Source organism: Corapipo altera, unplaced genomic scaffold (assembly GCF_003945725.1).
Source record: "Corapipo altera isolate COAL_440 unplaced genomic scaffold, ASM394572v1 1, whole genome shotgun sequence".
Taxonomy (NCBI): Eukaryota; Metazoa; Chordata; class Aves; order Passeriformes; family Pipridae; genus Corapipo; species Corapipo altera.
In genome coordinates, this window is record NW_020884873.1 from 16,559,253 (window position 1) to 16,628,243 (window position 68,991).

At 49.8% G+C, this 68,991-nt stretch overlaps 3 protein-coding genes and 1 non-coding gene across 6 annotated transcripts; 2 read left to right on the plus strand and 2 right to left on the minus strand.

Annotated features, from left to right (window-relative positions):
- Positions 1-880: 880 nt before the first annotated feature.
- RPL3 (ribosomal protein L3) lies at positions 881-8,076 on the minus strand. Its single transcript, XM_027663532.1, has 10 exons — positions 7,972-8,076; positions 6,804-6,996; positions 6,047-6,215; positions 5,027-5,162; positions 3,638-3,824; positions 3,113-3,273; positions 2,828-2,929; positions 2,244-2,339; positions 1,664-1,783; positions 881-991 (listed from the first exon to the last, which is right to left on the minus strand). Exons 1-10 carry the CDS (start codon positions 7,972-7,974, stop codon positions 947-949), a joined length of 1,212 nt encoding a protein of 403 aa, XP_027519333.1. The 5' UTR covers positions 7,975-8,076; the 3' UTR covers positions 881-946.
- LOC113959867 lies at positions 3,428-3,520 on the minus strand. Its single transcript, XR_003531935.1, has one exon. It is a non-coding gene; the product is annotated as a small nucleolar RNA U83B (small nucleolar RNA).
- A 4,210-nt stretch (positions 8,077-12,286) lies between the features above and the next one.
- On the plus strand, positions 12,287-32,766 carry SYNGR1 (synaptogyrin 1). 3 transcript variants are annotated; one of them, XM_027663562.1, is made up of 4 exons: positions 12,287-12,475; positions 24,046-24,283; positions 25,688-25,833; positions 27,134-28,325. In XM_027663562.1, exons 1-4 carry the CDS (start codon positions 12,377-12,379, stop codon positions 27,230-27,232), a joined length of 582 nt encoding a protein of 193 aa, XP_027519363.1. In that variant the 5' UTR covers positions 12,287-12,376; the 3' UTR covers positions 27,233-28,325. The 3 variants fall into 3 exon arrangements, with proteins under 3 accessions (XP_027519363.1, XP_027519354.1, XP_027519345.1); XM_027663553.1 differs by lacking the exon at positions 27,134-28,325 and adding an exon at positions 28,475-32,766 and having other exon boundaries at positions 12,290-12,475; XM_027663544.1 differs by lacking the exon at positions 27,134-28,325 and adding an exon at positions 28,409-32,766 and having other exon boundaries at positions 12,294-12,475.
- Positions 32,767-38,129: 5,363 nt separating this feature from the next.
- Positions 38,130-47,601, plus strand: TAB1 (TGF-beta activated kinase 1 (MAP3K7) binding protein 1). The gene is made up of 11 exons (XM_027663519.1): positions 38,130-38,777; positions 39,579-39,715; positions 39,905-40,058; positions 40,683-40,769; positions 41,332-41,470; positions 41,942-42,055; positions 44,490-44,601; positions 44,716-44,860; positions 45,238-45,460; positions 45,762-45,918; positions 46,914-47,601. The coding sequence occupies exons 1-11, from the start codon at positions 38,745-38,747 to the stop codon at positions 47,119-47,121; spliced, it is 1,509 nt and encodes a 502-aa protein (XP_027519320.1). The 5' UTR covers positions 38,130-38,744; the 3' UTR covers positions 47,122-47,601.
- The last annotated feature ends 21,390 nt before the right edge of the window (positions 47,602-68,991 follow it).

Here is a 68,991-nt window from a genome sequence, read left to right on the forward strand (position 1 = left end):
CTAGGGAAACAAGGTAAATGTTTTTCCTCCTTCTTGCCACCTTTTAACTCTTAGAAGGCTCTCATGCATCTCCACAGGAAATAAATCTCTACATCCCACCTTTCTGCACTTCAGTGAAGAGCAAATAGCACAAAGCCAGGTCTGTTTCAGGATCGCACTACATTTCGGTGGGAAGGTCTGGAGTCACTGCCTCAACTGTGGCCACATCTCCAATTATGGTCAGTGAAGGATAAACCAAACCATCTATTATTTTGAGTCAGGCAGTAACAACACTAGTGGCACTCACTGCTCTCCCTCCTTCTCAGAGGGTGGGATACAGAAGTCATCCTCCTCCCCATCCAGGCAAGCCTGCTTCCTGTCACCATTCAGCAGGTAAAGGATATGGATTCAGGAATAGTCAGCTGCTGAGAATTTCCAATTTGTCACAGTACGTGCTGCCTTTTGCTGCTCTCAGGAACAGCAAAAAATTGTATCTGCAAAACTTGCAGGTTACAACCCCTGTCATAGACACTGGAAGGTTTCCATGGCAACAAGGGCCAGCCACCTAACTAAAATATAGTGGTTTCAACTGTCTGGAGCAGTTTATTCAAGACCCCACTTGACACGAAGCTCTCCAGCCATCCAGCAGAGGATTAACATGTGGGGTAACACCTCAGTAAGTGCAACCACTTCACACAACCAGAGAAGCCTTGCTCTGCCCCAAAATATTCGCTCTCCAAAACCAGCAATAGCAGCTTCATTCTTTTTAGAGGAACCCTGCTACAAGGTGGATATTCATGAACTTGAGCTTTATTTTCTTCTTTGGTTTGGTTGGTCCCACAGGTAAAACCTGCAGTGAGTACCAGACTTGACACAGCAATGTATAAACAAAGAGTCAAAGTTAATCTGTTTAAAATATTTATTTTTTGGTCTGAGAGCACACAGGCCACAGGACCATTTGACCCAATTAAGCCGTCTCCTCTTTTGCAATACGATCCTTCTTGAGTGGTCCCTGAAAAAAAACAAAGAAAAAACCATGAAAACCAAACTATGTAAACAGCAGTCTGCACCAAAGACATCACATCCCAATTACAATGACGTAATTTTTCTTCCTCTCACTGCAAAGAAATCAAGGCAAATTAAAAAAAAAGCCCTCCATGCTGCAGCCCACTGGAAAACCCTAAGCCCCGTCCCCATGGGCAGAGGTTTCAGCCGCACTGCACCGATCAGATGACTTTGGATGCGTCAGAGCAGCGACGCTGGTGCCACCTGGTGGGGAAGCTCCTGCGCAGGCCCGAGCACAGCACCGCTCCAACCCGACAAGGGCCCCACTCCCAGCTGCTTTCTCCAGCAAGTGACAAACCGGGAATGCCAACCACTGCGAGCAACATCCTCCTGAGCTGCTCTTACAGGAACCGGAGCACTGCTTGTTCCACGCTTTGCCACTGAACAACTTGAGCCCAAACATGGCAATGCCACTCAGACACCAAGTACTGTCATAGGGGAGGTGAGACCCCAGGCCAGCTACAGCTACAACCAAGTTGACAGGAGGCCTCTTGACTGAAGCTACACACTTTGTTTCACAGAAATTTTGGCCATGTGACAGCCCAAAGGTCAAGCTGTCAGCTGCCATTAGACACCATATGGTGATACACAACACAAAGGTACCAGGAAGTGCCCTTACCATGAAAGCCTTCTTCTCCTCAGCTGTCTGGAAACGGCCATGACCAAATTTGGAGGTTGTGTCAATAAACTTCAAGTCAATCTTCTCCAGGGCCCGGCGTTTGGTCTGCACAAGCAGGGACTACAAAGAGAGATGCCTGGTGAGTATGCAGCAGCATCCTTTCAGACTGCCAGTACTCTTGGCTACTTCTTGTCACCTCTGTGTCTAACGCCTCCTCAGTCACTCTGACCTCAGACTTCAGCTGCGACATTGTGCAAGGAGTACTTGACAATTACCTATCCTATCCTGCACCCTTGGCCTCTGAGGCTGGTCAGCTTGCAGCACGTGAGCCCCAGTCAGGCTGACAGTGTCCTTATGGTCCTTAAGAATTCTCAAGCCTTAACAACGCTGGACTGAATTAACCAGGGAAAGGACCTCATGCCACTCCCGAGGTCATTACTATCACGTGGGTTTGTGCACGTGGGGCTTTTCTTTCCAGCAGGCTGTATGATTCCCAACAGCTGCAAACACGCCTGCACCAGAGGCAGTACAGCTCACTTAAGCTGTTCCAGCCCACGTGACAGCAGGTTGCACTACTCACCTTGCGCAGGGTTAGGACCCTCTTCTTGGTCCCCACAACACAGCCCTTCACCATGATGAAATCATTGGTTACTTCACCGTAGTGGACAAAGCCTCCCTGAGCAAGGAGAGAACAGTTAGTGCCCGTACAAAACAGGACCAGCGATCACATCTGTCTACAGTTTGATGTTCTTGTCCCATTTCTGGACCTCGGCCATTCCCACATTTACTGAAATCCTGTTTCCAGTACTGCCTTTCGCTAGTCAAATGTATTGATACAGCAATTTATTTGCTGCTGTAAGACTTTCGTTAAGAACAGCAGAAGCTGACAAAACAGCAAAAGCTGCTCTCCTTGCTGAGTTAATTCCTTTTAAATTTACAAGTACAATTCCTAGGTTTGTAACATTTCTGTACTACTGCCACATAAATTCAATGTGCAAGTTATGCAAGTCAATACTGAGACTGACTAAGCAACAGCACCTCCCACAGCAGAGTTTTCTCTCGAGAGCTCTTCATTCAGTTATTTTGCAACTTACACCAGGGCCATTTGCCCCTTAGGATTGCAGCTCATAAGAAGACTCTCAGCACAGAGCTGCAGCAACTCACCAGAGGGTTAATGCTCTTGTCAGACAAGTCATAATCAGTTGATGCATTGTTTTTGATCAGCTTTCCATCCTTGATTTGGTAACCTTGGCCAATCTTGTAGATCTAAAACCGAACAAGAATCTTACGGTTAGTCAACACAACAGACTGTGGTTACTGTCCCCAGGATGACATTCTAACAGAGCAAAACATGCAAAGCAAATCTCTCCACTCTGTTCACTGTCACGGAGGAGCAAGTCACATCAGTCAGCTCTCGTTTCCTCCCAGCAGCAGTTCAGAGACACAAACCTTCTTGTTGATTTCGGTGCGATGGTGGTAGCCCTTCTGCCCAGCCCGGGCCACGGAGAAGGCCACCCGTGCCGGGTGCCAGGCGCCGATGCAGGCCACTTTGCGCAGGCCCCTGTGAGTCTTGCGCGGCAGCTTCTTGGTGTGCCAGCGGCTGGTCACGCCTGCAACGAACCAAAGCAGTGCTGTCAAGCTGTCACCAAACCAGAGTTTAAGCCACCTTTCAAGCTGCAGTCCCCAGGTAACCAAAGGGAAGGCTAGACCCAGCTTCCCAGGAATTAATTTCCTGGTGAAGCTCCCCCCTGGCTGTCCCTGGGTTGTGTTCTCAGAAGGAAGGCAGCATGGAATGACTCCTCACAGATGTCAGGCGCTGTGCCCAGCGCTCATTCCATGGTCTCATCATTGAACTGTGACAGCAATATGGATCTACCTCCCCAGCCCTTGGCATACATGCTTGTGAAAACTCAATGCTAGGATTTCATTAAAAACTGTATCCTATCACAAAGAGAAGAACTTCCATGTGTTTACCTTTATATCCCTTGCCCTTGGTGACTCCAATGACATCTATCATCTCATCCTGGCCAAAGACCGTTGACACAGGCACCTGCTGTTCCAGCTTCTCCCGGGCCCAATCCACTTTCTCTGCAACAGTGCCACCATTCACTTGGATCTCCATCAGGTGAGACTTCTTCTGTCTCAGGGGAAGCAAACGCATCTAGAAAACAGAAAGTATGAAATTCAGCTCCCACTCTTCCAAGATGGACCTTATATTAATAAGTCAAGTATCCTTCTATTCCTAGCCTAACCAGGTTTTCTTACTATGTATATCCTTTTCCAATACAGAAAACTTCAACAAGGTCCTACACCATGGAGAAGGGCTGTGACTGAAATGACAATTCACTGCATCTGGAAGTTATATGCCACCCATAGGACCAGAGAGTTCTCTAACCCAACAACCACCAACCAAACTCCACCAAGGAAGGACAGGAGACAACAAGGGACAGATTGTTTTAAACTGAAAGAGGATAGATTTAGGCTGGATCCAAGAGGGTGGTAAGTCAGAGGAACAGGTTGCCCAGAGAAGCTGTGGATGCACCTTCCCTTAAAGTGTTCAGTCATCTCTGACAGTGCCCTGAGCAACCTGTCCTAGTGGAAGGTGTCCCTGCCCATGGCGAGGAGGTTGGAACAAGATGATCTGTAAGTTCCCTTGCAACCCAAACCATTCTGTGATAAAGTTTGCCACACCAAAGGCTACTTTGGGTCAGGTCACATTTACAGTTACTTCCACTATATTTAGCACAGAGGGACTGGTGAGAGTACCAACAGCAGCTACAATACTACATTTGCTGTTTAATACAGAAAACTAATTCTAGTACAATCAGCCATGCCATAACTAGACATCTTTATTGCACTTACAGCAAAAGACTTAACTGCATCTCCCAAGAAAGCCTGGCAGAGTACTGACAGCTGGGGAGACACTACCACACCACTCAGCAGTACACCTCCTCCAGCTGCGCAAGAGGAGCCACCAAGTGTCTCTGAGTGCTTGCAGTTCAGACAGATTGCAGCCTGAAACAATGCTGAACACACAAACCCCAGAGTTTAGTGTTCAGCCCGGTTTTATTTGTAGGTGGAATTAAGAAAGTCTGGGTCTACATGGCATCAGGAAAGGACTGAGCCCAAGAAGTTCCTACTACAGTTCAGTTTCTTTTGGACACTCCTTCAGAAGACTGCCAGTGGTTGCCCTCAAGGCTGCTCAAGCATCCTCTGAGCGCAGCTCTGTACAGAATGAATTTGTGTTGTGCTGAACAGTCAGCATCAGGCTGCAGGGGAGGGCAGAAATCTCCCTAGAGATGGATCAAATTTCATTCCTGCCCTCAGCTGTTTCCAGCATACTTCAGTCCTGAACGCACTTACCTGAGTGTGAGCCATGACTCTAATAACCTGGCAGTACTTCTTCATGCTATTGAAATCTTTCTCCAACTGCTTTTTGCCCTCCTCATCTTGCCATTTCTTGCAGTATTTGGTGAAGGCCTTCTTCTTGGACTTGTGCCTTCAGGAGCAGAGCAGAGACAAGGTTTGGCTAAGCCCTTCATCAATCCCCAGGCAACTGGGGATGAGCGGAAGGAGCTGCCACCTTAGCTGGTTTTGGCTCATTGCCAGCTTCTAATGACTTTTCCACCGGCAAGAGGAGCCTGGAGCTCATCAGACAGTGGCAAAATTGCCAAGCTGAGCGGAGCCGCCATGAATTCCAAAGCAGATTAACATTCAGAGTACAGGACAAAAGACTGTAGAGAGATGTCGAACAATAACAGAATAAAACCAGACCTTTAAAGCAATTGTGAGGTGACTGCCATCTGCTTCAAAATACCACAATTTCCCCCCCTTGTGTGCCCGACAGCAAGGTCATTAATGAAACACCCTTGAGATCTTTATTGCTCAACTCTGACGTCTTTTCAGGCTGCCAAGTTCATAAACAGGCTGTGAGCTCTAGACACGCTGGAGCCGCACTCAGGCAAATGCACATACTTCTAATCACAACAACAGTGCCTGGAACAGCAATCAGAAGTAACACTTGTCTTCCCCTTTCCTGAGAAAACAGGGCTACAGTCAGGACTCGACACTCAACAACAAGCGCCAGAGGCGATTTCCTTATGTCCGCCCGTCGAAGTATCATCACGTGTAGCCTGTTAAGGACATCTCAGGCAAAAACCAGAACTGTCACCCCCATGCTAAGAAGGTCACGAACACCACGCTGTCACCCTCACTGAGAAATCCCTACAGTCTATTGCATCATTAGGCCAGTTCATCAAGGCCAAACACTAATTGCTGAAAAGCCTCCTCAAAAAGCTGTACGAGCATCATCTGCAACCCAGCAGAAAAAATAAAAACCACGGCTCGAGATGACAGCGACAAGCCAAGGCCCTGCTCTCTTACCAGTTCTTGTAGAAGCGACGCTTACACTCATCGCTGATGTGCTCAGCGAAGATGGTCTTGAAGCTACGGAGACCACGGGGAGTCTGCACATACCCCACGATGCCCACAATGACCATGGGAGGGGTCTCTATTATAGTGACTGCCTCCACCACCTCCTTCTTGTTCACCTCTGAAGGAAGACAGAAATTCAGCACAATTAACACCAGCATCAGCTACTAAACATCACCTGTTCCTTCTCACTCCCAGGCCCTTCATGTGAAAGGTTAAATGGTTCAAGTTCTCTTCACAGAGATGATACAGGTAAAGTAACCAACTCTAAATGGTAATTTAGCGCCTTGCAAAAATTAGGGGCTAGCTCAGTAGAAAGGACAGCAAGTCCCAACAGGCAAAATGGATGGAAGTGAGTAACTAAACCACATTCAGGACTGGACAATCAGCAAAAAAATGCCAAAGGCACTTGACTGATGTCCCTCTATCAAGAAGAGCCATCCTAAGGAGCCTGTTATCCTACAGCTAAACCAAACCCGATCACTGTGCAGCTCAGGAACGGAACCATTAACCACAGGCTGCCAGACATGGAAGTCTTGTTGCTGGAACAGCACTCACATGGAAGTAGGAGGGGTTTAGGTGCTTCATACGCCACCCACTCAAGGGCACGGAAGCCAGGGCTAAAATCCAGAGCTGCTACTGAACAGGGCACCTGTCACCATCCATTAACACACGCTCCTCCTCCATTAGGAGGAGCACTGATACGTACTGGACCCAGGCCTGTCGACTTCCCGGACGATGTGGGTCATGCCAGCCTTGTACCCCAGGAAGGCAGTGAGGTGGACAGGCTTGCTGGGATCATCCTTGGGGAAGCTCTTGACTTTGCCCCTGTGCCTGCTGCTGCGCTTGCGGGGCAGGAACCCCAGGGAGCCGTGCCGTGGAGCAGAGAACTTGCGGTGAGACTGCAGAGAGAAAACAAACACTTAGTGCTTGTTACAGGGATTCACTTACACCCACTCAGGGGTCAATTCTCTCCTCGCCTGAAAACACAAATTTCATGTACACACCAGACAACTCGCATTCTAGAAATTCTTCTCACTATCAGCTGTGTGGCTCCTGAATTCCACTATGTTACAGGAATGTAATCCTCATACCCCAACTATGTCCTTCCTACATTTAACATCCCTTTCCTTACAAGCCTATTTTAAGTCCCACTGTAACTGAGGAACCACAGAAGCTGCAGTTTGGCCACAGCAAGCCACCATAATTTTAGTCCACCCCACAAATTCACAAAACAGAGTACAAAAACCTTCACAACATTTTTCAGCTAATCAGTATAAAAGCAGGTGTTACAGAAGCAATTCCAGTTTCAAAAACTTCAGCAAAACAGCATTTTAACATCCTCCTTTGAGTCTGTCACTTGGATGGAAGTGCAGTATTTTTTCCCTTGAATCCCACCCCTGCAGCCTCTCTCTGCAACCTGACCACCCTGTAAGGGCTGGGTTTTATCTGGAGAACTCTCAGCCCCCAAAAGAAATTATGCATTCAAGCTCACATCCAAATTTAAAGTAAATACTGCACCTCTAACCACGGAGCTAATAAAAAGTATGTCTTAATTTAAAAAAATACTCCACACGCGTTACGCCAAGAGAAGCTTACAGCCCCAAAACGACATTACTGTGGGAGCTCTCCAGAGAACCACCACCACCCCTTCCCAGGAAAAGAGGCACCAAGCACCCCCCCGGGCGGCCGCCCGCGCCCCCCTGGCCTCCCTTCCCGCGGCAACGTCTCGCCCGCGCCCCAAAATAAGCCCCGGAGGGCGTCGCGCAGGGCCCAGATGCGGCAGCGGCGGGGCCGTGCGGCGGGCGGGGCCGGGCTGGCGGCGATGCCGAGGGATGGAGTGGGACGACGCGGCCGTGTCGAGCCCTCTCACCCACCATCTTGTCCCCGCGCCCGCCGGAAGGGCCGCTCCACCCACGCGCCGCCTTTATAAGAGCCCCGGCAGATCTCGCGAGAGGGTGGGCGGTGCGCGCGCACTGCTACGGGCGGCGAGCGGGGCCAGAAAGGTACGCGGGCGGCGATGCGCGGAAAGACAGGAGCATGGAAACGTCTGTTGGGGCTTGTCGAGAACTTCGGTGCCCAAGCTCACGAGTCGTAACAGATAATGTAGTACTGGGGTTTAAAAGAGCTCAGGGTAAGGTAGGAACATAGTAAACCACACGTAAACGTTTGACTGTGGTTCTTTATCGCGTTATGCAAACCCATGACGTCCCCGTGTATATTACACGGGGATGTATGTGATGCCAGACTGTGTGTCCCACTGCAGGCTCCCTCCCCGAACAGGCCAGGGGTTTCCTTTCCACGAAAACAATATGCTGGTTCCAAGCTGGGAGCGAGTGCCTGCCTGGATGGGGTGTCCCAATGCAGTGTTTGGTTTTCTCAAATAGCTCTACAGCCATGGGAGGCTCTGATGAACCGTGAGCAAAAGGCACCTGACAAATCTACATTGCAAATTGAAGATGATGTTAGGTAATGTGAAGAAACACACTAAAAAGAGAGAAAAAATTAAAAATTAATTAAATAAAATAGGCTTCACTGCCAGCATCGCCATCCCACAATTTTTGTGTGTATCTCAAAATAGAAAAAGGTATCAAATAACTTCTCTTCCTTCACGCAGGGACATGATTGCGTGTTCTTCAGGGGTTGTGTCCTGCTGTATATTCCCACAGTGCTTGGTACAGCGCAGCTCCAAACTCAATCAGGGCCTCTGTGTGCTGCAGTTGAATTAATAGTAAACAATAAAACCAATGTGCGTGCTGAAGTTGTGCTGTGAGAGAGAAACTGAAAATAAGGCTTTCAGTGGAACCTGCCTGGACTGGTTGCTATTCATGCTGTTATTTCTCCTGCTCCATTTACTGCTGCTCTGGCACATGGATGAGCACTGTGAGGACCAGCTGTGTCTCTGGGAGATGTTGGATAGCTTGGACCACATCAGAAACTTGCCTGCACGGGAACTGGTGCTGCATATCTTCTGGGCAGGAGTGATGCAAAGTTGAGGTGAAACCTGAACAGGGAAGGAGCTGAGAGACAGGAGATAAATTATTCACTCTCCTTTCATCGACACCAGGAAATCAGAGAGGACCCAGCTGAAGTAGCTGTCTCAGACTTCTCTGGATTGGGAACTGCACAGCACCCTTACAGGATAACTGATGTGCTGCACAGCTCTGGCTGAAACATCCCCTGAAGCAGCTCTGATCTTCAGCCAGAAATCTTGCATCTCTCAGCCGAGGAGAGGAAGGAGGACCACCTTAAATGGTGGACCCATGTCTGAGGGGCAGGAGAGGGTAAGAGGGCTGAACAGAGCTGCCCACTTTGCCCAGCTGCCTGCCCAGCTAAAGACCAGGTGAGGAAGTGTCAAGAAAAGGATGCTGAGAGACATGGTCCCTTCAAGGACCACCACGGGTTAGCATAGGACATACAAAGTGCTTACCCAACTTTTCACATCACTGGAGATGCAGGACATACACCTGTCAGCTGGGAGAGAAGAGAAGAGAAAAGAGGAGTCATGCCTTTGGAGGAACAACTCCTGGCCGCTCGCTGTAATTGTCAGGGTGTCACGTTTCCTCTGGGTCAGCCTGAGAGCCTCAGCTCAAGTAAGGTGGGCTGAACCCAGGCTTCAGATAACAGGCATGGCATCAGGCATCCAGGTGGCTGGTAAGCCTCAGAGCCTGGCCAGCTCAGCTGATGGCCACATCCTGCTACCTACAGCCCCTCTCTGGGTTAAGGATGCAGAACATGAGCAAAGCAAGGAAGCCGATACTGGGTGGTTGAGATGGTATTAGATGCACCCACGAGGCAATCTGTGGAAAATAACTAAACTGCCGAATAATAAGATCCAGCCTCACGACATCCAGAGGCTGATTGGTGCCCCCTGGGATGACGCCTGCCCTGCCTCCTCCCTCCCTGCCAGGGACTGTGGCACCACAACCATCAGAATTCCCACCGTGGGGATGCTGACCTATAACATGCTGCACATTACAGTTATATCAAGTTACTGCAGACATCAATTAAACAACACCAACCTATAGAGCCACCAGCGTGCTTGTAGCAAATGTGGGTAGAGTCCTTCCCAAATCTTCGTTCGCGAAGCCCAGCCATGATGATGATGATAGAGCCAGATCCCACTGCCAGCTGCACTGGTGTAACACGGCTAAGCCATTCAGCATAGGGAGACTGGTTACCCACCTAGTGTGAAGTAATTAAGGAGGGCATATCCAGGTGTTAAACACACTTATTCAACTCCCAGAGACCTTCCACCCTCCCTCCCCCACTCCAGTCCCTGCAGGTTAAGTAAAACCCAAGGTTGGAGGCTTTGCTGGAGGGATCTGTGTGCAAACTTGCATAAAAAAGCCCATACAGACCAAGATGTGCTTTGTTTGGAGGACATTTCATTGCCTGCTCTAACCTGGCAGACTGGTTCCCTAGAAAGGGGGATGATGCCCCTGCTTATTGCAGGGGGTTTGGACTAGATAGCCTTTAAGGTCCCTTTCAGCTCAAACCATTCTAGGATTCTGTGGCTGGATGTGATGGAGCAGTGTCCATCCTCTACCTCCAGCCTGCCCCTCAAAATGAGCCCCACAAAAGATGTGGAATGGCTGCCCACTTTTTGGAGTGCAGCTCCAAATGGGTGACCATAGGCCAGCTTTAAATGCTCTTTTATCTCCCCCATACATTTTTTCTCTAGCTCTTGCATGGTTTTGGCTTCCACTGCTGAGTTTAGGGAACCATGTTGCAATCCAAAGGCTTGCTTTCCATTTCAGTCCATGTAATACAGATTATCAGGGACTCTGCAGCAGCCAGTAGGCCACTGGTGTGCAGCTACTCTGTGCAGAAGGCATGGGCCAATTTGCTTGAACTGTCCCTAAGGCTAGATAGCTTGTCCTCACACATCCCTTCCTTGCTGTGCTGGTGACCTTGGTGGTATTGTGGGTGCCAGAGAAGTCCAGGTGACTCCCAAGGCTGCAGCCTCAGGAGTGCAAGGTGTGTATCTTGCAGTCTCTGCCTCCCAGAGTTGGAGGTTCTCCCCAGAATCTGGATTCCCCGTGTTCACAAAGGGCCTTTTCCTGCTGCCCCCTCCCAGGGACACGGTGTGGGCAGGGTGAGGGATGTTGCAAACGAGAACCCTAGACTTCACTGCAGTGTGATTTTGAGGTTCATCAGGCATCTCTGCCTGGGGGCAGGTGTCCAGTGGGGGAGCAGCACTGACCACACCTCTGGGATAACGGGCCACATCCAAGGGCCCAGCCTTACCCCTCTGTGGGAGCCTCTATGGGGTAGCTTCACAGAATCACGGAATTGTTTAGGGTTGGAAGGGACCTCTCGAGATCATTTAATCAAACTCCCCTTCCAAGGCAGCATCACCTCAAGCAGGTGACACAGGAACGTGTGGGTTTTGAATGTCTCCTCCCTGGGCAGCCTGTTCCACTTCTCTGCCACCCTCAATGTAAAAAAGTTCTTCCTCATATTGAGGTGGAACTTCTTGTGTTTTAGTCTGTGGCTATTGCTCCTTGTCCAACCACTGGGCATCACTGAAAGGAGTCTGGCACCATCCTCTTGGCACCTGCCTTTGAGATATTTATATGCATTCATGAGACCCCCTCTCAGTCTTCTCTTCTCTAGACTGAACAGGCCCAGATCCTGCAGTCTCTCCTCATGAGATACTCCAGACCCTTCAGCATCTTCATGGCCATCCACTGGATCCTCTCCAGTAGCTCCTTGTCTCCCTCTCAGTCAGTATGCTGAGGAGACCAGAACTGGACACAGCACTCCAGATGTGGCCCCGTTAGGGCCAAGGAGAGAGTGTGAGTGGCTGGGGGCTGACCCCGCGCTTCTGCTAGGACCTACCCAAACAAAGCGTGGTATGACCCCCTGCATCCTTCTCCCAGGGGGGCTGGGGTGGGCTGCCTTTGTACCGGGAGGTGTTCGCACCGCCCTCCGCAGACCCCCATGCTGCAACCCGCAGTGCCCGCGCCCCCAGCACCCCGCGCACACTCCAGCCCCACGGACACCGCCGCCTTGCCCCCAGACCTGCCCCGGACCGCCGCGATGTGCCGCGGGCGGCAGGGCCGGCGGGGCGGGGGGGGGGGAGGTGGTAGCGTGGAAGGGGTGGGTGCGCGCTCCCGGCGCGGCGCGTCCCCGTGGGCGGGAGCGCGCGGCTCGTCGCCGCCGAGCTGTCAGGCACGGCTCGGCTCGGCGCGGCTCGGCGCAGCCCGGCTCGGCTCGGCGCAGCCCGGCACCGCCCGCCGAGCCCCCCGCCTGCCTCCCGCCCACCCCCGCACCGCCATGGACGGGGGCGCCTTCGGAGCGGGGAAAGCCGGCGGCGCCTTCGACCCGCAAGCCTTCATCCGGCAGCCGCAGACCCTCCTGCGGTTCGTCTCCTGGGTAAGGCCCCGCCGCCCCCGGGGAGGGCACCGGCACCGGGGCAGGGGGCGTCCCGCCGGGCTGCGGGGGCGCGGGCGGGGCTCCCCCCACCGACCCCGACCTTCCTACTCACCTGCCTCCATACACACACGCAGACATATATATAGAACAAATCGTTATGCCCTATGTTACATATCATTATATGTTATTATAATAATATGCTATTATATATTATATATTTATTATTATATGCTTTATATATGCATGTGTGTGCGTATGTCGATATGTCTCCACACATCCTAGATCAGTACACACACAGATGTGGACGTATGCTTCCATAACCGTTTATGGTTCTATCTCTGTTATATATTTTTTTTTTTATAAAAATATATATGTGGAGGTATGTTTGGATATATGGATCTGTCTCTGAGTTTATATATATGTATGTATAAAAGTTCATATATATCCACATATATGTGTGTACATACACATACAGCTACATATCTGGATGTGTGGATATAGGGCCATATGGGGCGAGAGCAGTCTGGTTGGGGATTTCTTCTCTGGGGGGAAGGGATGAATGGTGGGGTGTCTTCTCACCCTCCCATGCCTGTGGGGTTTTGGCAGATGCTGGGAAGCAGCAGGATGTGGGGTGACGGGGGGAACCTGGGAGAGGGGAGAATGCTGCAGTCCTAGGATGGCTCCCCGGTGGGTTGGGGATGCTGGGCTCAGGTCGTGCTGAGGTGAGTTGGAGGGGCTATGGGGGGCTCAGTGTCGCTCTGTGTTTTACCCTAATCCTCTCACCCCGCCAAAGCTCCCTTCCCTGTAATGTTTTCATCTCCATAATTTGTGGAGAAGGGGGTAGAGGGAAAGGGGGGTCTTATGGGGGTGTCGGGAGAAGGTCTCTTCCTTTTCCCGTGATGCCGATCCCATGGCTGCCCGTGATGCCGATCCCATGGCTGCCCGTGGGGCCGGCGCATATGTGCAAGAAGGTCATTGGGATTAAGGGAGCGAGTGCTGCAGCACTGAGCTGGCGGGGGAGAGATTGAGGTCTCGGCCGGTAGCGGAGAAGGGAGGGCAGGGAGAGAGTGGAGGAGACACATGCGCATGGAAGCTGAGAGGAAAGGCGGCAGGCTGGCTTTGGGAAAATAAAAGCAGTGCTAGGTGGGGGAAATGAGGAGGAAAAGGGAAGGTGGCCTGGCTCCCTGCTGGTGGTGGGGAGGCAGCCCTTTTCCTCCCAGCTGAGTGGGTGGGTGATGTCCCCTCCAGGTGATGTGACTCGGAGGGCAGCTGTAGAGCCCCAAGACAGCTAAGGACATGATTAATGCGGGCATTCTGTCTGTCTGTCCATGTGCCTGAGCTTGTTTACACTACAGCACAGCCAGGAGCGGGCTGGCTGTGGCTGGAGGCCAGGCGAGGGGGTATGTGTGCCCCCTGCTCCTGGGTGGCTGGAGTGGAGCCAGCCTGCATGCCCAGGGATGATGGACGTGATGTGACCTACAAAGGCTCTCCCACTGCTAATCTCTGTGGCAGAATTTCCTCTTTCTCTCTCTGCCACTCTGTCTGGCGGGTTTTTTCCCCTTCATCCAAACACTGCAGGATTTTGGCTTCCCAGAGGCGCCAGTGAGGAGAGAGAACAAGAAATATATTTGTTTTTTAATTAGGCACCTAGTCTGCTTCAGAGTACACTGTTGGCTTGTTTGCTGAGCTCAGCTTTGTGCCCTGCAAGGTCTCCCCAGGCAAGAAGCACTTCCCAGGGACTGGCATCTCCTTGGGACCCTGTGCTGTTTCCCCCTGCTCATCTGACCTTGACAGAGGACAGGATGGGATTTACCCCAGGCACTTCACTTGGCTGTGGAAATTGAAGTCCTTTTGCAGGAGCTGGAGGTGCTCCAGGTCTGTGGTCCAGCGAGGGAGGCTGGCATGGCCATCGTGGTGCAAGTCTATGCATTCCTTCTCTTGCTTTTCCACTGTCTTGGTCTTGTCTGTCCTCCTGAGCCTCTCTCCTTTCACAAAACAGGGGAGCCAGAAGCTCACACCAAATATTCAGTTGTAGTTTTGGGGTTTTTTTTAACTTGAGACCAAGACAGGTCCTTATGGGCAGTGAAGTCCTCTCTCAGGCTGTCACAAGCATCATACCCTTTATGACCCTTTCCATAAATTGGTTGAACTTTGCTGGAAAAAAGACTAGTTCATGGGGTTTTTTGTCCTTCTCACTCTGTCTGGGAGAGCGCTCAGTGATTCCAGTGGTCAGGGCCTTCCACCATAGATCTATTCATGGGTAGGGTTTTATCCATTTGCTTTTGTGATCCTGTGCCCTTCAGTTTAAATGGTGCTTTTCCCTCCCTGGTGTTTTCCCCTGAGTGTATTTATAGACCGTGATTGCATCTGTACTTAGCTTTCCTATTGCCACGCTCTGTGAGCCAAACTTTTCTGGTGGCAAAGGGCTCTCCCTTCCTGTGGTCTCAGTGAATAGAGTCCTTCCTTTCACCTGCTCTTGCACACACTGGAAGTACTTTGCCTGCCATCTCCTGAAATCTCATTTGCGTTTATCCTGCTCATGTTGTGACTGGTCCATTGTCTCCCCAGGGCAAAGCTAGAGGCTCATTTTGGCCTGTTTCACATGATGAGCTTTCGCTGAGAGCAGAAGTTCTCGTGATCGCTTCCTCAGGCAGTGACCTTGTGCTCGGGTCATGCAGCTTTTTAGCAGACTTCATGATGGCACAGAGGTGCATATGGCCTTTTACCAACAGAAACCAAAACTGGCTCCTGCTCAGGGAGTTTGCAGCCCAACTGAGGTGGTGTCAAATCTCTAGGGAGAACTGTAGGATCAGGAGCAGATGAGATGACCGAAGATTAATGTTGCTCCTTGCTGAAGAGGAGACAAGATAAATTTGACAAGGAGAATGCTGAACTATGGAAAGAGGTTAGCAATTCTGGAGCATCAGTCCACTATGACTGTGTTGTGAGGCAGCTCAGGTTTTGTGGGTGCTTTGAAGGTCAGGCATGGTGGAGTAAGTATGCATCTCCCTATATAAAGGCTGCCTGCTATGGGTGCTGGTGAGCAGTAGTGGTCCTGCAGGGTGCCTGTGTCAAGTTTGGATGTTCAGCCTCAGCACAAGCCATTTTTCTGCTGCTGCCTTCTCCAGATGTGCTTGCCAGGATGAAATAGTGCCTTGCAGAGCAAGGAAACAGCACTATGGAGCAATCCCTCCTGAGCATCTCTGCTGAAGGTGCTTCCAACAGCATCTGGATCTTGCGGTGAGGGGACTTGTCCGATTCAGATGAACTGAAGCTTGCTGACAAAAGCAGTGTGTTGCTGGAAGATCCCAGAGGCTTCCTCACCTCTCTGTAGGGAAGAGCAGAACAATTCCCTCCCTATTGCCAGTGACAGCAGTCAAGAGAAGTCAAGCAACTTTGTTACAATGTTGCCACTGCAGTTTACTCCCAGTCCTGGTCTTTCAAGGCAGTGCTCCACATCGTGCCACTTCACTTGCTGCCAGCTGCAACACAGAGACGTGCTCAGAGCTGAGCTGCATCTCACAACTGTTTAGCTCAGCTGGTAAGAGCATGGTGCTAATGATGCCAAGGTCACGGGGTCCATCCCCGAGCTGGAATCAATGATCCTTGTGGGTCCCTTCCTACTGAAAGTACTCTGTGACTCTGGTGCCCCAGAGCAGATGGGACATGGGTGCATGGGTTGGTTTTTTACCACTTTGGCATATAGACTTGCCTTCAGCCCGGTTAGGTGACCCAGCAGCTGGAGCTACTGGTGCTACTGCTGGAGCTCGTGGAACTGGGTGACCCACACCAAGCTGGAGTTGCACAGCTCCAGGATTGTTCTTGAAATGAAGCATGTGAGTGTGAGCACATCCCTGCCGAGTCCCGTTGCGCCTGGACCCGCAGTGCTCTCTCCGCAGCTGGCGCATGGGAGCTGGATGGCTCCTTCGCAACCCGCAGGCATTGGATGTAGCACTGGTGCCATAAATAAGTAAAATGCTAATCGAAACAGGTTGTTCCAGGTGCTCCTGTCTGCTTGGAAACCTGCTTGCTGGAGAAACTGATGTGCTGCTCGGTGTAAAAGCCTAACAAGGCAAAAGTAACTCGCTTTTTGGAAGCAGGCCCAGCTTGCTTGGGTGTGGGTTTGAGTGATAGTATTTCCAACCACAGTTGCACAGACAAAGCAGCCCATTAAAACTTGTCACACAGATTGAGGTCCCGAGCCCCCTCTGATGCCAAGGTCAGTCACTGCCCCTCCAAAGGGAGGTTCGGTGAGGAGAGGTGCTATCTGCCCTCCATCTTTTCCTCCATTACTTGCTGCTGTTGCCACTGTGTCCCCTGGCTGGTAGGAGCATGCAGACCTTTCAGGCTAGGACAGGAAGTGCTGTCTCCTGCGTCTACAGGCATGGTACATCCCAAACAGCTCTGGCTGAGCAGACAAGGCAGGTGAAGGACAGGAACCACATCCCTTGCTCCACCACAGCAGGCTGGCACCTGCAAGCTGTAGGGTGGGAACAAGTCACAGCATGGCAGGGAGCCTCATCTCCTCCATCACCAGCCTGGCTTGCCATGCTCATGCCTGGCTTATGACACCACTTGCCTCTTCCCAAGGACACCCAGTGTGGGCTTGCAATGGCAGTTAAACTGAGCCTTAGAGCTCGGGGGCCTCATTAGTCTGAAACCAGCTGGAACTGGGCTCCCACCTTCTTTCTGTCCCAAGTAAATTTAACTGAGATATTCCCCATGTTCCTGGACCATAACTCATGCTCTCTGTCTGTTCTCGGCCACCTGATTTTTGCCCCAGGCACCATGCTCCCTGGCTGTGTGTTTGTGACATACATTGGTGCATGATGAAAGAAACACAGCAGTTCAAAGCATGTGCTTTCAGTCAAGCCTCAGGTACAGTTCTTTAAGGGAATGCCTATCCCTAGGTCTGCTTCAGAAGGGTTTTTGGAAGTTTGCTATCACTGGGATTAGGTGAGAGACCATGTCAGAAGATGGACAATAAGTGTGCACAATTGCATGGTGATTCAGGTTGGATACAGAAGGTCATGTTGTTCCCAGCATAGCATTTCCAGGAAGAATCTTAGAACAGGAACAAATCTCTCATTAATGGCGTTGGCAGATAAAGATCTGAGAAGTAGCACATAGGAATCAAAGACAGTCAGAAACATGAACAAAAAATAACATAATCATATGTAATCTGCTGCTTCAAAACATGAGAGGCACACAGATGAGAAGAAGAGAAACTGCACAGTGATGGGACAAGGCAAACATTTGTGGCAGGACAAGGCAGCAGAGAGGAGTCATGAGGCTGCAAGAGGAGCAGGCGCAGGTGGCAGTGTGTGGGGGGAGATGGCAGGCCCATGGAACCCCCGGGCCCCCTGGAAGTAGAAGAGCTTGAGGCGTTAAAGGGAGTAAGACCGTTCCCTTGAGAAAAGTAAGAGATAACTGCACATTCCCATGGAAACAGCCCTGAGTGCTGGACAGTGCAAGGTCGAGCTGCTTAACAAACTGCAGGTGTTGCATTCCCTGGGGTGTTTTGTAGGAAAATGTTTGTAGTGTGTGTGTGTGGGAAAGTGGAATTTGGCACTAAATAAAAAGCTGCCTGCTCAGCGTAGCGGGCAGACATCTCTTTGTCTCACTACCCTCATGTGTGTTGTGTGTTGTTCTTCCCCCTTCGGACTGAGGCCTGTCGACAGGTACCCAGCGACAGCAGTGGGTGCAGTTCTCTGCCTAGGTTGGCACAGCCAAGCCAAGGAGGGAGAGATATGTTGCTAGAAAGAAAACTGAACTCTTCCTTATGGAAAAAGATGCAATGTTGCAATGTTGGGACTACAAAAGACATGGATACCACCATGGAGATGTGGTCATGGGGAGTTGTCATTAGTCATGATGGGACAGAAGATGCTCTTTCACCAGGGGAAGAGCATGAGACCTGTGGGACTGGATGGAGCTTCCTGAAGTTGTCCTCTTGGGCTCAGCCTCCTGCTACACCATGGGCATCTTCCAATGGCAGAGTTCTTCCTTCCTACCCAGGGTTGCAGGCACAGCTGCTCCATCATCACCTGGGGCTTGGGATGTTGTAGTGGTGAAGATCACCCTGGGCACAGGTCTGGTGGGAGGCAGAAGGGTTAATGGCTGGCCTGTCAGCTGCCAAACCATGTGTGAAAAAAAAAGCTGGCTGGCCAGGAAAGCCTCTCCCAGATCCCGTGGCAGGAATTAGGGATTCGGAGCCTTTCTCCCTTCAGTCACCTGCTCCAGCTCAGCCTCAGCTGGTGAGCTGAGAGCTGGTGCCATGTGGCTGGTGGCCAGAGAGGGTGAACTGGAGGGAAGTGCTGGCATAGCTGTGCTCTTCCCCTGTCCCATGTTCAGGGGAATTGTGTATGGGGAGACTGGCCCCCTCCAGCACCCGCACAGGGCTCAGACACGCTGTCGAGACCGTGGGCAGGAGTTGTTTGCTGCCTGTGTGGTGCCGGCTGGAGGGAATAAATAGAGGCCGCCTGTTTCCAAGCTGCCAGTCCCATGCGTCTCAAAAGCTGCATATGTTTTCTTCAAAATGAACTAAATACAAGTAGATTTAATGACGGTAATAATAATAATAATCCATGTCTGCGCAGGGCACTCCAAAGCTTTCCAGAGACTCCATTTGCAAGAGGCTGAATGAAAATGAAAGACAGATCATCTCTGCCAGTTTATCCCTTGCATTCTCCCCTGCTCTTGCTTTCTTTTTAAACAGATTTATTCCTGGTCATTACCAGATCAGACTCAGAAAAGGTTATTGCTTCATTCTTCCCGAGGGGGATTTGATTTGAAGTCCCACAAGGAATATTATGTCACCAAACTATTTCCTTTTTATAACAGGATAAAAAGAGGGGGTGAGAGAGGGAGAGGCAGCATGCAGTGCAACAGAGGCTGTGACCGGCAGGCATTGCAGTGAGCCCAGGCAGGCAGCTCAGCAGAAACCCTCTTCAGCCTCATCCCCACCACAGCCATCCTGGGGATCTTGGGGATGAAGTCAGGAGGTAGCATGACAAACTCCTGGGATGAGGAGCAGGAAAATCCTAGTGCACTGCCAGAGGCTGGCTGTGTTTTGCATCCATCACATGATGCTCAGGAGCATCTGATGCACGGCTGGGGATGGGCAGTGTGGTGGAAAGCCTCACATGATGCTCAGGAGGTTTTGCCCAGCTCTCTGCAGGGCTGAGCCTGCACTGGGGAGGTCGGGAGGGACTGGAGAACCTCTCCTCTGAGGGCTCACCACTCACCTTTGGCTTTGGCTAAAATCAGATAAGCGAGTTAAGTAAGAGGGGAAAAAAAATTATGTTTTGGTAGGGTGCAGAATTTTGCCTGTTCTGCAATTTTCTCACTGTAATAAGCCCTTACATGCCTGTAATGGGCTACCTGAGCCCCATGAGAAATGAGGAGAGGAAACCTCCCAGCTTCTCCCCGTCTCCTCCGCACAGTGCTAAGCATTAGGTTCATTTTGCTGCGTCTTTTGGCAAGTTGCTCTGTCTCTGTCAGCTTTGCAGTGCACCTAGCTCTGGGCTTCACTTGGTGTCTTTGGAGCTCTTGGATAAAAACAGGAGTCAAGGAAAATGATTGCAACAACCTGTGTGGATGTAACATTTAAGGAGAGGCGAAGTGGAGAAAAGCTGGGTCTCAGGAGCAGGAATGAGTTGGTCAGATCTTCTCCAAATGCTGTTTTCTGTCCCTGCACACCTGCCCAATTAACACTGCTCTTGGAAGCTTAAAGAAACAAAAAAATCTCAACCAAAAAATCTAGTTACTTCAAGCCCTGTTAGCTGACTTCAGCAGCCTCACTGAAGAAATGAGGCCTCTCAAGTGCCCAAAGCTGGGGATGGCTGGCTGTTTTTTGTCTCCGAGCACAGGAAAGTGGCTAGCACCTCCCTCAGCAGAGTGAAATGATGGGAACCTCAGGATGCCTCCTATCAGCCTGCGGACAAGCCACTTGCCTGCATCTCGGTGCTCAGTCAGAAGACGACTCCTGCCATCTTCTCCTCACCTCATCTTTGCAGCTGGATGCGTATTTTGGACCATTTTGTCAGTGGCCATAGGCAAGACTCTGTGCAGCGAGGATTGGCTATGCCAAATGGGGGAAGAAGAAACAAGCAGTGATAATGCAGGGCGGTAAGAGGCTTGTGCCAGTGCTGCTTGTTGCTGGCATTTCTTCAGAAGTGCTGCAGATGTGATGGGAATGGGAACGTAAATGCTTCATTCTTGAAAACTTGGTGCTTTGTTTATAATCCAGGCAGTCATTCATGCTGCACCTGTGGCTTGGATCATCTTTGCAGGGCATGGATTGTGAAATCAAGGAAATAAAAAATATTTGCTCTTTCTAAGATGACTTGCCACATCAATGAGCTTCCACCCACCTGCTCCCTTACCAACAAGGAGTAGCTGCCATGGATGAAGTGTGCAACAGTTTCTCCTTAGGGCTGCAAGACCTGAGCTCTCATAATTATGATTTTTTTTTTTTTTTAGAAAATTGTTTGTCACAATGGTTTCTGTGTATAGACATCACAGGAATAAAACAGGCAATGTTGCCTGTCAGCAGCAGCAGCAATAGCCTCTTCTGCTGTCCAGCTCTGCCTGTCAGTCTGGAACCTCTGGTTTGAGCTTGCCTGTTCTTGCCCAGTTGGCGTTATTCAGCCCAGCTCGAGGCTTCTGTGCACAGTGGGTCCTCACAGCATTTTGCTGTGCCATCAGGGTGGTGACAGGCTGGCAAAGGAAGCAAGCCCTCTCCGTGCCCTCTCTGCAGTGCTGAGGAGGGGAGCATGGACCAGAGCTGATGCCAGTGGTGAGGAACACACAGATAGAAGGAGACATCCCTTAAGCTACTGTGCTTTGGTCCATTGAAAGCTTCTCTAAGGACAGAGAGTACTTTGGGGTAGCTGTTTCAGGACACAGAAGATAAGCATCTGCAGTGTCTTGTTCTGCTCACAAGTGAGAACACATTTAGTGGAATCTCCCCAGAAAACTCGTAAGATCATCTGAAATCAGATATTTGCCTGTAAATCATACCTTGGGCACCTCCAGGCTGTGAAACAGGTTTCTCTTCATAGGAGAGAAGTTGCGATGTTTTGGCTGACTGAAGATGGAGAAAGGAAGTTAGGACTGCCACCTCTGCTTGAAAATTAGGGAGAGGGAGATGTTCCTTTGGTCTTGTGACTCTGAGCTGGGCCTCTATGACATGGCAGCATAAAAAGGTATGAAAGATCAAATGCAAAAAGGAATTATTTTGCTTCTTTTGCTCGCAGTTGAGAGCTCTTCCAGGCCAAGCAGCAAATCCAAAGATAAGAGCAGAGGGAAGATATGTATCAGGATATGAGCTGAGTAAACAGAGGTGTCTCTGGGGACAGGCCATTACTGAAGTTCATTCATCTCGAATGAGTAAGCAGACTCACAATACAGCTTGTTGCAAGGGTTGACTTGACTCGGAATCAACATTTTACCAGTTTTGAGCTCTAAACCAAAACTGAACACCAGACTATGCCACTTTTGAGGCTGTTCATTATCTCCCAAAGAGAAGATAAGCTTTCTGTCTAGTGCTGCAGAAAACGGGGCACCCACCTTGTAATCACAATATATGGAGGTTGGTACTTCAGGTGTCAGCATCAGTGCTGGTCACAGCCTCACGTTGGGATGTCACTTCGGGAGTCTGTCGGCTCCCCCTCAGGTCAGAGGAACAGGGTGTTACTGTCAGTGGTCCCAGGCAGACCTGTCAGCCCAGCCTGTTGTGAAGGTGTGTGAGACGTCCCACTGAAGGAGCCTGGCTGTAATTGTGTACAATTTTGCTGCTTTCCAAACCATTCAGGCTGAAATTTTGAGGATCAACTTTTTGATTCTGGCAGAAGAGATTCTTATTTAATTTTCACAGGCTATTTCTGCAAAATATGATCAATCTCAATTTTCAAGAAGGAGGAAGACAAATCAGTTGTTTTACTTCTAAGCTTAAAAGCTCTCATGAATTTTCAGAGAACCCATACAGTCTCTGCGCTTAGGAACACCAGCTCCCAGCTTTTTTTAGTTTGCTCCAGTGTGATAGACCCAATTTCAGCAATGCAAGGGCTGTTGGGGACTGTGAGTAAGGTTTTTCCTCTTGTTCTTGAAGCCACAGGCCAAACAGCAGAGGTCTGTGCTGTGGATCTCAGGCGTCCAACCCCACCAATGATAAGTGGTGTATTGGGTTGTAATTAATCAGCAATTTTCCCTGAACTCACAAAGCTACTTTTCTGCTTTCTGGGTTATCTTCTGGTGCTTGGTTGGGTTAAGTGGTACTGGGGTCCTTCTGACCTAGCAAACATTCAGACCTAGCTCCACTCCCTGCAGGAGACTTGGCCTCTTCACCTTCTTGTGTGCTGCTTCTCCTTGGGGACTGAGTGGTGGTTCCAAGGGTGCCAGGTCTTGTTGTGCAGAAATCTCCTGGGCTGGCATAGTGCCCTGGTGATGTCCTATTGCCTGTTAGATGTAAGTTCATCCCATGCCTGAGGTCCCATTTCCTGTCTCCCTGAGGCTCCCGCAGGCAGCCTGCAGATGGGCTGTTCCTACTGAGAGTCTCCAGATGCCCTGCAAAGAAAAATCTGTACATCCTGCCTTGATCTTCCCCTCTTTCTCCTGTGGCTGCAAGGGGAAGCTGTTTATTTGAGATGCAGGACTGGGGGTGCTGTAAATAGCTCTCTGCTTTGGTGAACCTGCTGTGTCAAAGAGGGACAGCCTTGTGGCAGGAGACGAAGGCTAAGCCTATGAGCAAAGATTAGACCAGCAACTGCGGATTAGGGCATTTCTACCTGGACTCATCCTTAATTCTACCTGATTTAAAATAACATGCAGTGGCAGTGGTGGCGATGAGTAGGGAGGACTCACAGTGGCCTTGGCAGCTGGACTTGGAGGAAGGATGTTTGGCCCCAAAAATCTGTGGGGAAGCTTGAAGGGTGTTGGCATACAGGTGAGTGGGCAGAAGGATAGGTGGTGTCACGGACTGAGCCGATTGAAAACTGGTGGAGAGAGGTATATGATGTGTGGGGAGATGGGGAGAATGGAGCTGCAGAGCAAGCAGGGTTGTGGATTGTGGGAGGGTGGATGGGGAAAAGAGCATAGTAGCTTGATAGATAAAATCAGTGAACAAATGCATGGTAGAAACAATTAATCCCTCGACGGGAAAGGAGTGAGTGGGAGAATAAGTGCAGACTAAGAGGATTTCCTCTACTTGAAGCCATTGTATGCAGGCACCTGCACCAAAACCATATCCCAGTTTACACTCCATGTCGCCTCCCCGTGTGTCTGTGGGAAGCCACCCTTACTCCAGACTGCAACTGCTTTGCATTGCTTTAGGTCAGATGGATAAAAAGGTTCAATCTAAAAATGTCCTATTTTAAGTTAATCCTCAGAAATAAAATGAGACCATCTCCCCAGTAAATTCCCTGTGGCTACAGCCCAGGCAAGAGAGCAGGATGGGAGCTCAGCAGAGCAGAGATGTGCTTGGAAAGAGTGTCTGTCCCCTGCTCCTTTGCGCTGGTCCGGAGAGATGGGGCTTGCCTTGACATGTCTCTTGCCTCCCTCCCCACCAGATATTCTCCATTGTGGTGTTTGGCTCCATTGTCAATGAAGGGTACGTGAACCGCCTGGACGAGTCAGAAGAGCACTGCATTTTCAACCGCAATCACAATGCCTGCAACTATGGCATTACCGTGGGTGTCCTCGCCTTCCTCAGCTGCCTTCTTTACCTGGCTCTGGATGCCTACTTCCCGCAGATCAGCAGCGTCAAGGACCGCAAGAAGGCAGTGCTCTCAGACATCGGAGTCTCGGGTGAGCTTCCTGGCTGGTTGGCTGTAGTGCCTCTCTCCTCTGCCAGCAAGGGAGAGGTAGGGAGCTTCTGCTGCCCTTCAGGTCAGGTCCCTGCTTGCAAGGAGGCCTTTAGGTTCCTTACTCTCTCGGGTTTTCTGTCTCTCTCCTTTTCTTTCCCTTTCTCTTCTTCTCAGACTATCTGGCTGATGCCTCTCAGCTGTTCTCCATAGGTGTAGCTCAGGGAGCCCTTTAGGATCAGCAGGTCTTGGCTCCCTGCATCCTTGTGCTTGTTAAGACCAAGTATGGATGCCTCTGGAGACAGTACTTCCTCCTTTTCCAGCTCCAGGTGATTGAACATAAAAAAAAGTTGAGGGATTCATGCAGGCTGACTTAACTAGTTCTCCTAGGTTACCTGGCATTCCCTATATGAATAACTGTTCAGGACCTCATCCATCCCTGAGGCTTATTCTAACTTATAGTCAGATCTCTCCATCCCCAGCAGTGTGTTAAAGTGACAGAGTGACAGTGTGTATGTGTGTGTGTAAGGCCAGTCAGCAGGATCATGAGGAGGTGCTTTGCTCTCATGCTGTCATTCTCAGTCACTCTCCTGGCTTACTCCACCCATTCAGGCAAGCTGCTCAACATCAGGCCCTCCCCAGAGTATGCTAGAGGGGCCATAAGTGGAGTGAGGGCAGGATCAGATGAAGCATCTGAACTTGCTAAGGACATTGGGCTTGCAGGTTTGTCCCCATTTAGCCCTTTGCCCAGCAGCTCCTTTTACAGCTGACAAGAGAAGGGGAGCGACTGAGCCCTGTTTTGCTGCTGCTTAGGAATGTCCATTTCCCTCACTGCTGGGTATCTGCCTGCATCTGGCAAAGAGAGTAAGTTCCCCCTTGAGGCTACCCTTTATTTTCATCCCTTTCCTGGGGGCACAGCATGTTAATGGTCCTTCACCACCTTTCCTTGATGCAAGTCCTTGAGCTGTGCTGTGCTGACAAAAGCCAGTCTCTGTGCAACTGCAGGCCGGCTGCTTCCCACTCTTCTGCAGCTCCCATGGAAGGAATTGCTCTTTGCTTGTCCTTGCAGGATAAGGTTGTAAAGCAGTGGCTGTTTTGGACAGCCCAGGTGATCGCTCTAGTACTGGAAGCCCTTCAGGCTCCCTCCCAAGGCCAAATGCAAGTCCTGTGATCAAACCAAACACAAGCAAATGAACTCTCCAGAGGTACTTTCTGCAGACACCTATTGTCACCTTGACAATGTAGCCATCAGTGAGCTTTACCAGCTCACTTGGGCTTAGACTGGCTGTGCAACATCCTAGTGGGTCTCAGAGGACTGAAATCTCCAGAGAAATGTGATATGTATATGTTGTGCTCACACACATCTTCTGTCCTTCCCCTTTGGCATGTCCATGGTGGTCCATCTCAGCCTTTTGGGCATTCCTCTGGTTCGTTGGCTTCTGCTTTCTAACCAACCAGTGGCAAGCTTCAAAAGAAGAGGACAACCCACTGAATGAGGGAGGGGATGCAGCCCGAGCAGCCATCACGTTCTCGTTCTTCTCCATCTTCACCTGGGTGAGTACAGAGTCATGATGTTGGATCAAATGTCCTCTGTACTGTATTATCTTGTGGGGAATGGAAGATGATTGGCTAAGAGTGGTTCCCTCTGGGATCTCAGTTCACATGGCTTCTGAGAAGGAAAAGCAGGAGGGGAGGTGGTTGGGAGGTAAACTTGGGAAACAAGGACTCAAAAACTTATGTGAAAGAAGGTTTTAGAGCATTTACAAGCACAATGGGAAAGAGTCCCATATCCTATTAAGTAGTGTCCTTGACAGACTTCCAATATGACTGTGGACAAGCCTGCTCCCCAAGCACCATTATCATAGAGTTATACAATAGTTTGGGTTGGAAGGGACCTTTAAGGCCCATCTAGTCCAACTCCCCTGCAATGAGCAGGGACACCTTCAACTAGAGCAGGTTGCTCAGAGCCCAGTTCAACCTGACCTTGAATGTTTCCAGGGATGGGGCATCCATCACCTCTCTGGACAACCTGTTAACCTGTTTCCCCTTTGCATCAGAGGACTTCAAGAGCATTTTCACCTCACAGACACTAAATAGAGAAGGGAGCTCCAGGCCAGGCGTTGTACCCATCTCCCTCCCTGCTGTGCTCCTGTCATATGAGTTGTCACCATTGGCCACAAGAGGCTGCAATGAGTGTCCCTCTGGGCTGTCTGTCTGCAGCACTGCCTCACTGGGTCATCTCTTAGGAAGGTGATGGTGCTGTCTTAAGACTGCCCTTTCCCCAGCAGTTCTTTATTGCTAGTTTTCTGGAAAAACTGCTGTGTGCAATATAAATATCCTTGATGATTTCCTCCTGCCTCTGAAAGCACCAAGCACAAGTGATTTTTTTCTGAAGTGACAGGATAGTTCCAAGCAGGAAAGCATTTTAACCCTGTCTCCATGCATAAGTGCTTGTGGCTTTGTCTTCTCCCCTTCCTACAGGCCTTAACGTTGGGCAGGGTCCAGATAGTAAGGGTGCCATAAGACCACAGAGCTGCCAGAGAGGAAGGTCACACCAAGCAGGATCAAGGAACAGTGTGTGTGTTCCCTTCATGAGCTGTGTCCTGCACTTGAGTGCTGCCAAAATCCCCTTGCAAGCTCCAGCAGAAAGTTTGACAAGGAGCAAGGCTTTTGCAGGGGGTCCCTCAGGACTCTTTTTGAGGTGCCATCACCTACAATGGTCCTCTGCAGTTCACAGGCTTGTGAGTGGCTAAACAGGCATCTTCTTCCCCCGGTTCCTTGGGGTTTTTATTTCAAACACCAGTTTGCTCTACCTGACTGATTCTCCTTCCCACACCCCTTTCTCTCCTCACAGGGCATCCTCGCATTTCTGGCTTTCCGGAGACTCAAAGACATTAATTTTCAGGAGGAATACAATACCCTGTTCCCCAACTCCCCATCCTTGCTGCCTTAGTGCCCCTTGCTGATGGGAGAATTTGGGGGAAGGGGTGGAGGGATTCAGCTGGAGGAGGTCACTGAGCAGAGCCGGTTCCAGTGCCCTGACTATGGGGGTGTGGTCACTGCAGGGCATAGGATGGGAAGACATGGGCCATTGAACTGGAGTGGAGTTATCCACTGAACGGGGGATCTCCCTCTGGAGAGTTAGAACTGGCAATTTCTTCTCCTCCTCTGCTCCCTTCTCTCCCTCACCCATACCCTAACTAATGCTCTGTAACACCACTGTGCCTTTCTTTAGATGACTGCTCAGACCTAATACTTCAGCCAGGAGATACCCTCTGCCCCCACCACTTTATCTCTTCCATTTCTTTCCAGACCTCACTCCCCAAAAACCTCTCCCCCCATCACCTGCTAGATTGCTCACCTTGATCATGGATGCTCTGGGACAACAAATCATGCCTGCTGGGGTCCACAGTGCTGAACCCTATGCCCAGGCTCCCTCAATTCACCAAAAGGTGTCCTGCATGCAGTGCCTGGGGCAGGAGGCAGCACTTTGTTTGCTGACCACCCCATGGTCTGGGATGTAGCCACCTTGCCTCCTGCTGCTCCTTCCCAAGGTCTGTGCTGTACCATGTGGATGTTGACTAGTGAAGGGGTTACAGGGGGTGACCTCTACCTCACTACTTTGTGTCAAATCCTGCTCTTCTTCCTGGCCGCTCCAAGCCAAATGGCAGCGTACATCCAGCCTGGCAGCCGAACCCGCTGTGGTTTGGCTGAGGCAGATATTGCCTTCCCACAGGCAGGAGGGGCAGAATGGAATAAGCACATGCCAGCTGAGCCTCTGTGATCTGTGCCATGTTGGTGAAACCCCATTGCCAGGCAGGAGGTGCCCATCACATCCCAGAGAGAGCAGGGAGCCCTGGCAGGCTGCACACAGCCAGCTGCACTTGCAGACGTCCCTGCCCAGTGCTCCTCTCTCCTGGTGGGCTCATGCTTTCTGTGGGACAGCCTGGACTTCCATGTTCTTGGGGTGTTTCACCGGTGCTTCGCCAGGCGGGCCTCGCGCACTAATCCGTAACCACTACTAACCCCACTTTTGTTTGTTTCTCTTTTTCGGTACGTTCCCCCTCTTTTTCTCCTCTTCCCTCCCCTCTCTGCTTCCCATTTCTTCCCTCCACCTCCTCCCTTAAAGGTGGGCCAGGCATTCCTGGCATATCAGCGTTTCCAGCTGGGTGCCGATTCGGCCCTCTTCTCCCAGGACTACATGGACCCAAGCCAGGACTCCGGCATGCCTTATGCTCCCTACACGAACGAGGAGGATGCTACAGATGCGGTGGGGACATACCAGCAGCCCCCTCCAGCAGATGCTTTTGACACCGAGACACAGGGGTACCAAACACAGAACTACTGAGCCACCGATGCCCCTTTCCCTTCCCCTTTCCCTTCTGCCCCCTTTCCCACTGCCGGCAGAAAGCCGAGGCACAAACCAGACACGTGCATAGTGGTACTAGAGATGGCTCTCAGCTATGCTCCAGCCTTCTGGGTCATCTGTTTTTATTTATTGTTTTTAAAAAAGGAAAAAAAAAAAGAAAAAAAGGTTTCCCCATCACCTTTTCCTTCTCCTCTCTCCCCAAGCTACCTGCCAGAACCAAATTTTCCCAAAATCTGCATTGTGACAGGAAAGTCCCCCCTTTCCTCCTCTCCCTCCTGCCTTGCTGCAGATGGTATAGTGTGTCTGGTGGGCAGGAGAGGGGCTTTGGTACCAGCAGGGTAGGGGAGAGGGTGTTGAAGGCAGAAGGGAAGAAATCAGAGGGACTGTGGACCTTCCTAGAAGAGATGGTGTCACTAAAGGCTGGAGTAGATGTGGGAGCATCCAAATTGGTCTGGAGCACCTGGTGGCGCAGGGAGGGGAGTGATGTTGGAGTCAGCATACACAAGTGTGAGGATGGGGCCTGGAGGGCAGCAGGAACAGTAAAGATGGGGGCTTTTCTCTGCCACATGCTAGTGAGTGAAGGGTGCTTTATTTTTAGACGGTTTGGGAAGAAGTGATATTGGAGCGGGGGGAGCACAAAGAGAAAAAATGGGAAGGGAAAGAGGAAGATCTGCAGGTACAATCAGGAATCACAGGCATGTCTGTAGGTTACAGCAAGAGACTGAGCAGAGCAGAGGAGCAGTGCCATGAGATCCAGCCCCCTGGGATTGAGGTGGAGGTAGTTCCCCTCAGCTGTGCATCCTGCTCACTGCTCTTCTCAGTCTAGTGTTTGATGAGGCAGGAGGGAAACCATGCCCAGTCCCTGGGCCCAGATACAGTGCCCCGGGAGGAAGGATGGAGGTCGTGGGCTTCTGGGCACCCTGAGAGTCCTTGACCCCAGCTGGGTTGGTTCAAGGGGGTGAGGGGAGCTTTGTCCTTTCATCCTGGGCAGGAGGAGGAGGAGAAAGACAGTTTTGCTCCTCAGGTCCTTACCTTCCTCTTTTCCTCTGCTACAACATTGCAAAGCCTCTTGCTGATGCCATCTTTGTAGCACACAGGAATGGAGCAGGACACTACTTGGAAAGAAATGCTGCTGCTGGGATGGCCAGCATGCATCTGGCTCTTGCACAGGGGTGCAACCAAGTGGGGAAGGATGCTGCCCTGCACAGCCGCACTTTGTCTCCCACTCAGATGGGGAGAAGGTCTTGGTGTGCAGAGAATTGGGTGGGGCCAGACTGAGCTCTCTGAGGACTGGTATTTCTGTACTTACCATAGACCATACCTTAGTGCTCTTCTGCAGCATCTCAGATCCTGGCTGGCTTTAAAGCCTCGCCTAGGTGGCAGCAGTGATTCTTCAATAGAGCTCATATGGATATCATTCCACACTCCTCATGATTTTGCTTCAAGTAAAGACAAAGCTGTGGAAGCCCACTCTCTGTTCTAGGATAGAAGCAAGGTCTTTGTGTGAAGACAGGTTCCCAGATTCCCCTGAAGGGAAATAATTCAGCAATAGCTACCTGGACAATTGTCCCTGGCACAGACATCTCTCAGAGCACAAGATGCAGGGTTTACCTTGCAGCAGTGAGGAGCTCCATTGCCCAGGAAGCCACCCTGCTTGACGCAACACTGGTCCCCATAGCAGAGATGGGGAGCAGATCCAAAATCTGTAGATGCTCCTGCTGAGCATCCAGCCTATTCCTTGTAGCACCCTTAGGAGTCAGGAGGATGAGACACAGGTCTGGCCTGTGGCTGTGTGAACATCTCTTCTGGAGGACCCTGGAGTTACTAGTGCTTCCCTCCTCCCAGCGTGACTCCTTCCCATCTGCCCCACAGTGATCAGGATGGGGTAGGGACTGTAGAGCAGCAGGCCCCCAAGAGGGAAGTGGAGCAGTGTTCTCCGCTGTATACAGACACTGTTTCTACCTGCTCCTACCAGCAGACTTGCGCTGCTGGTGGCTGTCGCCATGGCTTGTCCTCCCCATGGCTTGCCCCACTGTGCTGTTAGTTACCCACTGGTGAAGACAGGAGAGGGGGACCAGCTAGCCCCATGGACACAGCAGGAATGACTGGGTACACATCCCTTGCTCTGGGGCTGCGAGTGAATGCAATACTGTAAATAGGAGGGGTGTTTTTTGGAAGGAAGCCTCTTGAGCTTCATTTTCTGTGGGTTCAGCCTAATATTTAGGCTTGGGATGGGTTTACTTTATTGAGAGAGGTTTGTTATGACTGTGGCTGTGGGGGGAGCTCCCTCCAGTCCATCTCCCCCTGGGGGAGAAGAATAAACAAATGATGAGGTGGAGGAGGAGAAAAATTAGTTGTACTCGCCCAAACTCATCTGTGTCATCTTTCATGCTTTCATTTGGGGTGTGGGGAGGGAACCGAGAGGAGGAGGATGCTATAAATAACCAGCCCTGAGCACAAAAATGTGTTGTACCTTTTGGATGGAACTTTCCAGTGCCTGTCCCCTCTGGGTGAGGGACCAGGCACATAGGGAGAGGTATGGAAAATATGTGGGGGGTCTACCTGAGGCTCTTTTTTAGGGTGTGGCGCAGGAGCATCTCACATACCCTGTTCCCATCAGAGTTACGTAGATGACTAAACACCATTTGGGGCTGACTAATGAGCAATGGGGCTGACTATCCTCTTTGGCTTGCTTCCTTCATGTAACCAGCTGATGGTCTCAGATGGGCTTGAAGCAGGTATGAGCTTCCCCCTCAGAGCCAGGTGGCTTCATCCTGGGTTACTACCCATCTCTCTGTCCCTCTCCTCCTTGCTTTGCATTGTAGGAAAGGCATTGGTGTGGCAGAAGACACTATAACAGTAGATACTCAGACAACTTCTTGCTTTTGCTCGTGGCAGAAGACATACAGCTCCCTGGGTTGATGTGCTTTCAGCCTTTGCAGTGGAGGGTTGATGGTGACAGACCTGGGGGTGGGAGTCTCCTTGTTTGCATGTAGCTCTTTAAAATGCAAAATGCAATTTCCAATGCCATTTGGCTTGTTCTGCAGCTGATGAGACATACAGACCTACCCAAAGGGCTGGTTATCTTATCTTAGGCGCTTCTGATAAGGTGCTGCCTATTTCTGGTTATCATAGGCAAGACCTGAACAGCTGGCTAGAACATGTCTATTATATTCTAAATGTGGGTGATATCAGCCCCACTCAACAGATTAGGAGGTCAGAGGGAAGGCTGTATAAGCAAAATCATAAGGCAGCTTTCTTCTCCCTCTGCCATTTGTCCAGATGACAGAGGATTACTATCCCCTGTTGGGAACAATGTCCTCTTGATGTCTTCTTATCTTACAAAGCCCCCAAGTAAGGGAGTGTCTTGTGGAAGCAGAGGCTCTGAAGGGCAAAGGGATGATGAAACTTTGCCCCAGTTCTATCTGTGGCTTAAGCCTCCTGACCTGTCCCCATCCCTGGCTCACCCATATCCTAACCATCACCCTGTTCATCACCTCATCACACACACCCTTCCTCGCCATATTCCTGGCAGTTCTGTCAGGGGAGGAGGTGTCTTTGTCCCCGCTCCCTCGCAAGCACTTGGGAGGACCTGGGAAGGCAGCATTGCAGTGTAGTTCCCACAGGAGTCTCAGCTCCAGTCCCCAGAGCAGGTACAAGGCAAGGAGCCCAGTGAGGCCACCTCATGCAGCAAGTTCAAACCATCCATCCAGACAACTCCCTGCTGCCTGTGTGGCATTTGTAACACCACCTGGGCTGCCCGGCCCCTTCCCCTGCCACATTACTGCCTGTGTATAGTATATATATTATATATATATATTTAAAGAGATGTATAATATAAAGCTATACATATATACGTATATTTGATGACTCATGGATGGCCTGCCGCATACAGGATCCTCTTGAGTGGTCTTGTCTAAGCCCGAGTGTCCCTTCACCCCTTCTCCCTGTTCCCCTGCCCCTGTCTGTTCCGAAATCCAACTACAGCGAACCCCGCCACCTCGGCACCTGTGTTTACAATGTCCTATATATTTGTGGTTAACAAAGTGAAGGTGGTAACTACTGGTGTCTCAATAAAGTTATGATGTTCAAAATAACCAAACTATATGGAAAAAAAATGGTCTGGATTTTCTTCTTTGGGGAGGGACGGCTTTTTCAGCTTGGTTTGCTATGAGAGCATCCTGTGCTCCTCCATGGCCAAGCTGGCAAGTTTACTGATAATCAGTGGCTTTAACAGAGGAAAGAGACCTAAAGAACTGCCCTTATTGAGATGTTTCAGGGGGAGCTAATGGTTACTTGTTTTACTTGGCCTGAGTTTCAAATCACACACCGTTGAGTGTCTTCACCTAATCAGTAGGAAAACATGAGGAACCTGACATGCCATGTTAGAAGTGGACTTTCACTGTGAAATGGATATGGCAATAGGAGGTGTGGAAGGGGGAAGTGCAGGAATATAGGATACAAACCTATATGAAAATACACACCTGTATTTCCACACCTGGGGAAGCAGATCTGTTTAGTCCCTGGATGTGTCTTTACCTCTATTCATCTATGTGTGACCGTTGCTCGGGAGTCTGGTGTAGTGCATTAAGTTTTCAAAACATAATCAAATTCTGGGAAACAAGCTGTCAAGACATTGCTGACAGTGGGTGTCAGTGATTGGTAGCCCACCACTAAAAAGGATCTTGTTTCAACGGTCTCTGCAGTAAAAATGAAACTCCAAATCCCATCCTACACTAATGCTTAGGTAAAGCTTCCTTCTCATTCCTTTGTAATGAGTCTGTCAGCCACATACCTGAATATCACATTTCCGAACCCCTGTGGGGTTTGAGGACAGTAAGCAGAGGCACATGGTGGTGAAGAGGCTCTATCCAGTCCTCCAAACTGTCTGTTCTCTTGGGGACACAACTGAGCACACATTGCAACTGCACATCAAATTATATGCAAAAGTGTTGATGGACCAACCCATCTGTTTCATGATTAATCTTTGTTTGGACAAGACCCTTCCTACAGTCTCAGCTCTTGGGGTGGATGTGTTGTGGAGATACTGTGCCCACAGAAAGGCAAATGTCTGCGTTGGCAACAGGTGGAGTTAAAAACTGATGAGACAAGATGTTGCCAAAAGCAAGCATTTCAGATGAATAAGACTCTAACATTACTAGTTTGCGTTTTCTAATAATTTGAAATCTCTTTTATTTTGTTTTCTGGTATTTGAAGTACTTATGAGTCATGTTTTGAAGCTTCTCCCTGTAGCCATGACATCCAGAAACATAATTCTATTATAAAGATGGGTTTTTTTAAAAAAAGGTCTCATAATCCCAGGACTCAAAGAGATGCGACTTTGTTTAGTGTATCAAGAAATTCAATAAAATTATATATTTTATATATATATTTTATATATTTTATGTATTTTGGCACAACTGAAACAACCCCATTTGTTGGCCTAAAGCTCTGTACAAACTGTTTTGCAGTGATATTTGGTTCTCTCTTGCGGGGATCAGCACTCTCATCATTACCCCTTCCTCTGTCAGTAGCTCTTCACATTGGCTTTCCAGCTCTCTGGAGGATGCTGGGGGCAGGAAGCTGTTCATTCCAGCTTTCCTTCCTTAATACTTGTTCTCTCTATTGCCCCATGTTGTTTCTTTGCCATTCCAGCATGCCTGGAAACAGTGGCATGCAGAGAAGTGAGGAACATTAGGGCACCTGTGCCTGTGGGAAGCATCAGGCTAAAGTTGGTAGAGGTAGATGGAGAGACCTCAGGGTGGAGCTGCGTGAGGGCTCCCAACACCACCCTCTCCACCACGCTTCTGTCTGCTGTAGGAGCAGAGCCAGTGCAGCAAGCTGCCTCTGTCAGAGAGACCCTTCTTTTTTCCCATATTACCTCCTGCAGGCCTTGCCAAAAATCATGACTTTCCAGCCTGTTACCTAAAAGATTTAGGGAGAAAAAAAACTCGGGGCAATTTAAGGAGGCGGTAAGATAAGAGAAGGTTTCAATGAAGATACAAACCACGCGCACACCCCCTGACCCGGGCGTTATAATTTTATAATGATGTCCAGCCAATTCCCGCTCGTCCATCCCCCGGCCTTTGCCCCATTCTGCCCCCACCCTGCCCCTCGGGAATTGAGTCTGGAGGTGTTTTGGGACCCTCTCTTCCTCATCTTATTCTTTGCAGCACGTAAAGTCCTTGGAGGCTTTCCAAAGTCCTGGGTGATATCTTGTTGTCCAGGCCAGGGGGCAGATGTTCTTAAACAGAATGAAGGCCTACCTTGAAAAGAAGACTAAATATGCTACTGGAATTTAGGGGAACTGATATGGAATTGGGGTAATAGGGTTGAGTATATGTGTAACTACTATGCTAAAGGGTAAGGGATATAATACAGCTACTTCTAAAATCTACATTCACTACATAACTACTTCTAAAACCTATAAAAATTAAAGAATCAAAAACTCCAAGGCAACAAGCCCCAGCCTCCATTATCATTAAAACAAGGGAGAAAATAAAATCTCCCTAAACATATCTCACACATGATCAGTAGAGAGAAACTAAATGTGATGTGATGGCTTCTGCCAGCGATCTTGCATATGCTTCCCATTGTGTACGGTTTCCAAGTGCCTACAAGAGCACTGCACTGAGGCTGCCTCAAGCTCTCTGCTCCCCATGGCATGTTGTTCAGTCATGCTGTTCATCTTTCATCCAGCAGCCAAGCAGTGACCATGCTTCTTCCTTTCCTGCAGAGAAAACTTTGGTAAAAACAGGAAGGCAGCGGTACAGCTTGGCACCAGAAATACCATGTGTATAATCCCTAGCACTGCGGACAGAGAAAATATGAGAGTAATTACAAAAGGAGAGAGAGGGGGGGAGAGAGAGAAAGAGGAATGAGAAATGTGGGAGTTTAATGTGAGAGAGGGAGCAGTATATCTGGCAGTCACTGAATCATAAAATTCATTTACTTGTGCATGGATGGTGAGGTTCAGTGACCAATGTCCTGCATTCCTGGGGAGATTTTGGCTGCATGGGAATAAAGCATGGTAATTTCTGAGAGGACTTACAGAAAGTAAGAAGCGTAAGTGAAAGATAAAATCAGCTTGGTCAGTACAGCCAACAAAAACTCAGTTGGTGCAGTATTTCATCTTCCAAGTGCTGCACAAAGCTTTTGGTCTCTGTGAGCAGACATTCACAGAGCAGCACACCAGCTTCAGTAGCACTTTCCTTTGGAGGACTCTGAAATGCTGGACAAATGTGCATTTAACACTGCAAATGGCCTTGTTTGCTAAATCTTACCATTCACTTTTTTTCCAGGGCAAGTAGTTAATTGTCTCACTCAAAGTCAGAGCAGAAGCTCAGTGACAGAACTACAGAAATATCCAGGCAGAATCTGGCACAAGTATTTTCATCAAGAAAAACATGCTTTGCACCAGGTCTATGTTCAGCCCAAACTGGCAGAAAAATATAAACCAGAATGACAAAGATTAGTGACTATGAGCTGAAGCCAGATATTTAAATTAGGAACAGGGCACATTTTTAACTGCAAGATGTGACAAGTCATTGTATAAACAAGGAAAGTGGCAGCTTTTCTATCTTGTATCTTTAGGAAAGTTGTTTTGCTCTCTCATCGAGTTCACATTCTGCCTTATCACACCCTCACACAGACTCTTGCTTTTTTTGGTCTCAAAAGCACTCACTTATGGATAGAAAAAGACAGAAATTACTCCTAAATTCCCAGTTCTGCAGTGCAATACATGCTGGCAGTTCTGAGCACATCCAAAGCCTTGCTGATTTCAGTGGCGCTCTAAGCAAGGACAGGGTCTGACTGTGCTCATCAAGGTGCATGACTGCAACCTTCAATGGCATTAAATAACCATAAGCTGCTGCTGCAATGCTGAAAAAGTGTCATCGCGTTTTAAAGCAAAGACACTTGCCTGTAGATTTTTAATGGCACGGACAGTGCTGTGCTCTGCATTTTTCTGCAGCACTGGGAATTCTTGATACTGGTAAGAAAACAAATCTTTGTCAGTACAAAATCTGTCCATCCTACTTTTAATACAGATTTGAGACCCATTCCTTTAATTATTTGTAACTATTCACAGCTTTATCCACAGGAACACTCCAAATGACATCAGTGAGACCAAGCTTATACAGAAGCCTAACCACAAGGAAACTTGTTTGTAGACTGAGGTTCTAAATTTAGCATTTTCGTCTATCTTTGCCCAATATAATATTTTAAAAAAGTAATTCTGCCTGTATACCTAACTCTGCCTGAATGGCTGTGTATCTGAGAGCCTTGTGTGAAGGGGAAGGATCTGTAATCTTTGCATATTCAGGAAAAACAGATGTAACAAAACAATAGACAAGATTTACAGGAAAGGAAGCTCGAAATCTCCAGCAAGCTCGAAATCTCCGGCAGAATCCCCTGCAGCAAAAACCATCATTCCATAGAATGAGGTTAATTATCTGGCAATTATTTCTGAAGTGCATCTGAATCAAATATATCTGCCACAAAGATGTCATTAAAAGAGTATTAAGCCACTGCTGGAAGTCAAGACTACTTAACGCTCCCACCCTCACCACAACTGCACTGCTACTACTCATGACTGAAACTGCACGTCTCTCATGCTGGAGCCCCTTCAGCCATGATTCACACAGGGAAACACATTCTTCCCCAAGTCCCCCTCTGCCCAGCCTGACTGCCAGCCAATGCCACTCACACTCCTGGAGGGCTCTTCTGCTAAATTAGAATGTCAAGCAAGTGGTGAGAATGAATCTCGTGTCTTCCCTCCTGCCCCAGCTGAACCGAGTCAATGGAAACAGGCTGTGTCTGCCTAGAAAGGATTTTAAAGATCAAAATCAGTGATCTCTGGTTTTGTCTGTGTTGTTCAGGCAGGCACACAAGTGATTTTACTGTTGTGCCTGACTCGAGACCACCAAGAACTGCTCCAAAGCGTGGCGGGTATTGAGAACCACCTGTCAGCTGTTCTAGACACCTTCTCATTGCTGCCCTGAGGGCATGGTCCAACTACGTCCTTGTTATGGCCTGCAAAAGAGGGTGGGAAAGGGCAGGAGACAGACTCAAAGCTGAAACACGTTTATGCCTCATGTGGCATCTATGGAGCAGGATGCAGCTGAGAGTTGTACCTGGGCTAGGTCTTCCCTGGAGGTTGCTTGGAACATAATGCACTGCTTAGAAAACCATTTCAAGACCAGGCTCCCTCAGGGCTCTCTGGCACCCAAGGTGACCCCATTTCACAGTATTCAGGATTCAGAGTACACATTGCACCTTGAGTACTGTGTTCAGTTTTGGGCCCCTCACTTCAAAAAGGACATTGACGTGCTGAAGGATGTCTAGTGAAGGGCAACAAGGCTCCTGAAAGGTCTAGAAAACATGTCTTATGAGGAATGGCTGAGGGAGCTGGGTCTATTTAATCTTGAGGAGGCTCAGGGGAGCCTCATCACTCTCTACAACTACCTGGAAGGAGGCTGTAGTGAGGTGGGGACCGATCTTTCCTACTGTGTCTGCAGTGAGAGGACTAGAGGAAATGGCCTTAAACTGAGACAGGGGAAATTCAGATTAGATATTAGAACATTTCTTTTCACTGTTATGGTGGTCAGGCATAGGAATAGGTTGCCCGGGGAGACAGTGGAGCTACCATCCCTGGAGGTATTTAAGAGGTGTCTGGATCTGCCAATGGGTGATATGATTTAGTCGTGTAGTGGTTAGTTACAGTGGCAGTGCTGGGTTGATGGTTGGACTGAATGATCTTAAAGGTCTCTTCCAACCTTGACGATTCCCCGATCCTCACAACCCCGCCCCTCTCCCTCCACACACACGCGCGCGCGCGCTGGCAGTGGCGGGCAACGGGTGCTTCTTTCTCACACAACCGAAGGCCATGGGTAAGAAACGGAGATGTCTTCATTCCCCCTCGACAAGAAGGAAGATGTAACAACCGGGAAATTTCGAACTACTTCAGTTCCATGGGACTTCCCTCCGGCTCTGCCCAGCGCCGCCTCAGCGCGGGAGGCGGAGCCCGAGCGGACCCGGCGCTGGGGCGGGGCGGGGCGGGGCGGGGCGGGCGGGAGGCGGCCGCTCCTGCTGCAAGATGGCGGCGCAGAGGAGGAGTCTGCTGCAGAGTGTGAGTGGCACCTTCCCCCCCTCCGCGCACACGCACCCCCCAGGTGGGTGCGAGGGTGTCTCCGGGCCTCCTCCTCACCCGCCCCCCGCGCTGCCGTGTGGGAAGGGGGAGGTCCGCCCTGAGCGGGGCGGTGGGTTGCTGCCCTGGCGCCCCCTGTGCCTCCTGAGGGCAGGGGGTTCCAGCTGGCGAGCGTCTCTGCGGGGTCAGCGATCTGCACCCTGGGCTGACCTGCTGCTCTGCAGCGCTGAGGAGGGGCACAGGTAGTTGAGAGGGGGTGGGCCGTGCCAGTGCTGCGGGCTTCGGGGTGCCCCGCTGTGTGAGGGGGCAGCTGGCGACTGCAGGCCGTGAGGGAGATGGCGGCCCCAGGGGTGTCTCCCTAAGAGCTGGCTGCAGCACCGGGCCCCTGTCCCTTTGTCCTGGGTGAGTACTCCAGCGGGGATCCAGAGCCTTCCCTGTACTCCCGTGCCAGGGATGCGTGAGGGTCTGATTCACCATAGGAATAGCTAAGCTAGAGCAGTGCTGTATCAAGCGTAATCCCATGCAAATTTGATTTCAGGTTTCTTGTTAGCAAGAGACAAAGTGCAGCCAGAGCTCAGCTTCAGAGGGAAGGGACGTGATGAGTGGTCCTGTTCTGCAGCACGGGAATGTGAAGTTATTAGCTGGTGTGGTGTGCTGCCTTGTTTGCAAAGGGAGAAGGGTTGAGAAGAGAGTGGGGATGGACTTGTAACCTGTACTGGACCAGGATCCTCGCTTCAAGTTGCTTGGGTTTTACATGGTCTCTTTCCTCTTCCTGTCTCCCAGGAACAGCAGCCCAGTTGGACAGATGACTTGCCATCCTGCCATCTCTCCGGGGTGGGCTCCGCTCCGAACCGTTCGTACAGTGCAGATGGCAAGGGCACAGAGGGTCACCCCTTGGAGGATAACTGGCTAAAATTCAGGTAAGTGAGTTGCACTTGGGACAGACTCCTGCACGCACAAGGGCAGGTAAAAGTGATATGTAGTTTGTCACACAGGGCTCAGAAGAAGAAGGTGGAGCCTGAGCATGCAGGAGGTGCCTGGAGGAACTTGTTACTTGTGTCTGTGTCTTACAGACATTTGTGACCTCTTTGCTTCTGCCCTCTTGGCAGGAGTGAGAACAACTGCTACCTCTATGGTGTCTTCAATGGCTATGATGGCAACCGAGTCACCAACTTTGTGGGTCAGAGGCTCTCTGCAGAACTGCTGCTGGGCCAGCTACACGCAGATCACAGCGATGCTGACGTGCGTCGAGTTCTGCTGCAGGTAAAGAAGCTTTGAGTGGGAATGGCTGCTGCTTTTCACACTACCCACCTCCTCTCTTTGCCATCAGGGGAGCAGCATCTGGTTTCTGTGTGGGTTGGAAACATCTGCCGCTGGTTGCAATTGCACTCGTGGCGAGCATCTGTAGTGCTTTGTTTCACTCCCGCCTCAAACCCATCTGTCCCTCTGGCTCTGTCAGCACAGTGCTGAGAGCTCTCCAAGAAGCTGCAGCTACTCTTCCTTGGACATGTAGGAACAAGTCAGCCTGTGAGGGAGACGATAGTGAGTGAAAGGGAGAAGTTAATGTGTAGGGAGATGGATTTGTGAGTGTGCTTTCTTGAGTGAAAGGCAAGTTCTTAAAATCAACACACAAGATCAGATAGGTCTCTGACATTCCTGTGAATGTAATTTTTATGGTTTTGAGTTGTTGCAGGCTGTTTTTACAAGCTGTTAACTAGTTGCACTGAAACAATTGTGTTTCAATGTGATGTAATGATCCTTGAATGTCTGTACGTACAATGATCATCCACTCTTACGAGCCAGTCTTAGATAGGTGGGGATGGGTAGCTTCAAAGGTCGGTAGGCATTGGATAAGAGCTTAGTTTTTCTTTATGACCTTTTTTTTAGGCTTTTGATGTGGTGGAAAGAAGTTTCCTGGAGTCCATTGACGATGCCTTGGCAGAGAAAGCCAGCCTGCAGTCCCAGCTACCAGAGGTAATGTAACCTTAAGAGCAGAGATTGATAGAGAGATCCCATGCTCCAGATTGCTGGATAAGGTTTGGGCATATTAGTCAGTTTGGTCAAGGGAGGCTGTAAGTGAAAATTACTTCTCTGTGGTTCTCTTCTGTGAGCTTGCATGAAGTGAAGCAAGCCCTTTGGTCCATTTCCCAGAGTTCCCACTGTTCATACTGGCACTACTTAGACCCATCATTGGTTATCTGAGTAAGGAACTGAGTGTATCATGGAGAGGAGTTCAGGCTGTACATGTGACTCTTCCAGAGCAAAGCCATACGATGCAGAGGAGAGGCAAGGCCTTGAATTTGCATGGCATCTGGGCAACTGTGTGTTCTGTTCTTCAGGTGTACTGGACTGTCTGCTCCAGAACCTTATTGAAGCCGTGTCATTTGCTAGGATTGAACAAAAAATACTGTGTCTTGCACAAGCTTGACACAAAGCTAAGACATGTCAAGTCCCCTCCCTACAGAATTTTTATTTCAGCTGTGATTTCTGTGTTGTGGACTGTGTGTTCAAGCTTCTCCCTCATTTTGGGTTCCAGGGTGTCCCTCACCACCAGCTCCCTTCTCAGTACCAGAAGATTGTGGAGAGATTGAAGGTTGTAGAGCAGGAGATCTCTGGAGGAGCCATGGCTATTGTGGCTGTCGTTCTCAACAACAAGCTCTACATTGCCAATGTGGGTGAGTTGGTTTTTGTCAGTGGCTCACTCTTGGCATTCCTGAGGATGGCAGCTGTTGTAGGAAGTAAAAGAAATTTGAATGTGGGGGACAGGTTCTTTGGTCTGTGTGACCAAGCAGTGATATGCTTGTTACTTACAGGAGCACTTGAAATCAACCTGGCTCTATCCCTACAGAGGTTGGCTGTATGACCAAAGAACAGAGGGAAAGTGGGTTGAGAGAAGTGGTGCAGGTTCACTGAGAAATATAGGGAACTTTCTTGTGAGGTACTGGCTCAGGTCTGGATGAAGAGCTGCCTAGCAGGCCTACTCTGCTGCTAGCAAGTGTACTTTTTGAAGATCACGATGAGACAGTACATGAGCCTTTCTCTTCTTTTCTGTCTTTATTCCCCTGTCTGTTCCTTTTCCACTGGGATATGTTCTCCCTCTTAACGGCAGAGCTATCTGGTGCCTCATCTCGCTGCTCCCACTGCAGGTACCAATCGGGCACTGCTGTGCAAGTCCACGGTGGATGGGCTGCAAGTGACTCAGCTCAACGTGGACCATACGACAGAGAATGAGGATGAACTTTTTCGCTTCTCTCAGCTGGGTGAGTTTGGGTTTCACGTTCTTAGCGCAGAACATCGCATGACTCTGTTTTTCTGGGGCACCAAGAATGACTCAAGCCACTGGAAACAATAAATGACCACAAAAAGAAGCTTACTATGTTTTCAGATAACAAGTTCAGTGCCTTCTTTTTGTGCCTTTCTGAGGCTATAGAGTGAATAAGCTCAGCTCACTGACCTAGTAGAAAACTATCCTTTTGATTCAAGTTTCGAGTGGTAGTTTAGTGTCCTGCTGCCAAACTGGCATTGATTTGCCCTCCAGCTGTGTGATTGCTGGAGTCAATAGGAAGGCAGGAGAGGAAGCACACAGCCAGAGGGTAGAAGTGAAGTGGACAGTATATGAGTGCTCCTGTGGAGGCAAACCACAGTTGAGCTGGGTTAAGTTCTGTGTGATGCTGCACCCTCAGGATGGTACGTTTCAATATGCCTTTGTACAAGCTGCTGCTGCAAAAAAGTAGCTTCACTTCAGAGAGAGGCAGGCCAAGCACTGGCATTTACTGCTCTCACATCAGTAACTATTGAGCTGACATTTTGCTTTAGGCAATTTCCCTTTTCATTTACAGTGTTTGACATGTGTTCTTTCTTGGTGTAGAGCTAACCCAGACCACTTGTGTGATAGCTAGTACCAAATTCTTCTTATTGAGATACTTAGGTTCTGTACTTTTATTTAGGTAGATCTAAGGTGGCATTCTTCATTAGGTTCACCTGGCAGATATATTCTTATCTGGTGAGGCTGTTGATGTGGTAATTTCTGCTGCTGGATCTTGTTTTATTCTATTTCTCTGTAATTTCCTCTTTTACTCCTATTCCTGCACTAGGGATATGTGCTGTGAAACAGAAGACTGAATGAAGGAATCCTGGGAAGGAGACCTTTTGATTGCCTTTCTACTACCAAAAATGCAGAATTTAGCTGCAGTCCATAGGAGGACAGGGATCTGTTAGATATACTGACCTTAACTTGGCACAGCAGTGGCGCTCCTGCCTGCAGTCCCAGGAGAAGGAAGAGCCTGTGGAACAGGACAGTGTGCACAGGCTGTTCTGGGGGCCCAGAGGAGGTGGTTGTAGGGCCAGGTCGAAGCACAGTGTTAAGAGGTAGTGGAGATAGCATTTGTCATGATGGTCCCTGTGTCACCCCTTTGGAGAAGGAAGGGAGAGGTCTTGTGCCTTTGTGGCTCTTCACCCAGCACATCACAACTTGTTTGGTGCTCTGGGAGAGTGATTTAGACACAACCTCTCCAGTGTGCTCTGGGCCTCCCTGTGTTTGTGTCTGTCAGTGGCATGTACCCCCCTGCCCAGAGCTGGCAAATGAGCCAGGCCGTGTTGATGAGTCAGCTGTGGTCTGCAGCAGATGGAGGAGTTGTGTCTTACTGCTGGGGTAGGTGTGGAGCCATCTGTGCAGCGAGGCTTGGTTTGACTCAAAGGGAGCGTTTCAGTTGGACCCCTGCCTTCACCTTGTATTGAGGACAGTCATCCCTAGATAAAATCTCAGTGTTTTCTGGCTGTAGCTCTAGGTATAACCAGGAAAGGGGGGTTGCCAGGTAAGTGGCTCATCTGGTCTGAGTCCTGCCTCAAACAGTAGCTGCACCCAGATGGTCTCTGTTAGAACCTTCTTCAAGCTGGGATTACTTCCTAGCCCCTGCCAGGGGTATATCCCTTAAATTCATAAATATTTGTTTGGTTATTGTTCTTAGCTTAGGAGCAGCCCACATCAATTTGAGCACTTGAGCAAATTCAGTGTCTCTTCTAGACTCTAGATTTCTCAGAATCTCAGAATCACAACCTGGGTAAGGTTGGAAGGGACCACAGTGGGTCATCAGGTCCAACCTCCCTGCTCAAGCAGGGCAATCCTAGAGCACATTGCACAGGTTTGCATCCAGATGGTTCTTGAATATCTCCAATGAGGGAGACTCCACAACCTCTCTCTGCAGTCTAGCGTACTAGGGAAATTGTCATATGGAGCTTAGGGACAGGGATCAATAATAGACGGAAGAAGAAGCAGAATCCTTCACATATGTTTTCCTCCTTCCTGCCTTCTCCTCCCATCACACAGACCAGAGCTGACAGGCGCAGATGTTCTCCTGGCTTTTCGGCAAATGCCTGAGTGCCCAGGCCAGCTGCTGCTGGTGGCTTTGGACCAGGATGTGGGCTTTGTCTCGGGGCCAGCTGTTGCATTCAGTGTGCCTTTTGGGCTGCACATGTCTCCCCCCTTTTCTCTCCTTCCCAGATCACAACTAATGAAAAGGTGTCCCTTGGAACACAGCAAACTGCTATTCCTTTTCTCCCTGTATGGCTCCTGATGAATCTTCAGCATCTTCTTTTGTATTACAGTTCTATTTAGCTGTAGATATTTCTTTTCTCAGAGGAAGTTCTCCAAGTTTCACAAAGTTAATTAAACATTTTTGGTTTTCAATCTGGCAGGCTTGGATGCAGGGAAAATAAAACAAGTGGGAACTATTCGTGGGCAGGAAAGCACTCGACGCATTGGAGATTACAAAGTCAAATACGGCTATACTGACATTGAACTGCTCAGGTCAGAAAAACTCAGCTTTGGAGTTTCAAGCCCTCCTTTTCTTCATGATCACTCCATTCACACCATCACTGCATATGTCACCATTAAATGCTAAATAACACCGTCTCTTTCCAGTGCTGCTAAATCTAAGCCCATCATAGCAGAGCCTGAAATCCACGGAGGGCACTCGCTGGATGGGGTGACTGGCTTCTTGGTGCTCATGTCTGAAGGGCTCTACAAAGCGCTGGAGGCAGCTCATGGGCCAGGGCAGGCCAACCAGGTGAGCTGGCTCACACAGGAAACGTTCCCTGGGCTATTGACTCACTTCAGCTGCTCCCTTATAGATTGTCCTCCTCATATGTCCTGTCAGTGCTGCCCAGGTTGAATGCCTGTACCACCACATTCCAGTCTATAATAGTATGGGAGCTGCTTTGCCGAGCCAGTTCTTCTACGCAGCTGCCTGTCCCTTAAGAGTAGCCCATTAAAAGGGAGTGGGATGATTCAAGACACAAGGGCACATATCAGCAGGTGAGATGGGCAAGCTTCACAGTCAGATGAGTTGCCATAAAAACTCTTAGATCAGATGGCAGGAAAAGGTTTCCTTCAAAATCTCCTAAACATCCTTCCTCTGATGTTTTTTTTCCCTTCTCTGCTCAGGAAATTGCAGCCATGATAGCCACAGAGTTTGCCAAGCAGACGTCTCTGGATGCTGTGGCACAAGCAGTAGTGGACCGGGTTAAGCGGATCCACTGTGACACTTTTGCCAGTGGTGGGGAGCGGTCCAAGTTCTGTCCCCGTCATGAAGACATGACGCTGCTTGTGAGGAATTTTGGGTACCCCCTGGGTGAGATGAGCCAGCCCACACTGACACCAACGCAAGGTGTGTTGGGGGGAGAATGAGACAAAATGGAGGGGGGGAAGATAAGATGTCTTGATTGATCCAGAACTGACCTCATATCAGGAGAGGAGGTACTTGGGGTAGAAGGAATTTTCTTATTAAACAGATTATTGGCTTTTGACATGTGGAGTCTGTGACAATTTTATAGAATACAGTACAGCATCTAATAAAGGCACTTTCAAATAAATTCTTGGGTTCTTTGGGCCCTCTTTGCTGCTGTGCTGCACCCTCAGTTGCTCATGTCTCAACTGCATTTTATAACTTCTGTTTTCTCCCTTCTCAGGAGGCCGTGTCTACCCAGTCTCTGTGCCATATTCCAGCTCCCAAAGCACAAGCAAGACAAGTGTCACGCTGTCTCTTGTAATGCCTTCCCAAGGCCAGATGGTCAATGGTGCCCACAGCAGCTCAACTCTGGATGAAGCCACCCCTACCCTCACTAAGTAAAGTCCTGCTCTCTTGCTACTCACAGTTTTTCCTGCACCTCACACGGTGTAAAGTGGTTGCAAAGCAGAGACACCTGTCAGTTACCCGTCAGTCATTCCCTTATCTGTAGCATGGCCCCCCTGACTGCAGTATTGACAGCCAGCAAATTGTGTTAGCTGGAAAGTGATTGTGTGAGGAGTAGGAATGAGTGAAGCGAGCAGCTCTGAAGCCAGCTCTGGCAACATGCCTTGGGAGCAGCATCTGCTGCTGTTCGTGGAGGGCACTGGCAGCGAGCAGCCCTTCTCTTTGGATCTTGTGTGCCAAGTGTGTTGGGTACTGTGCACAGAGGGAGTGTGGGTGCCCTTCGTTTTAGTGAGGAAGAGAGACTATGCAGGCCACCTGTAAGGCTGCTGGAGAGGCTGCACTGCCTCAGAGGCCAGGAAAAAAGTGTATAAAGCTTAGAACTGGGTCCTATTTGGATCCACTTTGCGGGACCATACTACTTAGTGGCTGTGGTTTAGGTTGAGCCTTTGTCGCAGGATGGTGTGTGTACACACTGCAAAGTGAAGCAGTGCTGTGGGTATTGTGTTCTGTAGCTCCAGAAACAATGAAGCTGACACACCAGAGCTGCTTTGGCTGCAGCACAGGTCACACAAAAATAGCTTTCCTTGCTACCTGACTTCCCATAAAGCTTGCACTGTTATAGGTATGGGGAGGCTGGCAGAGTGCATGCCTTTTTTTTTGGACTTCTTTTAATTTTTTTTTTTTTTCTGCTGCCTCTCCTCTGTTCATCAGATGCCTGGTTGTATTTAAGGCCTTCGAGTTAATGTGAATCAGATATCTTTGATGTTTGTCAATTCCAATCAGCTCTCAAGTCTACTAGTGTTCTCATAGAGCAAGTGACTGCAACTGTTTGCTAGGATAGCTTGATCTGTGAAGAAACTGGTGTTTGTTCTGGTGCTTTTCTTGTCTAACATAAAGGTGGTTGTGTTCTCTCTTTTTCTCTCCATAGCCAAAGCCCAACTGTGACGCTCCAGTCAACTAATACTCACACACAGAGCAGCAGCTCAAGTTCAGATGGAGGTCTGTTCCGCTCCCGGCCTGCCCACTCACTCCAGCCAGATGAGGATGGGCGTGTGGAGCCCTACGTGGATTTTGCAGAGTTTTACCGGCTTTGGAACATGGACCATGGCGAGCAGGGAGCACTGACTGTGTCCTAACATGGTGATCTGCCTCCTGCAGACACCTGAAGCTCGGCTGCGAGAGCAAAGACTGAGGCAAAGAGTGAGTGCTCCACTGAGGGCTGTGTTCTGCCCAGAGCTAACTCCTACACAGGATGTGCTGGACACTGGGCCGAGGAGCTTGTGCACTACACACGTGTTGCCTGTGCCATGCTCCCAATCCTGACCAGCCTCATTCCCTTGGAAGCCCTGAGAACAGGGGAAGGGGTCTTGAATGCAACCCTCGCTGCAGGTTTTTGCAAATAAAGATGCAGAGAGGGCTCCTTCTGGATAGTGCAAGAGGCGAGGCCTGTACAAAGGCTGTGTGTGTGTGTGTGTGTAGGTGTACACGTGTGCCTGCGTGTGTGTTGTCATAAAGTTTCCACAACTCAATTCATAATGCTGTGATTCCAGTGTTCAACTCCATAGAAGATACCTCTATTTTGCAGAATAAATAACTTATAGCTACAGTCATTGGCACCTATGTGGCTTGCTCTCTTCCTTATAATGTCATGCGTGGGTGTGACAGCTCCTGGTGAGACCCTCTATTCCAGAATAGAGGGTTGCACCTTGCAGCAGGCAAGCTTCTGCTGTAAAGTGGCCTGAGCCCTTGCTGGTGACTTAAAAGCATAAGCTCTTTGCTTACTTATTTGCTGAGCTTTGGCACTGAATTATGGCTTGGAGTTAAATTATAAGTTCAGGTTATTGTTTTTTCTAGGTAAAATGCACATTATTTCCCTTAATGCAGGCCATCTGGAAAATTGTATATGGCAGGTAGAGTTTGTAATGCAGTTTTCCTGTACAGGCACCTACCTGGTAGTGCACCGCTGGAATGCACAACCATATCGTGATGCCTTGAAGATGCAGATGCGCACCCTCGTGTCAGAGCGAGGAGGTGTGCAGGGAGGAGAGGAGGATTCCTGCTGGTCTGCTGGCTGCACGTCGGGCGAGCCGAGGGCTGGACTAGCTGGTGGAGGCTTCGGGGTCACAGCGATCTTCAGTTCAGCTTTCTGACGGCAGGCGGCAAGCGAGGCTCTTCCCTCTCTCCTCCAGCCGTCCCCTTCAGCCCGCCTCCCTCTCTGCCTTTCCCCAGCAAGCACGGGAGGCCTTGGGGGGGGTCTGACCGCTGTGCCGCAGCGCCTGGTACCTCAGCGGGGAGTTGTGATGAGGCACCAGGCAAAGACACGAGAAGGCTAGAGGGAATAGAGGAGAAGGGGCAAGTGAAAGAACTGGCCTGGGTTCCTTCCTAGATGTATTTTTGTTTTCAGGCTTGTCACCTTAGGAAGAAGGCGAGTGGGAGAGGAAAAGGATGATGTAGCAGGGGATGGATGCTACAGTTAAGGCCAGTGTGTTGCCAAACCCTGATGTGTGCAGGTTCAAGGCACCTGTGGCATGCCAGCTTGGAAAGGAGAAGAAGAGGATTCATCCCTTTGGATAAATGAAATTGTACTGAATGCCCCGAGGCAAGACCTGAGTTCACTGAGAAATACGTGGGCAGGATCAGAGCTGTGAGAAATGCCTGTTTCCTTGGAAGGCACAACAGGAATCCCTTGCATGTAGGTGGGTGGCTCTCTGCCACTGCCCCTTCCAGGTACCACTGGCACGGCTTTGCCCTGTGGGGTTTTGGGTGCTGCTGGGCTGCCTGCAGAAGCTTGTGCTTCCCTGCCCCCCTGTAGTTCCCAGGAAGTCTGGGTGTGCTGAATGTGCCAGCACAGACACCTCCAGTTGAGACCCTTCCAGCCCCGCCAGGGAGGTGGCGTTCAGTGGTGTGGAGACAAAGGCAGCAGAGTTGTGTGAGGTTTGGTGCCTTGTCCCCAAGGCTGAACAAGGCAGGGGCTGGCTGTCCCTCAACCCTGTCCTCTGCCCTTGCCTCTGCCCTGCGAGGAGCAGGGAGTTCAGGTATCTGAGCCCAGCCTGGCCTTGCTGTGCAGAGCTGCTCCGAAATGTCATTTGACCTGGGGACCGTATCCTCCAGATTGTTGTGTGGCTATTTAATAGGACAGTGTGATCCTGGTATGGACTAAAATGGAGTTGAAAAGGTTTTATCCTATTCTGTGTTCCCTAACCTGGCACAAATTTCAATAGCTGTATAAACAAGTTTTTCTTGCTTATTCCCCCATCACATTTATCTATGGTATTTGCGAACTTATACCGAGAACAGTTCCAATGGGAAATATTCCAGCAAGTGGATGCTCCAGATAAAAGTTTAAGAATTGCCAAACATGCTTATATAAAGCAGATCATGCAAAACAAACTGATCCTTTGGCATCATTGCCAATTTAGGAAGTACAAAAAAATAAAGTGGGTAGGAGCGGGTGGATCACACTAAGCTGTGTCTGTACAGCCACTGGGAAAAAGTTGAGGAAAATGGTTTTTCTGTACATGCTACGTAAGCCATGGCTTAGGATTCTGGGTCAAAGAAACAAACTGAACATTGTGTACAGGGGAAGGAGGCTCATGAGCGAATATTGGTATTTAATATCGTTCTCAGGGAGCGATGAGAAGATGCAGGCAGTAAAATCAGCGGAAAAACCTTCTCTCCTCTGCCCCTCTAAAATGAAGGAGTGGATGGAATAGGACAGAGTGATCTGGAGAAACAAGAGCAGGGGCCTTTTTGCAGTGTAGTGAAATTCAAAACCACTAGAAATGTAAAGTCCTAGACAGAGAGAGAGAAAAACAGTGCAGCTACGCTCCACAGGACTGCTGGAGAGGAGCTGGCAAATTAAAATCTGACTATGCACAATAAGTCTGCCATAAAGGCAGCTAATCTTCTTTTTCAAGAGCTATCCCCCTGCAAGACAAGGGTAGAAATGAGAAGCCCTATCCCTGGAACATGAGCAGCGGGAATGCTCTGCATGTCCGCATGTCCCTGAGCTGTGGGCATTGGCTGAGGGTCATTAAAGGTGCTCTGGCCGGTGAGACAGGCTAGGAGAAGGTCCTGGCCCCAGTTCTTGTGGGCAGGCAGTGAGGTAAGCAGGCAGGCAGCCGGGCTGAAGCGGCGTGTGGAGGATTCGGCAGGGCTGAAGATGATGCAAAGCCTTTAGATGCTCTTAGGGAGGACTGAAGCTATGTGTGCCTCACTGCACACCAAGGAGTGTGAAGAAAACCCAGCAAAGACTGGAAAGGGCTTTGTAAGCCCCCCACTGCCTGTAAGGACCTTCAGAAAGAGCTGTGTGAAAGAGAAGGCCATGTCAGTGCCATCAGTGCTCCCTGCACCATGCAAGGGTAATGTAGCATCCTCAACCAGAGTCTCTGCTCCCTCAGCTGCCATGCTCTGAAGAGGGAGGAATGTGTTCCCCTTGTTTTTTTCCACCACATTAAGGTTTTGACAGTGTTAGGAGATAGCAGAAGGGTTTGTGGCACCACTGAAAAAATGCCACAATTGGCGTCCTGTTGTCGCAGAGTGGAGAAAGCCATAGCTGAAGGGTGAATCTGCCTAAAAGATGTATCATTTAATTTGATAGCTAATAGATAGCTGTTTATACAAAATAGTCTGATTTTTCCTTTCTTAGAATGTCTAAGGAAGGGCTTTAGAGTAATCCTGTATAGTTTATTACTCAAGTGACACCTTTCTTGGGTAAAGAGCATCATTGGCATCCTAAAACATCCACGCCATTAACGGGAATTGTAAATAAACCACCAGGGATAGGTTAGGTATTTTAAATCCTATAGCTCTTTCTGCAAGCATAGGAATGCTATTCGGAGCATTTTGGCTAAAATTCAGCATGAGTACTTGTATTCTGCCAACTCCAATCCCCTCCTGGAGTTTCAAATGGATACGATATTTATCTTCACTTCCTGTCTTAACTATTGTGTGTTGTCACTGTAGGTTGCTAAACAACTGCTGTCTCATCAGTGGCTGCATTTTGCTGGCAAATAAAGTGAGCCCCATGTGCGTATGAACCATAAAGCTATTTGGAGCCCTTGCATAAGAACCCCAAGATACGTGTAAGCTGTTAATATTTATTATGTGGAGCTGAGAACATCACTGGAGATGGAGGGATTAGAGTAACTGAGTTCAGGCTGTTGAACAGCCAGACAGAATGAAAGAGAATACAGATGCCCTGAAGGAATAAGAGCAAAACGCATGAGGAATTTTCTGTATGCAGGATTAGACTCCACTGGAGCATGGAAAGAAAAAGCCTGGAAATGCTCAGGAGAGGCAGAGCAGATAGGATGGATTCAGTGGTATGGTTTCTTTCTTGGAGGTGAATCTTTCCTTCTATGCTTCCCCCAAACAAGCATCAGCTTACCCATGGGCTCACTGGCTGCAAACATCAAGAGCCCTGTGAGAAGGGATCTGCCACATCAGAATGCAGGTCGGATGAGGTGTTTCCAAGCCACAAGAAAGAAGATTCAGTTTTCTGGGATGTGCAATGCTTGGGCATTGGCCCTCTCACTGCTAGATGTTTCAAGAGTCTTCTAACCTGTTATTGCTTTTTGCCTCATCTCTCAAGAACAGTGTGACCTGGAAACTCTGCATTTCTTCTGCTGGTTTTGCGTGAGCTGGGCAAAGAGCTTTTCTCTGCCTTAAAAACATCAAGCAATGGCAGGGAGCAACAGCAGCCCCTTTCTGTGGAGCAAGGTCCTCAGCAAACCAACTGCTTTAATGTCCAAAGGACAGGTAACAAGGAAAGGCAAGGCTCAGAAAGCTAGAGACTCTGGAAGGGCAGCCAACACTACACCTCCCAGTATGGAAGCTACAGAAATGCTTCTGCACAAAGCCCTTATGGTTACTGTGGACTAAGGTGGCCAGCAGCCACCAAAATATCTTGGGAAGCCATGGTAGTTTGTTTCCAAAAGCAGCCAAAAGCCCAGTCATCCAAAACCGGGGTTCCTACATTTAGTTGGGCTTTTCCAGATACATGGTGCAGAGCTCCCAACCAAAGTGAAAATGGGCAAAGGCAGCTGCCTCCAACCTCTGATGAGAGTTGGTTGCTTTGGAAAATTCAGGACTCCTTTCAAAGTAGGGGGATCAAAGCCGAGCTATTAGTGGTTTTACGCCTCAGCGGTTCGGAAAGTCCCTCGCTCCAGCCAGCGGCAACTGGCAGTTGAAGCAAAACAAGTAGCCCCTTTCGTTTGCCTGTGTGCTCTGGGCTCCTCCTGCCCTTGTCAGTGCCAGAGCCTCTCAAACTCCGTCTTGGCTGCAAACCTGCTCAGTAAAATGGCCAAAAACCTGGTGCATCCATCACCTCCAAGGAAGGTGGGCAGGGTCCTGCTCAGCCAGGCAGGCAGTTATCTCATGGAGACGGTACTGTGTGGGAGGAGGAGAGAGCTCCAGTGCCTTGTCTCAACCAGATCTCCACCACAGACCCACTGTGCAATCCCTGTGCGAGGGGCACCAGCCACCCACGTCAGGAAAGGGAGACTTCTGGGCCTAGTTTTAGGCAAAGCAGAGCAAACGGGCTGGGTCATGCAGTTTAGCCTTGGCTAAAGGTTTCCTGTGGGTGCCACTGCACGGTGGCTGTGAGAGCAGAAACAGAAACTCATCTCTGAATGGGCTGGCCAGGCAGTGCTCTTTGGTTCAGCATGGAGACTGGCCCCAGTCAGCCCTTCTGTGACCCACAGCAATTTTTACCTGCAGCCACTTGCTGCACGAAGAGGGAAGAGGGTCATCCCTCTGTTTGGAGTAAGAAACATACAGAAGAGCAGCTTCAGAGCTCATCCCTAAAACATTCACAACTCTTAAATCAAATGAGTCAGGCACTGAATTAAAATAGGTTTTAATATGAATTCTTTATCCAGGTAGTTCAATAATTTACTGAACTCCCCACCCTCTAATCCAAATGTATTCTGGAGTCAACTGCTTTTTCCTTATTGTTCCTGTCATTAGCTCTTCCAGGAGTTTTCAGCTGCTGCAGTGAGAAATATCCAAAATAGCTCCACAAGGGACTTCTTGGTGATCTGAAGGCTTGAAACAACAACAGCAAAAGAAAAAAAAAAAAAAAAAAAAAAGGCTATATGGGAAACGGAAAAGGTGAGGAAACAAAACCAAGATGCAGTCAATAAAAGCTTTCAGAGAAGAGATAAGAGCAACAAAACACAGAATGGCTTGCTGCTCACTAAAGGTGTGATGGGAATGAAAAGAGCTTTTGCAAATGTCTGGAGGGGGAAAGAAATTAGAGGAGAAGTGTATCCATTAGTAAATGAGTGTGTGAGCATATTATTCATGGCTGCAAATATCTGAGCTGCAAAAGCGCAACATTTTTATTTCTATCTGCCTTTAGTGGCAAATTTAAGAATTTTGGATAGCAAGGATGTAATTAAGACCTAATAAAGCAGCTTGTGCCTGCAAGCAAGCATCCCTCCCAAACTCCACACAGCTGTTCACCTGGATGAAGTTACTCTGCGTTTGCAGAACTGCAGCTTAAATCAGCATGAAAAAACCCAAACAGATGCAGCGCTTTGACAGAAATAAGGTACAATGTCCAACCATTTAGCTGAGGTGCATATTAGCTGGTGCTCTTCACCATTGGACTTCATTTCACTAAGTCGTTGAGGTCCTGCAGCTGTTGGGCACCAAGGGACCCTCACTGTGATCTCCTTGAACCCCAGCGTTGCCTCTTGGAGGGGTGCAGGAGGACTGTGCTGTGCCTGGCAGCAAGGTGGGCGGCCGAATGTGCCTGTAATTTGCAGCTGCCATTGCCGATCCCACCACAAAGCCGCTGTTAATTGTTATGCTTGGCACCTTCAGACAGCCTGGCTACATCTGGTCGGCCGCCTGCCAAGTTTGTGAGCAAATGTGTAGTTCTGGGGAGACACATCGTGCTAATGGTCTTACGTGGAGCTTTGAGTAGGCTGGGGACCTGAGGCTCTCCAAGCAGGAGAAGCATTTCACTCTTCTCTAATTAGACCAATTTCTTGAACCCAGACACTGGAGCAGGGCTGCGATTCCTGGAGAAATGGACGGCTCCACAGGCTGTTTGCCAAACCCGCCATGGACTTAGCAGGACCCCCCATGCAGGGAACCTGGGAAGCACGCTGCTGCACTGAGCCTTTTGCCACAGCCTCTCCCACACCTCACAACTAGATGAGTGCATGCTGGTTTTGGTGTCCTCAGGGCAGCCAAACCCCATGACACAAACCAAAATGTGGTGAACATGGCAGTGCTGGGTTGATGATCTTAGAGTTATTCTCCAACCTAAACAATTCTACTACTCTATGACAGGGGAGAGATGTGAGGTCCAAGTGTTGGCAAGGTACTGCATTCACTGGGAAAGACAACTTCATGCCCAGCAGCAGAGAAATGAGGGCAGTTTCCAGAAGAAGAGCAGCCATGCCTGGAGTTCGAGCGACGAGAGAAGATTATGTTGTCACAACCAACTCCAGGTGGCTGGAGTTTATTGAACCACAGGTGGGTGGCAGCTTCGACAGGAAATTTCAGCAGATAATATAAGCATTTTTGTGTCTCCGAAAAAGAGAATGAAAATTGACAAGGCTATAAATACAGCTATGCGAAAGTGCACTGCCTGAAGAACCTGGACTGCGATGACAAATGACTGCTGAGTGCTATTTAGGGCACAGAGGCCTAAGAAAGTGCCAGCAAGCTAAATATCTAGTCAAGCCTTGGCACCTTTACTAATGAGTTCAAAGGAGGATGGCAAAGGGAGCTGCTACAGGCTTTCAGCTTATCCAGGGCTGATGAAGTCCCTATGCTAGAAAATGGACCTGAGAAGCGTGAGCTGCAGCAGTGTCACTGCAGAAACTCTCCCAGGCAGCAAAGCTGGGGTCATGATGGCCTCATTATAAGGTATGTTCACTAAAACTCATTAAGCAGACCATCTAGGGTAGGCACATGGCCAAGAGGTAGCACAAAAGTGGGCTATGGCATGTAGACTTGGTGGGCACAAACCACTGACACATTAGGAAAATATAATGGGCATCAAAATCAAAACGGTTTGGTGTGATGCCCCACGTTGGACAACCTCCAGTGAGAAAGCCCTATGGAGCTGGGATGTCCAAGCATCCTGATCTGCTGATTTCTCCATGCCTGTTTCGGTGCCTCCATTTATTTTTGCTAGCACAATCAAAAAATCCAAGTGACACAAGTGTTTTCAAATAGGAATGATTCCCTGGCCAAACACCAGTGATATTCTGACTTTTTATTCCCGCCTGGTATGTAAACACATTTCAAAGGGCTTCAGCAGCAGAGGAGAAGGAATTTCTGTTCCGAGCCAACTCCTGCTAACTGAGAGCAGTGGCCATGCTCTCTGGGCACTGGATAGTCTGTGGGAAGGTGTCACTCCTGATCTATGGGGAAGAGGAGAAGGAAGCAGCTCCAGAGTTTAATGTTTGAACTCATCTTGGACTGCTGACATTGCAGCTCTATTGCTGGTGGGCTGAACTCTGCAGTGTCCCCATCCTCTTGCTTAATCCCAGGCTGCCCTTTGGCTCTTTTGGAGGAACCAGAGGAAATCAGGTAGAGGAACTGATTTGGATTAAAAAATAAACCAGGAGAAAAAACAAAATTAAAAAGAGGATTTTTTCAGACAGAGCAGTTCTCCAGCTGGGCTTGGTGAATGGACTCACGTGCAGCCAAGCTGCTTGCGGCACTCAGTTTTGGAGTCATTCCCACTGTGGGGGTTTTACTGTGGACAGCAGGCTGGAGAAGTGCACAGGAGCCTGGGAAGCATGAGCAAGATGCAGAAAACTTTGTTCAGCCTTGCTGAGCTGGTACCTCACAGGGACCACTGACAGGAAGGGGCAGAGCGAGATACACCTCTCTGAGGACTGGGGAAACTGGAGAGGAGCCAGTGCAGGTGGTAGCAGGGTGTTGATGTGGACAAAACTGTATTTTGCTACGCTGAGGGAAGGAAAGGTCTGAAGAGAGGAGGGTCGAGGGGGACAGTGCAGCCACAAAAATTAAAGGAGGGACAGAGTGACTTCCTGTGCTTCTTATCCTGGTCCTGGCCACTTGTAGTGTTGGCCAAGGTGCCCTTAGCTTCCTGCCATCAAATGTCTCCGAGAGCTGGCTCGTGCCCAGCATCCAGGAAGGGCTGTAGTGTGCTAGCACAGGCTTGAGAGGTTGAGGACTATAAAATGGATTTAATTCCCTTCTAACGGCTGAGATCTGAGGAAAGACTTGCAAACCACCCCATCAGTGGCAGAACCCCCTCTTTCTGTGGAGCCAGGGACAGGGCTCCCCAGTCTCCTGAACTCAGCTCCATGCAGTGGTGGTGTCTGTTTCAAGAGATGTACAACAATGTCTTGCTCATCCCTGGCTCCCTCGCTCTCCTCTCAAATCCCCAAATACCTCTAGTTTATTACTCCAGCAGCAGTGGTGTTCCCACAAGGGAGCAAGCACCATCGTTGGCTAACCGAGGCATGTCAGAGAGACACTCTCACTCCCCCTTGTTCCAGCTACACTGAGCACACAGGCTGGTTGGAAATGAGAGAGACCAGTGGAGATTGGTCCCATGGGGAATGTATCCTCCTCACAGCTCCCAGGGAGGATCAGCAACAGGGATGAAGTCAATTCTCCATTACCTGCAGCACAGGGAAGACAGCCGGGGCTTGCGGGGAGGTGGCAGGAAGATGGAGGAGTTGAAGAGGTGCGGCAGAGTTTGCACTGCATTTACTAATCGTGCCTAAAACATGAGGCCACGCCATTTGTTTATGGTCTGGCTGATGTGCAGCATTTTGATCACAGTGACTGCTGCTAGAGAGAGACCAGACGCCCTCAGAAAGGCCGTCAGCTTCTCACAATCCTCCTACACCAGTGTAAAAGGCCACCAAAGCCTTAGAAGAGCAGCACTGCTGCACACAAAAGCATGGTGCAGCAGCACGAGGATGCAAGCATCAGCAAAAGGAAACTGTGCTTGGAGAATTACTCTCAGCTATTTCACAGCAGCTTGAGCCTGTGTGCGTGTCCTGCCCCAAAACATCGTTGCTTATTCCCAAATACCTGTGGAGTGCCATGCCTGGCCACTGCACTGAGCAGCTCACTCAAAGCCAGGAGAGGACCATCAGTGTAAGGGGGTATGTGGATAGAATGAAGTTGTCAAAAAACACGACCACCAGCAGCAGCAACATGAATCTTGCTAATTTTACTAAGCCCCTATATTTATTCATTAATCCATAAGGCCTTGATTAGAGATTGGCTAGGGAGATGTTTGTTTTAGATTATACACAGGTAAATTCTCATGCTTCTGAGAAGGCTCTTCTGTGTATCATGCCCAGGTGTTCAAACATCGTGAATCAGAACACTTAATATTCTTGTGTTTGGCTTAAAATAAGAAAAAATAATACCAGCTCCTTTCCATTTATCTTCTGCTCTTTCAGCCTCTGAGGTGCCTCAGATAGCTTCTCCAGGTGGTTCTTTGCAACCTCCATGGCCCAGAGATCCCAGAAAAGCTAAAGGATCTCAGCAGGGGGGATGCAACCGAGGGACATCACTTCCTCACCCTTCTCCCCAGCTCATCAATTTTCCCCATCCCACTGACACTAACTGCAACTTCACCAGGCCTGAGCTTGTTCTGTCCTTAAGGCATCTGTGGTATTTTGGACAGATGTATGTTCCTCCCACCTTCCAGTTCCTGTGACCCATCTAAGGCACTCGGGAGGGGGCTGGCAGTAGCTCCCACAGCTGCTACTTGGCCCTAGCAGGACAAGAGCTTCCCCTTGGCACCAGCACATCTGCTCAGCCTTTGCTGTGAGTAATGGGCTTCACATGAGTGATGTGGCAGCCGTGGGGAATTCCAACTAAAAGTGAACCACGGAACATCCCTCTGCAGCCCCACCAGCTGCAGCAGGGAAGCAGAGGCTGGGGAAGACCTTTTTAAATAGAGTCCAGTGATCCCTCTTCAGTTTGGAGGAAAGCTCCACCAACATGCAAAAGCTGTCTGCTTTCACGTGCAAGGATTGTTCACTACAGGAAAAACAGGTTTAAATAAGTAAAAAGAAAAATAAAAGAGCACTTGAAAGGGAAATAGTTCTGCAAATTGAGACCCAAAGAATCCCTGTGGTATTTGATGCTTGAAAGGCTGAATGAAATGCCATTCTGCAAGGCGAAGCATTCAGACTCATTTATTTATTTAAATTGGCATGGAGATGCTGCTCAAATTTGCTGCCTGCAGCTATCCATCAGCCAGGATCCAGTGGACTGACAAGGGAACCTCAGGCACAGGGGAGAGGGGAGGCAACTTGCAGCAGGGATGCAGAGCCCTCCTCACTCCCCACCTTCCTCAGGAAGGATTTCTTGTATGTGGTGGTCACAGCAGCAAGGGTAGATGAAGCAGGGTACAGTTTACCCTCCAGCACCCCAGAAATACACTGCCCCCTACTCCAGCTCTGATTTCCCGAGTCAGATGCCATTGCGTGAGCTGTGCTTGGGACATCCGTGGGGATGGGGCCATCCTTCACTCCCCCAGGCTGTGACACTTCTGATACCAGGTCAGATGGTGTTAAAACAGCCCAGCGGTTTGGCCCTTGGCTGACAGTGTGTAAGCACACCAGGGAAACCCAGCTCTGGGGCACAGGCAAGATGGGACAGCCCATGGCAAGTTGCCCAAAGTGGTTTGGGAGCAGGAATTAGCAAAAGGCAGGAGCAGCCTGTCAAACCAGTACCTCTTAAACAGCTGTATGTGCCTGGACAAGTCATCAGCAGGCTCCAGGATGGGATGGAGACCCCATACAGCAATGCAAAGCTTAGGCTGATGGTCCAAACATGCTGCTGTCTCCTTAGAGGGAGCACACACAACTTGTATTACTGCCTTTTCCACTCTGTAGTAAGCAGGAACAGAGCAGTTTTGGCCCTGGCATGGGACAACAGCTGAGGGAAGAAGTCAGTGGCTCTTCTGAGCATCCTTGTCTCCCAGGTGCAAGACCCCTTGCAAAGTAGGAGGGCTTCCAACACCAACCCACAGATGGAAAAGGTGCTGGCTTTGAGGGACAGGTCCTCCAAATACAGGATCCCCTTTGGAGGTACCTTCCAGCCCCTCTCCTGCTCCACGACCCCAACAGATCTACTGCAACTGATGGGAACAAATGGCTGTTGGCGCAGGAAGCAGCAGGAAATGGGAATTCATTGTATGAGGTTTGACAAAGTCCGCATAGGATCAGACCATCTCATTTTTGTCCACCAGCCTCTTCCTGGCCCCTCATGGCTCAGGATGTATGAAACAGCCCATGGGTTAATGCAGCAGGAGTGATTAAAAAAAATGGGGCAGCTAGGAAAACAAGGGGAATTTTGTTTCCCATCACCAGCAGGACCTGAGCTCAGCTGCATTCAGAGGAGAGGTTTGTTGGTTGAAGATGGAAATAAAGGTGAGCTATACTCAATCCAGGCTTTGTTTAACCATGTTACAGTCCTCTCTCTAGGGCTCTGCTGACATTGTACGTTGTTTTCTGGACTAGTGCCAGACATTTTCTGTGGACGCATTCCCAGTGGCTTTCCAGATGAAGAGCTGTGATAAAAACCTAACCTATTATGTTGTAGGGCACTTCCTCTTCACCCTCACATAATCCAGGAATGGGATTTATTTGGGATATTTACAGCTGCAAAGGACGGCACCTGGATTGAACATCTCACCAAACAAAAAGGAAAACCCCACAATTAAAAAGCAGCTAAAGAAAACATGTGAAACCCGAGATATGGAACAAATCCCAGCTTGAATCATCTGGTTCCAAGACCTGCGTGAAGCCCATTGAGCTTAAGCTAATATCTATTCACAACATGCAAGAAGCAAAGACAAATAGGAATGGTCTGGAGCTAAAGTTACATGACTCTGCATCCAGAGACGATACCAGCCCCCTTTTGTGCTCTGACACCCGGTCAGGGCACCCACCCCACTCCCCCTGTGTGTGCCTCTGTGGTGCTGTCACCACACTCTCCTCAAGCCTTAAAGCCCTCCTAAGGGTGGGCAGGAACACCACAAACAGGAGCACACAGCCCTCTGCAAACTCAAAAGCTTTTTGGTGACTAGACCTAAAGTCTGGAAAGTGCCTCCATGTACTCGGAGCCCTATGGCAGCCTGGCAGTGCCAGTGCATGTTGCACCTGGAGGGAAAGTTGGATGAACTGCCTGCTGTTGTCCTGATTCCCAGCTCAACCCCACCAGGGAGCTGGTTGGGGACCTGGCAGCTCCCAGCCAGGTATTCCTCCCACAAGAACTAGTCTAAGGGGTAATATGCAGCACCCTCTTTGGTGTCTTCCCATGGAGATGCTCCAAGCACAACATTTATTTCTGGGACTGCATCTAGAAGGAGAGACGCAGCGAGACCTGGATAGCACTTTGGAGCATGCAGACCTACTGAAGCCTTCTCTGCAACCCTAACTGACCCACAGGGATACATCTGTTGGCAGCTGCACCCTGACATAAAACCAGTGCTTCCTCCCTCTCCGCCGCTTCTGGCCAGCCACCCCATATGAAGTCCTGCTTGCACTGGCACAGGCGACACGATCTGGGCAAGTGAAGGCTGGCCATGAAATGGTTGTGGTTAACCTGAGCCACTTTGGCAAAATGGGTTATGGAGACGCTCACCCAGTAATTTTGAGAGTGCCTGGGAGGAGGCCAAGCCTGCTAGTGAGGAGGCTTGTGGTGACAGCTCGTCAGGCTCAGTTACCTTTTAACCCTGCTCAGCTGCAGGCAGCTCAGATGCAATCAGACCTTTTGGTCTAATTTCCTTTCCAGGTCTCATTTTGCTTTCAGTGTGTTTTCCTAATTTTGTATTTCTGGGCTATTGGGAATCTGCCCTGTCTTGGAAGATAGGTAAATCTCCATCGAGGGCTCTGGGGGGGCTGTGAGCCCCCTGTGCAGGCACGGATTGTGGGTCTCCACAAGAGTGTGCCCGGCTGGGCAGAGCAAGCAGCTCGCTGCAGCATAACCACGTTAGCCCTACAATAAACCATCACCTCAAGCAGGGCTTAGTAGTTTAGCTAGATTAATGAGCCTGGTTCATGCCTCAGACGCGGTTCACTCTCTGCAGTCCAAGTGAGCACCACGGTTAAGACAAGGCAGCCAAATTTCTCCAAATAAAAGGCTGCAGGGTCAGGGTAGTCCTGCTGACGGTGACCCCGCTGACTTTCCTGCCTGCACCCATCACCCATCTCAAGACAGTTTAAATGTTTCTCTCTGGGATGCTTTGATAAGCCTCTGTATCTCACAAGTATTTTAGAAAAGAGCAATAAAACAAGATGAGAGGTTGACAGGACAGGCACACGAGGAGAGCAAATGGCCCACGTGTTGTAGTTGCCAGTTTCCACATGTAGACAACAGCCCCCTCCCTGGGGTCCCCTTTGAAGGGACAGGCACCTATTGTACTTCCAGGATGTTGCTCTGCTCCAAGTCTCCATCTTCTCCAAAAGTGGAAGAGATGTGAGTTAATATGCCCAAGGTGCAAGCAGGGAGGAGCAAGCAGCTTGCCAGCACAGGGTGAGACAGGCTGAGATCTCCCTCCTTGTCCTGATCATTGCCCCAGCCCAGCCATAGGGCATGGGGCTGCCCTGGCTGCTCACTACTTGCAAGGGATGTTTTTTGGGTGCTGTAAGCTCCCCTCTGCCAGCAATGAAGGAGCTGTACCTTCCTGTCCAGCATCTATAACACCTCTCCACAGTGTTATCAAGGGCCTTATCAACACATGCTGGTTGCAATGAAATTGTTTTCAGACCTGTTTTCTTTACAATTCCCTGGCTGGACATACTTGTATCAGTCACAGGGGCTGGGGAAATCGATCCGGCCCCAGTCAAAGCAGATTCACGCAGCAGCATTTTAACTCATTCGGCTGCAAATCCCATTGTGCCTTTGCCTGTGTCAGAAGCTGGATGAGGGAACAGCACCTGCTGTGCTCCCAGGGGAGGTCAGCCACAATGTGAAACAGCCTCACCTTGCATGGGGTTGTGTTTATAGGGGGCTGCAGTGCTTCTGACCCTACCCTCATCCCCTCCCCAAATCCACTTGTCATGTCTCTCCATGGCTGAGTGGGTTAAAGTCCAGCCTGTGGCTCTTTGATAGATGTATTCCCACCAAGACAAGAAAAGATGCTGAGAAAGATGCCAAATCAAAGAAGCCTCAGATCAGCATCAAGAGCTAAGAGGTGAGGGCAAGGGAAAGTAAAAGGGATAACTGGACTGGTGCCTCACCTGAGACCATCAAGGCAAGGACATGCTTTCAGGGAGGCTGCGGTGGAAACCACACCATGAGGAATATTTCAAAGCAAACTCTGGAAAACACTGTCCCAGGAGCAATTCCGCAAGCGCGCGAGGGTGGCTGTGGTTTAATGCGTCTCTCCCACCTTTTACTTTTGGGAACAAAAGTCACAACTCAGAGGTGTTGGGGCCATCCCCAAACAACAGGCAGCCAGAGAAAGCCCACCAGTTGAGGTGAGCCCACCCCGTCCCAGCTAACAGCCCCAACTCCCACAGAAAATGCCCAGCATACCTTCCTGGATGCCCCAAGGCAAATCTCTCCTGCCCCCTGTGCTGCTGATGAACACTTTAGGCCCCCACAGCATGCACCAAGGAGTGCTGTGGCACCAGGGCTTTTCCTTCTCTGTGGATGGATATGGGCAGCATCAGACACATCGGAGGGCACCACAGAAGCTTATGGAGGTTGAGATTCATCTGGAGTGAATGCAAACAGCAAAGTAAAACACCTCCAGATTATGGCTACCAGACAAAACACACCAGCATGCCATTTTCCTTCCTTACTGTGCTGGTAAAGTGACTCTAGGATGCATCTCAGTATGCCCAAGCAAATGGCTGCTGCTGCGGTGGATGGGCCTTCAAAGGAAGGTGTCTCTCAACATATCCTTGTTTTGGCTGTAATTATTGCCTGGGACAATGCTCGGAGGGAATGGTGTGCCTGGAGACACTGTGACTGGTGAGTAACTTGACATATAGATACTGGAATTCAGGTTTGGAAGGGTGGCAAGGCTTGGGAGAGCCTGTGATGGTCTTGTCCTCCCCCTCACCATCCCCATGGAACCAGCCCTTCCTTCTCTGATGGCACAGCTCCATTTTAGGGGATTTGGAAACTATACCCAAGTGGCAAATGTGAAAAAACCCTTTGCTGTACTGTGCTGCCCCTGCTTTCCCCATGGCGCTTCTCAGCTCTCCCTCAGATCTCCCAGCAGGTCAGAACTGTGTTGCGGGGAGATAAGAGGAGCACGTAAGACGGGCAGGCAGCAGGCTCAGGGAAGCAGGGAGGTGGGTCGGCTTAACTTGAGTCTGGTCAAGTGAGGAGAAATACAGTGTAGCTGTCTGCAACATTGTGAAGTGGGGACTGGAGAGGGGTGACAGGTGATAGCTGGGGGTGCTATGTGTGAAGAGGAGAGAGAAGTGTGGTTCACTTCTCTCAAGGCTTTTTTCCCCTCATGTTGTGATAATTATGTTTGCAGAAGCAAATTAACGCTCGTAAGTGTGAAGAGCAAAACTCAGCCCTGGGAAGGAGCAAACTGCCTCCCTCCAGAAGGTCATCTGCTTCTCCTTGACCGCAGCAACAGCTCTGTCTATCCCCAACTGAGGGCTGCTGCACCTGGGCATCCCTTGGGGGTATACTGAGCTTCCAGCATATTCCCAGAGCCCTTCTACCCCCTGCTGTTGCATCATTCATACACATGCCTTCCTTTTGACTTCACCTTTATCTTTGTTTCGTTCAATTCTGCACACTGAAAAAAAACCACAACAAAAACAAACAAATCTCTGGCTTACTCGGTTTCCAAGGCCAAATGGGAACTACTTATTGGCTCATGCGTCCATCACTGGGAGAGCTGGCAGGTACTGGCCCCCAGCACTCTGGAGGGTGCAGGCTGACCTCAGTTCATGCAGTGACAAGAGCTAGAGAAATGAAGGCAGACAACATTCTCCTTTTCTGTTTGCTGTTGTTCTTGAGGGGAAGACACCAGAAAACACCCAGCCAGGCAGCATTTCTTCCGCAAGAAGGGTTTTCTGTCATACTCAGAACAGGTGATTCAGAACAGGAGCATGAAGTGCTTTCAGGATTCTCAGTGCCCTGTGCTGCTTATATGTGACTGCTGTTAAAAACCTCCTCTGCCTAGCTGTAGAGCCTCTGAAGACACTTTTCCTTCTGTTTTTTGTTGACTGCATGGTGGAACTTTTTATCAAACTTATGTTGAAACATACTCAGTTGCTGCCAGGCCAATTTTTTACTCAACTTTTCGTTCACCCTTCTAAGAAGCCACCACTGACTTGCTATTACTTGTATTTCCTTTGTTCTTAGAGGCAGAGTTGGAAACTCTGATATATCAGTTGGTCTAAAACCATACCCCAAAATACAGCTCCACGCTAGAGTTTGCAGGCTGGAGAGGCACAGTGTTAGCAGGTACCTGTGTGAACTGGACCAGTCAGGATGCTGGTGGCAGACACCCTTGCCTCCATGTCCACTGTCCTCCTTTGCCCTCCCAGCTGCAGAAAGACTGGATTTTTCATGCTGCCCAGAATCATTCTGTAGTAGGAGATGAAGATGAAACTCGATCTCTTTGCCTTTAAGATCACAAACTGAAAAAGAGCCGAATGCATTTCAGCAAATAATACAAGGAGCAGGGCTGCCAGAAACCCCAAAGTGAGAGCAAACAATCCTTATCTGGCAAAGTTTTACGTTACTTAATACCAGTACAAGTTTAAAGGCATTTGTTTGTTTCTGTTGCACACAAGGCATCTTTTCCGGGCGGATCCTGCTATTAGGGTTAATCTCTGAGCACTCGTACCAGCACTTGTTCATCTTCCCACTCGCTCAACTACAGCCTGATTGCTGGAAAGGTGATTGCCCGTTACTATAATTTTCTTCAGATACAAGGTCTCAGAGCACTCAAGGAGGAGATAAATATCATTGTCTTATGTCGTTTGCCTTGTGACCGATAGAAATGTCACTTTGTTGTTTCCGTCCCTGCCACCAGCAGTGCAAAGTGAACAAGGGCATCGGATTTCAAGACTGGTTGGCTCAAAGGAGGACTTTGTTTGCAGAGTCTAGCTCCAAAGGGCATTAAAAAGACTCTAATCCCGAAGGGGGGGAAAGTGGTGACCTTTTGGTGATCTTCTGAAGAAAGAGTGACAGTGAAAGTTTGGCCCTGCCACCATTAACCCTACTCTGTAACTCTGTGAAGGAGTTAACCAAATGTCAATGACTTACACACAGAGAGACCAAGAATCAGTTATCAGCACTAGCCACAGGGTGAAAAAAAGTTACCTCACAGCAACTGAGCACAGCCTCTTGCATGAGAGCTAGGTTCCCCCAGAAGTGATGGAGAAGGGCCTTTCCATCCCCTGCCTTTGGCTGGCAGGTTGGAGCTACCAACTGCACCAGAGTTTGTAAAGCCCAGCACATGCCTGACACCCCGCCTGGAGGCTCTTGCCCATACCACCCACTTTTGGCACTGGCCAAGAGGAAGAAAATAGGTCATGTCACAGATCCTGGCCACCAAAAAACTCCTCACAGAACAATATTTTGCTTCAAAGCGTTGCACCTGGCAAGGCAGTAGCATGGGGTGGGGAGGTGCAAATCCAACACAGGATTGAGAGCGCCACCATGGCTTCAGCTGCAAACACAGAAGTGTCTTGGTTAGCAAACAGGCTCGGTTGTGGCTGGGTGGTGTTTTATCTTGCTTCTTCCATCAGAATTCATTTGCATGCAGAGGTTTGGATTTTTAGACCATTTAAGGTTAACTCATTGCAATATGTTAATCAGATGTTTTCCCGGAGGAGCAGCCAGCGGGGGTTAGGGAGCACGGAGAACAGAAGCTGCTCTGCCAGCGGCAGGATGAACATCTCTGCTACATTCAAGTCTGGGGTTGCTGCACACCCAGGACATCCCTGCAGTGTGCTCAGCTCCTTCCTGGCCTTACCAGCCCCACATATCTACCTGAGCTCAATCCCTCCCTCTTGCCCTGGAGAGGGGCTGGAAGCATCAGATGCTATGCCAGAAGTGGTGTTTGGACACTGTGCTGCTCTCAGGCACACATGGGCACTCTCTTTCTCCCTCTCTTCCCTCCCCACTTTCTGCTTATCATGGAGCTCATCCGGATTGTTCTGCAGTAAAATCCCTTCCTTGCTGCTGGGTTTGGTTGAAATTGGCCGGTGAATTCAAACTGTGCTGTGGGCGGCTGATAGACAGGCAGATAGACAACATGATTGTGAGAGCTTCATTTCTGTAAGGAATCAGGCTAAAAATGACTCCTTATCCCAAGGGAGCTTGTCCAGCATGTCTCAAAATGAAGTATGCAAAGCAGAGAGAAAACACTACACAGACGGCAATGGTTAGGGTGCTAATTTGAGATCCACAGTCAAGTTTCTACCCTACCACAACCTCTCTGTTTGGCCTCCGGCAAATCACATAACTTTTCTAATCCTCTGTTTCTTTTACGTAAAACGGAGCAAAAGGTTTTGGGGTTTTACCTTTAGGAGAGAGGATGATGACTGAGTAAATTAGAAATCATGAGGTGCTCGGATACTACATGTAAGACTATAGCCTCAACTTCTGTGTCTGGACTCACAAATCCAGAACTACAGGTGTCTGGAAACAAGGTCCCACTTGGGAGGAGGTACAGATGCAGCTGCACTGCGGTGAAGGAGGTACCAGCACGATATTACATTCAGCGATGTACTAGCGTACGCTGAAACAGCAGCCTTCTGCATCATTCTGCTCTGGGCTTACCTCGGGAAAGAAGAGCAAAGTCTTGTCTTTCCTCACTCAAAGACCGAAAGGCAAAGCTAAAATCTCATCCCTCCTCCACATTCTTGCACAGTAACAGAGGGGCAAACAACTTTGGGGAGGCTGCAGGAGCCTGTCTCTCTAGTTAGGAGTGCTCAGTGTGGCAAACACTGTTTGTCACAGGACCGGGGAGCTGTGGTATTGCAGCTGCCTCTCCGTGAGCAGGATGTTATTCTGCTTCTAGATTTGTGGTCTGATGTTCTTGAACATTTGCACTTGCTGGGTGAGCCCGTAAGCCTTTAGTTTTATCACATTAACATGGAAAAGCATTGGCTGTCTCCAAATCACCTCAAGGATAATATTTGAAGCAAAGGGATAACGTTTTATGAGTGAAGGAGGTCCAAAACAGCAACGGTTTCTTCCCATTAGTGCCAACCATCCCTTCTGTGATGGGTGTTCACTGGCTGGGGGAAATGAATTGGTGATTGCTGCCCATCCCTAATAGGATTTATACTCCCAGAGTTGAAATCACCCAGACATTCAAGGCTCATGCTGTCACCTCCCAGCCCTTTCAAAAAAAGAAAAAAAAAAAGGCAGTAATGGATTCAATGCAAGTTGAACCCCAGCTGCCAAATTCTCCATGGGGATGTAGGAGCTGAGGGTTCCCTTCAAGCCCAGTTTTCTGCTGGGGACCCATGACTTGTCTTGGTGAGCAACTTTATCCTGGACCCATAGAGATGGGGATGTTGTTGTCTTGCCTGTATGTTCCCACCAATATGGTATTGCTGTCATTGAGATGGAGCCTTTCAGTGTCCTCAAGGACTCGTGCTGGTGTGGTATTGTGTCTGCCACAAAACAACCTCCCTCATACCGTGAGAACTTCCCTTGTTGGATCGTTGTCTTCCTCCTTCATCCTCATTCCTTTCCCTCAGTACTTCTACAATACTCTTGAGGCACTTCTGAATCCAGCTGACCTCTGGCTGTCTTTACTCATCCTTCTAGCTGAGTTTGCAGCGGGGAAAATTCCCCTTCAATTATGCTGTCTCTTTGCCTGAGCCCTGACTGTGCGATCTCCATCTTGGCCTTAAAACTACAAATTAGGACAGCATTTTTCCAAGGAAACCCTCTCTGGTGCTGGCCAGGCAGAAGATCAGTCCGTAGGGCACACTCTTGCGCGTTCCCGTTGGGTTGCCGCAAGTGCTGCTCAACAGGACAGGCAGCTGCAGTTAAACAAAGCCACTTCTCACCTTCTCACCAGCAAACTGCCCAGCTTGCCCATCTGATAAATGGCAGGTTGGAAAGGCGTTGGCACCAATGCTTTGTTTTTAATGTGCTGTTTTTCTAAATTCCCATCAAATGTCGAGGAAGGGTGTACCCTGGTTCTGCTTCCTTTTGACCTTTCGCTCGCTCTTCCACGCTTGTGTTTCAGCATGTTTGTAGCGGTGCCGTTCAGCCGGGGGGGCGGGGGGGTGGCGGGGGGTGTGGCAGAGTGGTGGTGGTGGTGGTGATGTTTTGGCTTGGCTTGGCTTTGTTTTCCTTTCCAAAGATGGGCCCAATGTGGAAGAAGGCAGGGAAAAGTTGAATTAAGAAAAGGCAGCTTTTGCGGTTGGGGCGCACGATCGGGAGTCAGCAGACGGAGGTTCTATTTCTGGCACCACAGCAAAACTTCCTGATGTCGCTGGGCAAGGCAGCTCACCCATCTCCACCTTGCCTTGCCTCCCTCCCGCCAAACGACGAGTGCTCCTGCCCTCGCTCGCCCGCCGGGGCGCGGACAGGGATGCGGCCGGGGCGGCTCTGCCGTGGGGCTGCGGGCGGCACGGCGGTTCTGCCTCGGCCCCGCAGCATCCTTGGGGGGCACCGCCTGGCCCGGCACTCGCTACCGCAGCTCGCTCAATAAACCACCCTCGGCCTTGCTGCGTCCGACCGAACAGACCCACCCCCCCCATCCAAGAGACTCCTTTGTGCGGGAGGCGGGGGGCGGCAGGGCCGTGCCCCGGGGGGCGGGCGGCCCGCGGTGGCGGCGGCCCGGGGGGGCGGGCGGGCGCGCCGGGGGAGGAGACAGGCGGGGAGGGCGGCACAAAAGGGGCTGCTGCAGCCCTGCCCGCTGCTGCCGGCGGGGCTCCGCTCGCCGCGGCTCTGCAGCGCAGCGCATCCTTTCCCGCGGCCGGGAGGAGGTGCCGGGCCGCTCCGCGGCGGAGGAGGAGAAGGCGGAGGAAGGCGGCGGGGGGCTGCGGGCTCCGGGCTCGCCTCTCGCCTCGCCGCGGCCG

Coding starts and splice junctions, on each gene's coding strand:
- RPL3 (XM_027663532.1), bottom strand. Junction 1,784..2,243: donor GGGTCCTAACCCTGCGCAAG/GTGAGTAGTGCA, acceptor CTCTCTTTGTAG/TCCCTGCTTGTGCAGACCAA. Junction 992..1,663: donor AGGAGAAGAAGGCTTTCATG/GTAAGGGCACTT, acceptor GTTTTTTTTCAG/GGACCACTCAAGAAGGATCG.
- SYNGR1 (XM_027663544.1), top strand. CDS start 12,377: ATGGACGGGGGCGCCTTCGGAGCGGGGAAAGCCGGCGGCGCCTTCGAC. Junction 12,476..24,045: donor TCCTGCGGTTCGTCTCCTGG/GTAAGGCCCCGC, acceptor CCTCCCCACCAG/ATATTCTCCATTGTGGTGTT. Junction 25,834..28,408: donor TCTTCTCCATCTTCACCTGG/GTGAGTACAGAG, acceptor CCTCCCTTAAAG/GTGGGCCAGGCATTCCTGGC.
- TAB1 (XM_027663519.1), top strand. CDS start 38,745: ATGGCGGCGCAGAGGAGGAGTCTGCTGCAGAGT. Junction 40,059..40,682: donor TGCGTCGAGTTCTGCTGCAG/GTAAAGAAGCTT, acceptor CCTTTTTTTTAG/GCTTTTGATGTGGTGGAAAG. Junction 45,919..46,913: donor GCCACCCCTACCCTCACTAA/GTAAAGTCCTGC, acceptor TTCTCTCCATAG/CCAAAGCCCAACTGTGACGC.